This window comes from Plectropomus leopardus, chromosome 9 (assembly GCF_008729295.1).
Source record: "Plectropomus leopardus isolate mb chromosome 9, YSFRI_Pleo_2.0, whole genome shotgun sequence".
NCBI lineage: Eukaryota > Metazoa > Chordata > Actinopteri > Perciformes > Serranidae > Plectropomus > Plectropomus leopardus.
Genome location: NC_056471.1, coordinates 1924600 through 1996688, shown reverse-complemented (window position 1 = coordinate 1996688; position 72089 = coordinate 1924600). Strand labels below are relative to the sequence as shown.

Genomic DNA, 72089 nt, shown 5'->3' with positions numbered 1-72089 from the left:
AAGAGAGTCAATGTTTCGGATGTCCGGTGGGAGTGAGTTCCACAGTTGGGGAGCAGAGCGACTGAAAGCTCTGCTCCCCATGGTGCTGAGGCGGGCGGGGGGCACAGTGAGGTGGATGGAGGAGGAGGATCTAAGGGAGTGGGAGGAGATGTCGATGTGGAGGAGATCTGACAGGTAAGGAAGGGCGAGGTTGTGGATGGCCTTGAATGCATACAGGAGGATTTGGAATTCTGTTCTGAATTTAACCGGGAGCCAGTGGAGTTGCTGTAGGATGGGGGTGATGTGGTGAAATGAGGGTGCTTTGGTGATGATGCGAGTGGCTGAATTCTGGACGAGTTGAAGCTTATGCAGGGATTTGTGAGGGAGACAGAAGAGGAGAGAGTTACAGTAATCGATACGGGAGGTGACGAGGCTATGAACAAGGATTGAAGTAGAATGCAGGGTGAGAGAGGGGCGAAGACAATTAATGTTATGTAGATAGAAAAAATGCAGTCCGGGTAATATTATTGATGTGGAATTGAAGTGATAGTGAGCTTTTGAGGATGACACCCAGACTCTTAACCTCAGGGGAGAGGGAGACTGAGGAGCTGTTGATTGTGAGGGAAAAACTGTCAACCTTAGATAATGTAGATTTTGTGCCAATGAGGAGGATTCTGCTTGGTCACTGTTAAGTTTTAGGAAGTTTGAGGTGAACCAGGATTTTATTTCAGATAAGCAGTTTGTGAGGGCAGAGGGTGGAAGTGTGGAATTTGGTTTGCTGGATAGGTAGAGCTGGGTGTCATCCGTGAAGCAGTGGAAATGGATATTGAATTTGCAGAAAATACTGCCAAGGGGAAGGAGGTAGTTGATGAAGAGAAGGGGCCCCAGGACAGAGTCCTGGGGCACACCTGAAGTAACAGGGGGGGGGGTTTGGGATCTGAAGGCTTTGAGTTGGATGAACTGAGTGCGGCCTGAGAGATATGAGTGAAACCAGCCTAATCTTGAGACATTTTCCCAGCTTGAAGCTAGAGGTGGTTTCCTTTTTAACCCCCTGCATTTAACATTAGATATTGTGGAGCCAGATGAAAATGTGTGGCAGTTGTTTAGTGCACTTTTTAACTGACTTAACAATGAATGTACATGGAGGACATTGTCAGATTCATCACAAACATCTTCGTTTGCACTGACATTGCATTTATAGGCTCCGGCTGCATATTCTTACTCAATGGGTTGGACGTGGAATTGCATAGTGACTTATAACCACAAGCAAAAGCAAGGGGAAACTTCTGGGGGACCGTTTACATGGCAGCAGTTCTTGCATTAAAAGCGCTTCTTGCGTTAAACTTTTTAAAATGTTTTGTTCACACGCACGACAATAGCATTTTGGGGGCCTGAAAATGCAAACTCTTGAAACCGGGTTCCAGAGTGTAACCTTTTGAAAATGCCACCCCTTCTGTTGCCCTGTAAACTGGCAAGGTGTGGATCCTGTGAGAACGGTGACGTCAACCGCACTTTGCGCATGATCGTGGTGTTCTTCTATGGTGTGTCATTACAAAGTTACACCACCACTGGCCTGGCATGCATACTACAGCGTTTTTGGTTGTTTTTGTGGATTCCTGTAGATGGTAGAAGGTAGATTTATTAGTAATTTTTTAAACAAACAGTTTGAAAAACAAAATTACATTTGACCTTGATCCTGCTACATTTTTGGAGTTGAAGTATGAGTTCATTAAAATCAGCAGCTACTATGAAGATTACATCCGGTTGCTTGGGCATGTTACTGCTGATGGCATTATTCAATTCCTGCAGTGCATTTTTTGAATTTGCATTAGAGTCTTGTGTCCCTATGGCTCCCAACAAGGTCCGTTTATCCAGTGCAACGGCTTAATCGGGATGTTGGGGGTTAACCATGTATCTGTGAAGATGTGCACAGAGCAGTCTCTGATCTCCCATTGCTGAGTGAGCCTCAATCACATCTCATCCACTTTATTCTCCTGCGACCGAACATTAGCCAGAAGAAGGCTTGGTAGAGGAGAAGCTCTCGGTCCAAGTAGGGTCAGCCTCGTCCTGATGCCAGCTCTCCGGCCTCTCTTTGTCTGATGCTTCCAGTTTTGTTTCCCTCCTTTAGTCTGACTGGCCATTGACAAATGCCATTGGTGGGGATCCTCTCGCAATTTGTTGCATTCAGTCCAAGCCCCACATAACATTTCCAGATGTTGAGAAGTGCTTCACAGCGACCTACACAGGGATAGTTTGTGAGGAACGTTCTGACAATTTTATATGAACGTAGATTTTTTTTTAAAACGCAAAGGAAAGACTTTTCCGTTTTTAGTAGGGCTGTTCTCGTCTAAACCTGGCCCGAGACTTGACCTTTGGGAATCATTTGTGCACTTCAGCCCCATTTCTACCTGGTACTAATATGTCATCTGGCCATCTTATTTGCATAAGCAAAAACACATACTAATGCTGGTGTATATGCAGCAGTGCACAATGTGCCAGAGCACAGATGGAGGTGGTGTGGGTCACGCAGTGATCAGATCTCAGTTAGGTATCACTGAGTTTGGCCACAATCTTAAAAAAGAAATCCACCCTACAAGATGAAAGGTAATCTATCTTCCCTTCTTCCTGCTATCTTAACCTGGTATGCAAAAACTATTAAAAACACATCAATGACACTGTTGTGCTGGCTGACATGTTCCTTTATGTACATGAACACACACACAGTTTATTTTGATTCAATTCCACATACACCGTCCAGATGCCAGAAATACTCACACTTTCTCCTGTTTGAGTAACATTTGATAAAAACTTGAGCAGCTGTTTTAGGAAATTACTGAACCCTTTTGTAGAAATAAAACAATAAATTTGAGATCTGTTTTCAAAGATTTACATCTTCAGTGGAAACCAATGGGCTTGGAGCTGAGGGCCACAGACAGTGGCACTCCAAGAAATGGTCATAGGGGTATCCAGATGGGGGCCACTGAAAATCTTGGGGTGCCACGCCAAAACCAAAAGCCATAAATGAATTTCACAGATTTGATTAGGCTGTTGTCGTTTATATCCAATATGGGGAGGTCAGGAATCACTTCCTGATATATTTCAGTTTCTTATTTTATAGGTAATGTTACTAATTATCTGGTGTGCATAGACTAATACCAGTACAGTTAAAATTTTGAGTTCCACACCAATCCTGTTTTTATGTGTTATATACTTGCATGCTAGGTGACTCATTGTTCTTCGTAAAGGCTGGTTTTCCTTTTCCTTAAAAAGACATACACAGCTTTATTATATATTTGAAGGAGTACATCGTGAGGACCAAAGCATTTATGGGGACAAGCCATCTTAAGTGAAGGGGAGACTCGTGGGTACCCACAGAATCCATTTTCATTCAGATATCTTGAGGTGAGAGCTTAAAATAGCCATGTCCGTTCACAAAAAACAAAATTTAGCGTGTTTTTTGTGCCCATTCTGACAAGCTAGCTTTAGATTTGATACTTTCTCAAGATCCCAACAGTGCCTTTCATGCTAGCTTGAAATAACAAAAACTGCCCAACTCCCGCTAACATCTGGCTTTTTAATGGAATGGGAAAGGTAACAGTTAGCATTCACACTGGGGTCAAATGACTCTACAGTAAATGCGCTAATTTTAGTCCCTTAACTAGCGAGATGTGATGACCTGCCATCACTAAATACCATCCATCTTCTTCCAAGCAGCACTCAAACATTGATCTATATTAGTCTGAACCAAGTTTGAAAGACAGACTGAATACCTAAGAGATATATTAAGTGGTCTGACCACCATTAAGTTTTCCATGCTGAGTCTATGGTCTATTGTTAGCGGGTTTACCTGTGTTTAAAAAACCCTTGTAAATGCACTGATTTGAGGGTATTACAGAAAGTAATTGCTTCCCTGGCAACCAATTGGGGACACGACTCATCACAGATAGGGTTGGGAAGTCAGACAGTATTTAGAAATGGATGAATGGGTCACTATGGTTAATATGGTTAACTATGAAGCTTCCTCCAAACGTAAATAGTTGAATGCTATCACATTTGATCAAATTGCAGTGTTTCACATTTGTGTTAGTTGCTGTTGAGGGTCTCTTTCGTTACATATTATACCATATTATTCTTTCTCTGTCTGAGAGGTAGATGTGAGACATGAGACTGCATGTTGTACATATGTCCTACAGTTCCTGGCTATTGCAGATTATCATCCAGTATCACTCAAAGTGACTGATTTGTGTCTTTTCACAGGTGATGTGTCACCCATCAGTATGTCCCCCATCAGCCAATCGCAGTTCATCCCTTTGGGAGAGGTATTGCTATTGGCTATCTCTGCTATGAACTCCGCCCACAAGCCTGTCACTCAGGAGGCCCTAACTGAACACTTGCAGACATGTTTTCCAGGTGAGTCCAGCTCACACACAATCATCAGTAAGCAGCTAATAGCACCCATCAGAATCACATGCGTTACATATATGTTTATTACTGCCTTATTTATGTGATTGCTGTGGTGATGAGTTACACACTGCACATTGAGGTTTTGGACTTAATATGAGATGGTATTTATTTTTCAATGCCCAACATTGTTTTAGTAAATTAAGTTGGACTTGGTGTACAACGGCCTTTTGGCAACAAGACCACCACCTCTCAAACACTGCTGACATATCCATGAATCTTTAATGTAACACCTTCAGAGGAGCCAGTTGCCATTATGAATCATTTGGATATTTAATTTTACTGCTAATGTCTTGTTGAATAGAATTGTGTTAAATAATGTGTTGTAGACCTGAGCAGTGAGTAGACAGCCATGTCTGCTCCCATACTGACATGGCAGTTTCACCTGGAAGGTGTAATGTGAGCAGGAGTCAACATGTGAGTGAGACTCGAGTGAGAGAAGTGAGGAGGTTATCTGAATAGAAAGCTCCATAAGCAGGAGAGCCTGCTAGTTCAACATCAAGGATGGTGTAGAATGAGTACAAGGAGTGTTTCTACCAATAAACAGCGCCAGTGGTGTTCAATGTCCATCAGAGTACAACCCTTCACTGAAAGTGCGCAACAAGTGGCTTGAACAGAGTGGACACAGTATTTACAATGTGTTCAGATAAGCACTGCAAGGAAGTGTGTTTCAATATATAGGCAATATTCTGGTTGTTGGTAATTAAGTTCCTATAATGGAAAAAACTGTGGATAACTGGCTCACACCACTCATGCTTCATGCTTGATGGTTGGCACTACCTGAGAACCTTGTGATAGCAGGTTTACCATATTAAGTTATACGTCCTGTAAAACTTAAAACATAAGCCTAGTCCCAATTAAAAGCCCAGTCCCTTTTTACAAGCTGGATGTGACTATACATTTTGACCAATGGCCTGTCTCAATTATGTCTCAATTATGTCGCTTTTCCACTACATGGTACCGGCTCTACTCTACTGGACTTCTTTTGTACCTGGTACTTGGTAGTTCCTTTTTAGTACCTGCTATACTGGGGCTCCAAAAAAGGCAGACCGGGTACTATGAGGTACTAAATGGTGGCGTGAAAAACTGCAGACCACTGATTAGTCAGACAGAACCGTCAATGTTTGTGTCATCAATGCACAGCACCCACGGAATAGAGTGGTGAGGGGATGATGTATTTTTGTAGGCCAACCAGGAAGATGGCATCGCACTGGTTCCCTTGTCAAAAACCTTATGGGATTTTTGAATGGGATTTGCGGTTATTGCCAAAAATACGTTCTGTGACAAACACAAGTTTATGAGACTTACACATTTTGTTTAGCCTGATAATCTTCACAGATGAACACCACTTTTGTGTGTTTTGAAGCGTAAATGAAATCACCAGAAGCAAAAAGCTATTGTTAGGCTATACACAAACTACATGGCAGTCGCATGGCTTAAATACCACAACTACAAACATTGTAAAAACAGGTTAAAACAAGATTGAAAAATATTATAAACAGATAAATCTACAAGTTCGTGTGTGACTCTGTAAAGCTGTAAAGGCGGATTAGTGGGTTTAATGAGTTTCTGTGTCCGCTGTGATGACGTCTAACGTCCCCGACAAACACTGTAGTCCCATTTAGCCACTTGTTAGCAACTGCCTTTTTTTAAGATTAAAACCTTAAAAGTTCAAAAATCGGGTTTAAGCGGACATATTTTATGTTGCAGAACAAAACGTCTAAATATCTTTAGCTTGTGTTATTCACAGACTTCATTTAAGGCATTTTACCGAAAACCCATTCAAAAAACCCATAGACTTTAAGACGAGGGAACCGGAAGTGCTAAAAGGCTAACGGATGTCCGTGTTTTAGCACTCATTGGCTGCGGCTGAAAAGTTTGTGATGTCTTTCTGTGATGTCATGAAACAGCTGATTCCCCAAATAGCAGCTGATGACACGTGTCACTTTAAAAGTTGTCGCTGCAAAGAATTATGGGGCGGATTCCCTCCTTTCCTTCGGTAAAGGATGGTCTGATGTATCCTATGCTTTTTTAAAATTTAATTGAATTTTTACTTTATTCTATTAACAACATAAACATTTATAAACATTCATACACAAGAAGGGGGATAGACAGTACAACGGTGTACAGAAAATGTAATGCCAGGGACACTCTGAAAGGCACACCAATAATAGAAGTTATGGAACATCATATACCAAGAGACAGACTTATTTCACAAAACAGACTTAGTCCACAAAAACATTGAATAATGTACATGCGTTTATAGTTTTGATTGCTTTCCTGTTTTTTGAGTAATTGTCATTGAGTTATGTTAGATTAGTTTAACACATTGTTTGGATTTATTTTTGAAGTGGATGAAATATGGCTTCTGTTTTGAAAATTTGGATTTGTGGATATGGGCTTTTGCTAAAAAAAGAATTAGATTAATTATATAATACTGATCAGATTTTGAAGGTGGGTATTGAAAAAATCCAAACATGTAAGTTCATTTCATTTCTATATGTTGGGAGATGAAAGCACAGGCTTTTTTGCCAAAATGTAGAGGTGTGGGGACATGACCAAAATAAGTGATATATATCTTCAGAGGAGTTTTCACAGAAGGAGCAGTATAACTGTAAATTAAAATGAATTTAAGGCCTCTGAGTTTTGAAAGAACATAGTTTGGAATAAAATTCCAGATAGATGTTGGATTTCTGAGAAATTGTCTGACCCAATTTATTTTTAATGTATTATTGAGGGTGGAGAAATCAACAAAGTTTAAACTGCCATGTTCATAAGAATTCATTAAAACGTTTTGATATAATGAACTGTGTTGCGCTATACAAAGTTATAAAGAATTTTATCAATAGAACCAGTGGTTTGTTTGTTTACATCTTACGAAAGTACTGCATTTGTGAGACAAGAAATGCCCTCTGCCTTGGTTAACAGAATTCTTCCTTGCAGGGATAAATCCCTTTGAAGCCATGAATTACATTTTTTTGTGGCTTTTCTATAATGTGATTAAAATTCAGAGAACATCCATCATCTTTGTTATTGTTAACCACAATTCCTAGATAACTGACTATGTCTTTTATGGATATGTTATAAATGGATGAAACATTACAAGTTTTTAAGGAGAGCAATTCACATTTATTGATGTTTAAGTGGAGCCCAGATGCGTTGGAGACTGTTGAGATTGTATTGATGGCAACTTGGATCCGTGAAGCATCCTTTAAAAATAATGTGGAATTGTCTGCTAGTTGGCTGGTAACAATTTCTTTCCCAGCCAGTGTAATGCCTGTCGCTGGGCTTTGCTTAATAAAGTCAGACAATAACTGTGCACATATCAAAAATAAATATGGGGAGATGGGGCAACCTTGCCGAACTCCGCAATTTAAATCAGATCTTGGAGAGGTGCCTGTCTGCATTTTAATTGAACAATTTGCTTCTGTATGCATGGTTTTATTAACTGAACAAAAGTACTTAAGTGCTAAGCCAAATTTTTCTAGTGCCTGAAACATACATTTGTGTTCGATTGTATCGAATGCTTTACAGAAATCTATAAATAAAATGAAGCTGTCGTCAATGCAGAGGTCAGACCAATCAATAAGGTCGTGAACAAGTCTGCTGTTGCTGGATATATGTCTACCCTTCATACATCCAGTTTGGGTTTCGTCAATGATGTTGTCTAGAACTGCTGTCAATCTTTTTGCAAAGATTCAAGCAACAGTTTTATAATCATTATTGAGGAGGCAGACTGGTCGCCAACTGTCGATGTGAAGGGGGTCTTTATTAGGTTTTGGGATAAGTGTTAGAAGTCCTTGATATAAGGTGGGAGGAAGAGTCTGCTTTTTAAAACTTTCTGTAAAGACACTGAGGAGGAGGGGTGCACGTTTATCAGGAAATGTTATATAAAATTCAGATATTAAGCCATCAACGCCAGGGGATTTGTTTAGTTTAAGGTGCCGAATAGCAGCCAGGACTTCCTCCTGGGTTATTTGTCTATCACAGAGATTATTTTGGTTAGTCTCAATTGATTTTAACTAAGAGAGATATCCAAGAAAAGTTTTGGTTGCATTCTCATTATAATAAGATTTTAAAAAGGTTACTATAAAATGTGGAACAATAAATAGATATCTCCTGAGGATCATCTGTGATACTTCCATTAATATCAAGTTTTTGAATGCAGTTAGTTTTGCTGTGTGATCTTTTTAACTGAAAAAAAGAAGTATGCAGTATTTTGCTCCCCTTCTTCCAGCCACCTTCTTCTGGACCTAACAAGTGCCTCCTCTGCTTTTATTTTATATATTTCATCTAGTAAAATCTGCTGTAAAATTAAGTCCTGTTTATCGTCTTCTGTCAGGTTTTCAGGCATACATTGAGTAAGGGCAGCTATTTTGGTAATTACTTTTGTTTCTTCATCATTTTTTAATTTGGTTAAAAAAGATCCATACTCTCTTAAATATTTCGCCACTTCAAATTTCAACATTTCCCAGTTCTGACAAAAACATTTATCAGTGAATGCCTTATTTGAAATTTGAAATTTTTGGAAACATTTTTTTATTTGGAATATGTAATGAAGACAATTGATCATACAAACAATCAAAAAGAAAAAGAGTAATAGCTTTAAAACAATGAAATAATAAATCACGGATAAATCAGTTTACATGTCCGAAAAGGAGTGGGAAGAAGTAAAAACTTATTGAATCCCACCCCTTCTCCATCAATTATTAAACAGTATCAATCCAGCTTCTGCTCTCTCTTTTTTTTTAAAATATAGACTGTCTTTTCCTAACTTTTAGAAATATATACTAACTGATTACAAAAATAAAAAATGCAGCACTCATACATAATCCCTATCAAGAAATATAAATTCATTATTTATGTATTTATTATAAATAGAATATAATTAAGTAACATATTTATTATATATATAATTATATAATAATTTAGATACACTCATCTCTGTACCTCTTAAAAGTCGTATTTTTGAACTTTCTCTTGAACTGCTCCATGTTTGGACTTTGCTTAAATTCATCATTCAAACTGTTCCATAGTTTCACACAGACACACACAAACCTTTCCTGGTAGTTCTCACTTCCACATTGTTGAAATAAAACACTCCCCTTTAGTTGTATTTTCCCTCTGTGACTGAACATGCTCACTTATTCCAATAGCATCTTATCAAAAACTGTACCCTTTTTATAACTGTTTTGTGTTTCAGCACAGGGTTGTTAAGATGCCTCCACGGCTGTATCCACATTTAAAATAGATCCATGCTCTATACTGTGAACAACACAAACATCAAAGCTTTAGTAGCAGTCGCAGTTTCGTATCATTTTTTCTTCTTTCCCAAAATGGTAACCAGAAAGATCACGCCGTGGTCGCTCGAGGAGGTGCAAACGTTCCTCACCTTGCTGACCGCCGAGCGTGTCCAGCGAGTGTGAGTCTGTGTGTATGCATAGTACGAATTACTGGGGGGCAAGGGTGAGCTCGGATCCCGTTAAAGCCTCCCTTGAGACGTTCAGGGGGAGCTCTAAAAAATTGTTCACTTTTGTGATACAGATGATATATTTTCTCCATATATAAAGGTCCCTGAAGTGATAAAAAAAAAACCCAGAAGTAATATGTCAATGTTGTGTGTTTATCCGCTGTTTATCCGCTATCTCCACTATTTAACTTCCGTGTCTCTCCCTGCTGCAGCCATCTGTGTGTGAAGCGGTGCTGCGGTCAAATTCCTACATTTACGTAGTCACCTGAACTCCTCATCATCTGACATAAGGGACAGAGGGAGAGAGGAAATATTACCGGCGGGTATTAATGGAATCTGTTTCGCAGTAACCCTATTATTGATCGCGTGCTGCCACACACTTTGTGAATGTTACATGTTAAGCGGTGTGCACCGGAAAATGGGGCTCCCCCCAAAAGTAACTGTGTAATGGTTACAGCTAGAATGGATCGTCCGGAGGGAGGTGGGTGGCAACTCCACTGCACGTCATCAAATGCTCATAGCAGAATCAACCAATCACAGCAGCCTGTAGTTTCCAGCAGACCTTTCGGTTTATGTGTCCCATAGACTTTTGAACTGGTTATCTGTGTCCTTACATACAGTCTGTGATCTGCCTGCATAATTACCGTTCAGAAGTGTGATAACTCCGCCGAGTTAGATTATTTTATTTGAGAGGTGGAGAAAGAGTTCATTACTCACAGTGTGGAGCGGCAATACAATGACAAAGGTGAAGAAATTAACAGTGAACAAATCATTTCTTGCTCGATAACGTTTGATATAAGTCAGGAAACGTCATGTTAGCTACAGTGTTGTTGGTTAACTTAAGGTTATCTGACTGCTCTCTTTCAGAAACTTGATAACTGTAGAGTTAAATCTCAATGAAAAGTGACTAAGTTAATGTCAAATAAATCTATTGTAGTAGAAAGTACAATGTTTCCCACTGGAATGTAACAAAGTACAAGTACAGTAGTCCAATGGAATTACCCAAGTAAAACTACCTTAAATTGTAACTAACTAGCTAATATACCCAAATAAATGGCAGACAGATGTCTCTGTCTTAGAAACCCAGTCTGGTTGCCATGCAGTTCATTTTTATAGAAGTTATAGAAGATGTATATTACAGTTTTTTGCGACCTGCTGGAGTAGGTGTAGTTAGCTGCTTAGATCACGCATGCATACAATATGTGTATATGTTTAACATTTTGTCAATATGGGCATATTACTCACATTGTTATCTTGGTAAGATTCTCCACAATTCATTCATGCAGTTAATTTTACTGACACCATGAGCAACAAAGAAGACAGAATTACTGGCATTCTTAACAAGAAAAAAAGACAAAAAAAGAGATAAGTAGATGTAAAAGACTTTTTTTTGAAAGCAAGGGGAAAAGTCCAGTGAACTATATTCATATTGAAATTGTTTTACAGGATTATTAGGATTTTAAAGCTTTTATTTCAGGTCATTTCTCACTTTGTATTATTTTTTTGTTTTACCTTATTTTTTGTTTTTCTGGGTAATTTCTTTTGTTGCTTATTACCTTCTTCCCATGTTTTTGAAAAAAAATAACTAATTTGCCCTGGTTTCAAAGGGTTAATAAATAATTTGATTGTATTTCTATCTTTGCTGAGCAACAGTTTTGTATGAAAGGAATTAGAAGCCAGTTCCATATAGATGCCTGTCCCCAATATAAGCCCGGTGCATTCAGTGATTTAAGCAAATAACAGCATGAGCTATTAATTGAAGTTTTACAGTATGCAGAAAAAAAAGAAAATCTAAGGTACAATCGATTTGTACTGTGTCCGAGTACAATTACCCCCTCTTCATTCCCTCTCTGCCTCGTATGCTTGCATCAATGGCGGGACATTTTTGTTGTGCTACAGTGTAGACAAGGGCGCAACAGATTGACAATGTGGCCCCAGAGGCTGTCGTCAGTGGGGACCCCAAGGCAAAAGGTCTCCGCCAGATCACTGACTGCAGGTTGATGGTGGCAGCGAAGCCAGATCTGGGTCCTTCAGGGGCAGGTCAAGATAAAGTCATCAATGTAATGCTTCAGATCTTGTTTTTGTCTGTCCAAAAGTTCATTTCTCAAACATATTCAGTTTACAACAATATAAAACAAAGAAAGCAGCAAATACTGCAGAAGCTAACACAAGAGAAGGGTAAGAATAATTTAAATAATCAGTCATCCAAATTGTTGCTAATTAATTTGTCAATCAACTGATAAATTTATTGTCAATTGTCAATTCAACGTTATTTTTCATTTTTAATCAGGCACTAGTTGGTTCATGTCATGGTGGACTCCATCTGTCTTTGTACATTTCATGGGTTTCCCTGTTTAGAAATTTTGCGTCATGTCACCAAAGCAACTGCAATTGTATGATGTAATGCCAGGCAACACATACGCACTCACGCACCCACAGCTGTCTGCACAGCTGCTATGCAGTCTATCAATAAGTTTTTAATGTGTCAATCTGTAGCTCAGTCATCTCCTCAGGCTGATTCTGAAGGAGAATTTCACCCATATGGGACAATTTCATCCAAATAATTTGCAGTGATTTGATCATTCTGATATTAAATAAAGCCAAGGAGTTCCCCCAACTGATCTTTTCACCGAGAAACAGCATTTCTGTCACCCAGTCAGCTTTATGATTCAGTCCAAGATTTACGTTATTATTGTTGACCTACAGCCCTAATTCCGAAAAAAGTTAAGACGCGGTGTAAAATGTGAATAAAAACGGAACCAAAAAAGCTGGTACAGGAGCATGTTTCCCACTGTCATGTCACATTTTCTTTTAACAGCACTCAGTAAGTGTTTGGGAACTGAGGACGCTAAATGTTGGAAGTTTTGAAAAGTGAAATTCTTTCTCATATACGACTTCAGTTGCTCAGCAGTCTGGGGTCTTTGTTGTCGTAATTTGTGCTTCTTAATGCTCCACACATGTTCAGTGGGAGACAGATTTGACTGCGTGCAGGTCGGTCAAATAGCTGCACTCTTGACTATGAAGCCATGCTGTTGTTACATGTGCAGAATGCGTCTCATGGTCTCACTGGAATAAGCAGAGACATCCCTGAAAAAGACGTCATCTGGATGGCAGCATATGTTGCTCCAAAACCTGTTTGAACCTTTCAGCATTCATGGTGTGTTCTCAGATGTGCTACCACCGCCTTACCATCACAGATGCTGGCTTTGAACTTTGAGCTGGTAACAATCTGGATGGTCCATTTCCTCTCAAGCCTGAAGGACACAATGTCCATGATTTCCAACAAAGATGTGAAATATGGACTCATCCGACCAAAGCACACTTTCCACTTTGTGTCAGTCCATCTCAGATGAGCTTGGGCCCAGAGAAGTCAGCCATGTTTCGGGATGCTGTTGATATTTGGCTTTTACTTTGCATGGTAGAGTCTGCACTTACATTTATAGATGCAGTGCTGAACTGCGTTTACTGACAGTGGTTTTTAAAAATGTTCCTGAGCTCATGTAGTAATATCCTTAATATATTCATGTCAGTTTTTAAAGCAGTGCAGCTTGAAGTAATGGCCTCACATCAGAGTCTAGCATTACTTTTAGTTGTTCTGTTGATCTGTCTTCTGATATTTAACAGTAAAAACCTGCATGTAGGTCAGTGGTTCAGTTGTGTGCATTCAGCAGTGCTGTCATCATGGAAAGCTCTCTACATTACTCTGCACAAAATAAAATATTAATACACTCTCACGCAATGGCCACTATGCCAGCATCTGACACAGTAGTGTAGTCTATGTGATCCACAGGATTTCTCTATACCTATAGAGATGTCTAAGGATAATAACAACATAGGTGTGTGACAGAATTTTTCTAAGAATTTTGGACATTTGTAGGATTTCAGGACATTTCTAGAATGTTAGGGCATTTCTAGGATTTAAAGACATTTCTAGGAGTTTAGGATGTTTCTTCGATTTCAGGACATTAGGGTCTTAGCTAGGACCTCTATCAGGGGGTATGGGGGATCCACTGGCACTTTTTTGATCAACAACCTCTATTTTGATTTTGTTTTATGCACTCTGACACCTTATATACTAAAAGTAAAAAAAAAAAAAAAAAGCAGTGTGAGTCAGTTAATTTTTATTATGCTTCTCAGCTGCTGGATAACATGAAGGTTGGCTGGTTAACATGAACCTTGGCCCGGGAGGCAACACAAAGTGTCCTAGTTATGAGCTGCCTTTTGAAGTGCGGCATGTGGTGGCTTCCCATATAGGCAGGGTTTTGAGTTTGACTGTGACTTGGAGCTGACTGACCATTGGACAATTTGCAGACATTTTTTGCATACCTTTTTATTTTTTTATTTAGCGTAATATCTGAGGGATAATTACACTGGCTAGCTTGGGCATACCTGCATATGATATACGTATGTCGAAGCACAGCTGAAATGACGAGAACTTCATCTATCCCAGCAAACTATATAGAAAACATCACCATAGTCCAAAGTATTAAAATGTCCTGGGCTGTGTAAGTGTTGTGCTTAAAAAAAAAAACCAAAACACTAGCAGGCTTGTAATGCCTCTGACCCCCCGGCTGTTTGGCAGGTTCAGCCACACGCGTCCCCAGTTGAAAACTGACCAGCGACACGCCACACTGTGTATTTCCAAACTGTATTTCCCTACCTGAGGAGCTCCCAGCTCTAGCCATGAGGAAGGACAGAGAGCCCAGCATGGAGCCTGGCTGTGTCCTCTCTGAAGCAGAGAGGGAGCTGCTGTTGGGTGCTCAAATGGGAGTTGATATATTCAATCAATCAATCGATATATAATATCCATAATATATTTCAGAATTTTTCTTGGATAAATGATAAATAAATTAAGTGCAGAGAGCTCACTTTTTAAAAAAATGTATTATTTCTAAAATTTTTCTCCCCACAGCTCGAGCCCTACCCGACCTGGCCAGTCAACGCACATTTTCAGTCCTGAACCCGGTCCAACCCCGTAGGTTTTTCAGAACCTGTCAGGACCCGCCAGGCACGGGTTGATATCGAGAGCTCTTAAAGACACACACTTTAATTAGTGACTTTAATAATAGTAACCCTACAATAGTCTAAGTCTAAATCAGAACTCTAAGTCTAAGTCTGTACCCCACCTCCCACCCCCCCTTGGTGATCCTGAACAGGATGAGCAGTTCCAGATAATGAATGAATGAATCCAGAACAGCAGCCTTCAGACTCGGTCCTGTCTCCACCTCCTTCCTGCTGCTCGGCCGTCTTATCAACAAGATTGAGAGGAAAGAGGATGGACAAACACACTGAGTGTCTCTGTGTGTGTGTGTGTGTGTGTGTGTGTGTGTGTGTGTGTGTGTGTGTGTGTGTGTGTGTGCAGTCTGTCTGTCTGCATGGTGTTGCATCATTCTGGCTGGGCTGAAAGGCTGCTATGATGTAACTGGCAGTAATACCTCGAGACTGACAGAGGGAGAGAGAGCATGAGATAGTGAGAGGAGAGAGAGACAGGGATAGAGGTTAATGGGGGGAAGAGTAAGAATGAGGGAGAGCAGGAGAGGAGAACAGAAAAGAAGCATAGAGGATAAATAAAAAAGATAAGAAAATTAGAGGAGGGCTGGAGTGCATAAAAAAAGCATCAAAGTAGAGCTTGTTTATCAAAAAAGTGCCACTGGAGGATCCCCCACACCTCCTAACAGAGGTCCTAGCTAATGCCCTAAAATGAAAAAAACTACTTAAAATCCTGTGCAATGTCTAAATATCTGAGAAATTTCCGAAAATCCTACAAACGTCCCAAAAACTGACAAATGTTCTAAAGTCCTAGAAACATTCTAAAATCCTACAAATGTCAAAAAATCCAAGAAATCTCCTAAAATCTGAAAAATGTCCTATAATCTTAGAAACACCTAAAATCCTAGAAACATGTATGGGGATGCCTTCAAGCAAAGTAAGTTGATTATCCCTGTGAAATATTACAGGTAAGAGACAAGAGGATGATGCAGGGAACACTTTTCATTGACAAAAAAACCCCAAACAAAGCACAAATCCTCCCTAATTCTGAAAAAAAAGTGGCTGCAACATTTCTCAAAAACCCACACAGTATTAGTTATATTTTATTCTTCTCCTCACTTTAAATGACTTCATCACTGAGACAGCCTGTCTCTACACCATATTGGGAAGAAGAATAAGAGGACCTTATCGAATGTTGCATGAATGACATTTTGACAATTATGATTTTTTTCATATAACAAATATCCTGAAGTTTGATTTCTCTGATCTGCAGGTGATAAAAAGAGAATATAATATTGACTTGTGTGAAATGTGTTGGCTCTAACTGCCTCTTGTCTCTGATTCTGCTCAGGTGTTCCCACACCAACGGAGGAGGTCCTGCACCACACGCTTGGCATGCTGGTGCGTGAGCGGAAGATCTACCCAACGCCCGACGGATATTTTATTGTTACCCCTCAGACTTACTTCATCACTCCGAGCCTAATCCGAACCAGCTCCAAGTGGTACCACTTAGACGAGCGGTCGGCGGAGCGACACCAACAGCAGCAGCAGCACCAGAACCAACAGCAGCATCAGCAGACGCAGTGCACCTCCCCTCTCTCCGGCACCATCACACCGTCAACTTCCGGAGCTGTGCGAGACCGAACGCACCCCAAGTCCAGCCAAAACCACAGCGGGGGAGGGGGAGGAGGTGGGGATTCTTTTTACAACAACAGTTACCGTGGCGACGACCCCCCTAGCCACCACACCACCCTGCAGCGTAGATCTCCCAAAGACCACCGGGAGGCGTACTCGTCCCCGCATTCCCCCCAAACACCTCCTCAGCAAGCAGGAGGCAACACAGAAAAGAGTCGCAGCACTCTTGGGTTCCCCTTCAAGACGGATACGCTCACCAAACACCGAGGTGGGGGAGGAGCAGGAGGAGGAGGAGGGGGAGCAGGAGGGGGAGGGGGAGGAGGAGGAGGAACTGGAGAGATAGAAAAACAAGCAGGTGGAGGAAGTGGTACAGGAAGTCGGAAATTTGGTTTGAAGCTGTTCCGTCTGAGCTTTAAAAAGGACAAGGCCAAGCAGCTGGCCACCTTCTCCGCCCAGTTCCCCCCGGAGGAGTGGCCCCTGCGCGACGAGGAGGCACCCAGCCAGCTGCCCCGCCACGTAGAGATGGAAATCATCCGCAGAATCAACCCTGACCTCACTGTGGAGAACCTCGCTCGGCACACCGCAGTTATGAAGCGCCTCGAAGAAGAGCGTGCTCAGAGAAGCAAAGCGTCATCAGCCAATCAGAGCTCCAGGAGTAGGAGGAGTGGGGGCCGTCACAGGAAGCAGTCACAGACCAAAATCAGTCGCTCACACAGCAAGACGAGGGCATCCCGCGGCGAGCCGAGCGACGGTTCCCATCTGGAGTTGGCCGACAGGGACTACAGAGCCTACTCCTCCTCGCTGGCCCGCTCACCACGGGAACACGCCCTTGCCATGGAGCGGCAACGGGCCCGCCTTCACCTGGCGCACAGCAACCCTAACATCCTTGACTCCTCACACCTGCCTGTCACGCCAGAGTGGGACGTGTCCGGAGAGCTCGCCAAACGGCGCACAGAAATGCCTTTCCCCGAGCCAAGCCATGGCCCCTCAGCCCACCACTCCAAAGTCCACCGCTCGCACTCCCACACCCAGGAGAGGAAGTCCAGGAATGAACGCAGTGACAAGGCCAAGGAACGCTCCAGATCCATGGACAATTCCAAAGGACCACTCGGAGCAGGATTGATCGGACCACCTGATTATTACGACGACCGAAGCCGTTACTATACCGATGATGGCACCTTGCGAGCCAATCAGAGCTCTTCTCACTACTCTCGTGCCACGCCCCCCTCAGCTAAGCTACCTGTGGATGCTCTAGGGTTGGATGGCGGCAGGAGTTTAGAGAAGAGTAAGAGCAGGGACAGCCTGCCCGCCTACTCACCCAAACTACTGCCCACCGCCGTACCCCCTGATGATTACTTCCAATGCGCCGGTTCCTCTGAGGCTGCTCTCACTGCAGCAAACCCGCTGGGCACTCTGGGTAAAAGTAGCCATGATGGATTAAAACTGAGCAGCACTGACAGACAAATGGACAGACAGACACCCCATCCTCTAGAAAGTAAGGAGGACTTGTCAAAGGTGGGACCTAAGGGAGGCAGCTTGCCTCCAATACCCCTCTCTCTCCCTGATCCCCCACTTTCTAATGGACGACCTCCCCACAGTGCCTCCTCTGGTCAGGAGAAACGTAAGGAGATCTTTAGTAAAGACACACTCTTCAAACCTCCTCCCAGCCTCCCTTTGCCCGGCTACAGCTCCCTTAGAAAACCCCCAGCCCTCGCTTCCTCCACTCTGTCCTCGTCCTGCGATGCACTTGATTCCCAGGAGGCCTTTGATGCTCCCAAACCTCTGGTGGCAACGCCGTCTGCCCCTCCACAGGGGATCGAACCTACCACCAGTGCTGCAGAGGCCTCCTTCGACTACTACAACGTCTCAGACGATGATGAGCTGGAGGAGGGGGGGAGCAAAAGTCGAGGAGAGGACGAGAAGGCTGGAGGAGGTGTTGTTGGGATGGGAGGAGGAGGAGCGGGGACCATGCAGTGGCTGCTGGAGAGAGAGAAGGAGAGGGATCTACAGAGGAGGTTTGAAAGAACCCTCACCTTCCCTGGTGCTAAAGAGAACCTTCCAGAGCCCAGTCAGAACCAGCAGTCAGCCCACTCTGCCAGACTGGACAGTATGGACTCCAGCTCGGTCACTGTAGACAGTGGATTCAACTCACCACGGTGAGAACACCAACACACAGACTGCATACACCACTCTCATTTTCATTGAAATTGACCTGTCGCTAGGCCCCACCCCCTTAGCTCACTGAGACAAATGGTGCGCAAAACTAACCATGGCAGCTGTCAGTGTCAAAGACATATCCAAAGATGCTATACAGAACTTTTGGGGACATAAGCTCCTTATTTCACACAGAGGCCATCAGACGGGTCCTCACTGTGCCGTAGTGTTAGCATTAGCCAGCCTTTGCTTTCTTTATAACATTACAGCTAAGCTAACGTTAATGCTTTCAGTTGGGTAGGCTTAAACCACAACCTTTTGCTACAGTTAACACTGATGACCGTCTGTCAAATAAAAATAGTGAGACTAAGATGAACAGATGACATGATGAGCTAACGTTACGAAGCTGAAGTTGGCCATAATGTTAGCGGCTATTAGCTAACTTAAGCTAACATTACCTCGCAAAGTTTGCTGCAAAGTGACGTTATACACAGTGTTGCTGACGTAATGCATGAGGTTATGTATACTTGTCACTGCAGCAAATGTTGCTTACACTGTGTTGCCTTACTTTAGAACAAATGTAGACATTCTGGTTTGTCTTCTTTACATTGAGCTGACTGTGTGGTCCGTCACACAGCTGAATCCAAAGGAGACACTTTGCTCTGTGTATGTGAGGTTTAGGGAACGGGATAAAATACACTCCACTGTCTAATCTCTCAGGATATCTTGTAAAAGCGTTGAATTTATCAACACCCATGCACATCATTTGTCCATTTTTTAAGTTATAACTACATACATTTAAATAAAACTGCCAGAAAATCAAATTTCTGGTGCTTTTCTCTGGAGATCTTCGAGCAGGATGTCCGAGTGCCTTGTGTGCACACATTGTGTGCATTGTGAACAAAATGTGATTGACTTGTGTGTTAGAGGGCGGGGTTTAGCAATAGGTCAATTTAACAGATTGCATTGTGGGATTGGTAGCAAAAAGCTTCCATACATTCCTCTTTAGTTTTTGGGTGAGCTGAATCTGTTTCAGCCAGCTGGCACAAGACAACAGACTGCAGGGGACATTTGAACAAGAAATGATTTCCTCCTCTGTGCATACCCCCATCCCTCAGACACACATACACACACACACACACACGCAAACACACACAGACAAAACAGTTGTTATCAATCAATAATTATCAATTATTAGCTGACCAAATCTGGGTCAGTCCATTCAAACTAAGACCCACACCTAGTTATTGAATCTAAATCCAGTATCAAATTACTTAGTTAACCTTTTAACACCTGGATGGACATCAGTTTTCTTGTGCTGCATTTAGACACCTTTTTCAAGCATTACAACTTCTGAAAGCTGAAAAAAATTGGTGTGTTTTCTTAAAAAACATGAAAAAGATGAACAACTTCGAACGAAATGTTGTGCAAACCAAAAAAAAATTATTAATAATAATAATAATAATAATAATAATAATTTAGCTGGGGTGTTATTAGATAAAAAGAACATGAGGAAAAATGTCCAGAAAACTGCATTTGTAATTCTCTTAATTGCTCAAAATTGTGTTAAGACAAAGAAATAGCCCTTTCCCCTTTTACTTTTCGTTATAGTGGTTATTGTCAAGTAGTTTTCTTGTAACTTTTTATACAAAGTTCTCTCTAATTTTTGGGCCATTTATTGTTAAGCTCCTTGTCCCCCATTCCCATGTTTTCTGAAATAAATCAGATTTGCTCGGGTTTCAAAGGGTTCATCTAATTTGGTTTGGCTTTCAACGATTATAAATAAATTTACCCATAGCTTAAAATGAAAGGCTGCATCAAAATAATTCACTTATTCCTTATAGAGAATTGGATCGTGACATGAGCAGTTCAGTGGTAGTGAGCAACACAAAGCATTATGGGACTTAGGACAGCTATGGAGGGGAGTGATTACTAACAGACCTTGCATTTGAGTTTATGGCTTGAAACACAATGGAATGGCGAACCTTTGCCATCATAACCGTTCTCTACCCAACCCATAAACACCTGCATTAATCAATGAGCCAAACCTCAACTGTAAACCTGCAAACCAGAGCTAAAAGTCTCTTGTAATAACCATCACCATCATTATACTGCATGAAAGACAGCAAGCACTCACCCATCTTTTTAAGGTTATGCTTCAAGCATGATCCAGAGCACACAGCTGATACTTGTTTGATGTGAGGACATGGTTTTAGACCTAAATATTTGCAGAGGTAAATATTCTTACCAGACGTTATGACCATTGAGATTTTAATACAGATTTTTCTGGTCAAAAGCTGAAGAACAGAAAGCCTGAGCACAGCAGGGCTGATAATAAAGCTGCTTTCTGTCTGAGAGACACAGAGAGACGAAGAGAGGGAAAGAGATGGTTAAAGTTGGATTGTTGCATGCTTCTAAAAGTTATTAACTTATTTTTCACTTTATGCCTTACCATGAAACCAGTTATATTTTCTAACAACTTTATAGAAAGCGCTGACCATATTACTAAGTTGTACGGATTTGGATAGTTATTTGTTTTGCAAAGTAGCGTCATTTGCTTTCTTATTCCACTTCTCTCTTAAGAAATGTTGCATTTGCTCTTTAACTGGTCCATTCTTGGCTTTTTGTCAAGGTTAAAGAAGCCTGTCCTAAAGTATGGATGCTATACCCATAATGCTATGCGCTTGACACTGTTGCCTATTCACTATTGATACAAGGGTTAACTCTGTAGTGACCAGTAATAGGAGGGTTCTGATGCTTACTGATGATCATCTCCTGTATCACTGACAGGCACAGTGTCATGCCACAGTCGTTGTGCATTTATTAGATGGAATGTATAAACTGCAAGTCATGAAGTCTTAAGCAAATGTAGCCAGCTAAGGTTAAAAATGAACTGATACAGATATATAAGGCCTGAGGAGTGATTCTGGATCCAAAGTAGAAGCAGCTATCTGAACCCAACTACCATTTTCTTCAACATATCCTATCAATAACATATCTGCTCTCTGAACTTCCAAATGAAAGTTAGCTCTACATGGTTGCAGGGAGTCGACTGCAGCTGCTTACACTGTGGGAGATAATATCAGACAAGAATGAGCGCTGTTGTACTGAATTTTAGCAACATGGTTGTGATTTGGCCACATGGTTGCTGGATGAGAGCCGAAGATTATCACAGCCGTGCTAATATGCAGTACAACATCATGACCTTGAGGTGGGTAGGTTTCCATCACAGATTTGCACAAAACTTAAGTGATATTTTGGAAATGTTAATAAAACATAATTGCGAGATGACTGCATTTCCACCGAGTGATGTTCTGCGACTTCTCCTCTGGTGATAACATTCCGAGAAGTATGGTGTGATGGATGTTCAAAACATTAGCAGCTTTATTTCTTTTGCAGCCACCACACTAGCTGTTATTATTTCCAATCCAAGGCTACGTAGGTGTGTTATGGAGCCATAATGGAAAGGCAAGCCCCTTATATGTGGGAGCGGCCACATATGAGGGATTTCTGGGAGGTGATAGTCCGCGATTTCACAGAGGAATTATGTATTCAAACTTCTGGATGACCCACTCAGCTTTTGAAGAGTTATGCGATGCAATAACACCTCTTGTAGCTCCTGCTGTATCACGAGGGAGCCAGTTCCTACCAACAAGCACATAGCCATAGCTATTCATAAACTGGCTTCCTGTGCAGAATGACTCTTTGTACATCATGTGACCTATAAAAGTGAGAAAAAAAATGCCCGAAATACCACCTCACACGAGCATAAACACTTCTCTTTTTTCATTTTTTTTTTTTAGTTTTTCTGAAAGTGACGTTTCCTTTAGACATGTTTTATATTCACAAATTAAACAGATGATCCTCAGCCTCTCGATCCCACTATAACCTGTTCCTTTGGCCTCTCTGTTCTCCAACAAGCTGAATACAGTCACATCAGGGACTCTAGTCAGACACAGCACAAAGTCCTCACACACCTCACTGAAGGTCACAGTTCCTCGGTGAGGCAGAAGTCCTGCTGGGCAGTCCCATGTTAGCCTACAACTTTTTTTAAACCTGCTGAGGAACAGTAATGCTAACTGTAATCACAGGCAGGATGCCACCATCATTCCACATCCTTCCCTCCCCCTGCAACACACCAGTCAACCGTTCTTTGAGGGATCAACTATTTTGTCACATCATACATCCACAGTTTGTTTAGGTGTAAAACATGTTTGAAAAATGATCACATGTACAGTAGTGGCTGTCACACATATCTATCTAATTTAACAATAAATGTGATAAATATGAGTGGACAGGAGGGTGAGTGTGAGCAACGTTCTCTGTGTGACAATTAATGTTACGTTTCAACAGTTTGGAAAGCAGGCTGGTGTCCAACCTGGAGGCTGAGCAAAATCCTACTGTGGACAGGTCAGCAACAAAAAGTATATTAGCCACTTTAAAAAAGCAATGTTCTTTAAGGAGAACATAGATGTGGAGCTCTCTGTCAGAACTTGCTGTCTAAAGGAAAGGTAAGGGGGTGAAAAAAACTCAATACGGTTAAAAAAAGATGTTGATTTTTTTGATGGGAGTTTTTTTTTAAGGTGGCTAAAATACAATAAAATTTGCCGCTGCCCTTCCACAGTAGTACGTTGCTTAGCTTTTGTGTAAGCATTTCAACGTGCTTTCAGCATAATACTGTATGTAATACACTGACTATGGATAAGTACCTGCTCAATTCAAAAAATGCAAAATATCCCTTTAATGTGAACATGCTTTCAGTTTTAGGCATATAATTAGGCAGTTTGTGGGGTTTTGGCATTCAGGAAGGGGATTCTTCTCTCACTTTTTATGACGTCACATTGGCATTTATACTATGCCAAGTTTCTCTTTGTTAAGTTGCTTGTTGCCTCTATTCCGGGTTTTTGAAGAAATTGAATCTCTATACTCATGTTTTAAAGGGTTAAACAAGATTATAATTAGAATCGGTGTGAGTAAAGTGTTTGAGAGTATGAGTGCTACACTGTATTGGAAAGGTTGGAGTTAGCACAGCGATGGCCACAGTTGTGTCAGAAGTATGGATGCTGTGGAGAAGCACAGCTCTAATCCAGCTGCTCATTGAAGGTGTATTGCTGTGATGTGGCGATGGACAGAGATGTCTGTTATCCTGTTGTCCAGCTCTTCATCTGCTGCTGTGCTTGTTGTTTCTCACTGTGTGTCTCTGTGTCTCTGCAGAACAAGGGAGAGCCTAGCATCTAACACCTCTTCCATAGTGGAGAGTAACCGTCGGCAGAACCTGGCACTGAGCCCCGGCCACCTCGGCATCACTACCGGCAACGGCCCCCCCTTCTCCTTCCGTGCAATCCCAGAACCTGCCGGCACCCAACCGGAGAAACTCCAGAAGCCCAGCGCTTGCCTTGCGTCAATCACCAGCGTTTAGGGGCAGAACTAAGGGCTGGGTGGAGTGCCGAGAGCCAATGGAGAGAGGCCAGAAGACAAAAGTCCGACCCCCAAGGACTGTTACATCTTAGACTGACTGATCAGTGGAGCTGCCACAGACCCACTGTGGAACTATAGCTATTAACACACACACACACACACACACACACACATATACACTTGGACAGATACAAACAGAGAAATTTAAACTACCAGGAAACTGCTGTCATCTCACAAACACACACACACCCACACACACAAACACACACACAGAAACAGACATATACACACCAGGCCACTGGGCAGACTCTGACCATGTCATTCTACAGCCTCTAGTTTACACACTGCTGTTGTGTTGTTTCACTTTCACGTGGGTTCTAGTGTGTGTGTGTGCGTGTGTGTGTGTGTATGTGTCTGTGTGTGTTTGTGTGTGTGTGTGTGTGTGTGTGTGTGAGGGATGGGGGTATGTTTGTATAATCTGTAATCTCAGGTCATGTTATTTCCACTCCCATTCCAGCTGCTCCAGATCAGCGCATTTCCCTCTAGTGGTGTCTGGTGGTATTACACACTGAAGAGCTGCAGCTCTGCTGACTACTGTTACTGATAATACACACACTTTCACTGATCCAGCTCACACTCACTCTGTCTCTGTGAGTGTCTCTGTTCTAAATTCACCACTGGCACACACCTAAGTGCAGTGCTGAGAAATGATCATGAATACCTTTGACCATCACTCCAGAATGCATCATCAATGTGAGGGGGTTAGACAGTCTGAAGCTCAACTGTCCGCTGTAACACTCTGTGTAGGATGGAGCTGAGCAGTTATGTGTCTGTTGGATGCCATGATGCCCATTTGAACTGCCTGAGCATGTAGCGCCAGAGATGAAGATGATGACTATGATGATGATGATGAGTTTAGTTTGCAGACTGTTTAGTATGTCATGGGGACACATCTTTTCCCACTTTCTCTTTTTTTGTCCCCCTCATGTCCACCGGATGTAACTGCGTCATATTTCAGCCTGTGCACCAATGTCGACACACGACACACGCCCTTTTCTCCACTCCACTATCGAAGCAGACTATAATAGGTCAAACAAGTACGGTGGCCCTGAGAGCTCATTGCTTCCACTGTAGATAAGAATATATTGACCCCTGATGTTCAGCAGCACAGGGACAGGCTGTTCGGGGAGAAAACACACAGAGAGCTATTTGAAGAAAATAAAAATTAATGTATTAAAGAAATTAGAGGAGACAGTAAAAAGGAATATACAGTATATACATACCTTATACAATATAAGTGAATTTATATATGCAGTGCATACATAGATCTATTTATTGACAGTTTATATGAATTTAATCTTTAATGACATGCTGCATTTTGTTTTTATGGTCATATAGCTAAGGTGTTTTGTCCTGTTTGTGTACAGAGTCACACTAACAGCTGCTTTTTAAAACTCCCGCAATAGGTTGCACACATAAAACATCAAAATGTCACACCCATGTGGAACCCATAGTGATGTCTCTCCAGCTTTACACAGAGCCTGTATCGACACTGTTACTTCCTCTGCTCCCGGCTCAGATGCGGGACAACTCTGCCCTCTCTTTCTGCGACTGGATGTTATATAGAGAACAGCAAGGCGGCAGGGCAGTGTGATATTCAGTCATAACATTAGAAACAAAGCACCTTCATTACAGTTAGCACTTAAAGCAAAACCAGTGACGCAGCTGCATCCAGTGGGCAGGAGGGGTTACAGTCATATCCCTGATGAGATTCACAGCTAAAATATCACTGACTGTTTTCAGTGGATGGGAAGTGAATCAGAAATGAGTCCTAGCGTGAGAAAATGTAGGTGGTGCTGCATGTGAAAGGCCAGCGGAGGTTGTCCAGGTTCAGGAGGAGCAGCTGTACTGGCACTGTAGGTGGCTGAGCGTCCAACAGAGACTGTGAGGTACGAGGTGATAGAGAAAACTCATCCAGACCAGTGTTATACACAACAAGCAGGGATGTGACGTCTTTTATGATTTCAGTATTTCTTTATTTATACACAGCTGAATCATTCATTGACATTTCTATCAAGATCATGACTACTTGAGTTTGAATCCAGTCCCTGAGCCACTCTCATCTGGTGCTAAGATGTATTATGGTCAGTGACGGTCATGATAACAGTCCTAATAAAAATGCGAATGAGAGTTTACATAGAGTAAATGGTTGCTTCACTTGTATAATAGGTCTCACCTGTGTACTCTAAATGGCCATGTAGTTCCTTCTATGAAGCATACAGGTGAGCAGGAGTGCAGACAGACTGGGTGGCCGCTGACTATGGCACAGGGAGATTTCAAATGTGTTGGTCTTATTGTAACCAGGCCTGAGCTGAGCTGGATTAACCTCTCTCAAAAAAAAATCCTGCAGTCCTATAGGTGAATCATCTCCCATCCTCCTATTGGCTCAGGGAGCTGTCAGTCAACCCAGTGTTGTCGTCCTATAGGCTCCTCTACAACTACCTCCACAGCAGCAAAAACACAGCCCGTCCTTTCTACTATCACACTGTCATCAGCCTCTAGCCTGTGAATGTCTGCACACACACACACACACACACACACACACACACACACTTACATATATACACTAACACACTACACATCAAAGTGCTGGACTCCCTATTGTATCCCTTTCTTCGCTAACAAGGTTTTTTCTAATGGTACATGATAGCATTGTAGTTCAGCTGCCACTCCCCCACCCCAAACACACACACACTCCTTCTACTCCTTCTCCTCTTATTATGGCCTCTGGTGGCACATGACTTCCTCTGCAGAGTGAACCTCAGTCCTGATCCCAGACAGGGCGTTCAAATAGTGCTGTCCCTCTCATCAGTCAGATGTGCAACATGACCTCCTGACATACAGCGATGCAAGCTAACCCCGCTGCGAGGCACAAAGACGCAAGTTTCACATTCAGGCTGATTAAGGATATGTACAATTTAAGATTCCAGATAAACTGCATGTGCAAACTTTTGGGTCTGTGTACAGTCGCCCACACAGATGTCTGCATGGACGCCATAGATATGACATCACAATGACTCTCATAACTACATGTAAACTGTAAATTTACCTTAAAGGGTTCAGTTAGCTTTAAATCAAACTTGTTCATATGACGTGTCATCTGAACATGTCTACAGTCCCTCAGTGCGTTTGAATGCACAGTTAAGTGGAGCTACAGTCATAGCTCGATTAGGCCATTTAATCGGACTGCTGTCCTTGTCCCAGAATACAAGCACTGGGGAGAATCCATTTTATTGACGGAAGTATGTCCGACGACTCCTCAGTAGCCTCAGTAGGTGAAGATACGTCCCCTTTCAGCTAGTTGCTATTGGACCTTCTTTCGGTCTACCTATTACGTCACATACCAAGCAAGTTAGTAAGCGACAAACGGGTTGCATGTCAAACGGTGAAAACATGGATAACTTTTTGGCGCTGTACATTTCGTACGTACCCTTCACTTTACTTTTTGTAAAAAAATTAGAAGATCTTGTGTTTTTCACAGCTTTCCTCTACCAATTCTTGCTGTTCAACTTCTGGGTCAAAGCCCGGCGTGGGAACTAGCACAGGAACTATGGAGCATGAACACCTAGGCCAGTTCAGGTCCAGATGAGGCACATACATGAAAAAGTAAATTGACCCCCAACTGCATAGTCCAGGTGTGTTACTCCACCTTCAAGAAATTTGACTTAGTACAATTTCAGTCAGACTAACATGTAAAAGTCCAGTATTAGTCAGACTAGCACAATAATTCCACCTTCTAACATCATGTAAACGCACTGAGTGCTTCTGCCTGTTCTGAATTGCCACATCTGCCTTCGTTTCCACACTTGAAGATGGGAAGAGCATCTGAAATGTTTGGCGTTCCTGCTGATCTACTAAGCACTTTGTTTGAAGCTTACTGACCCTTTAATTGTGCCTCAGTGAAAGATTCACTGTTTTTGTTTAAAGAACAGTGTATATCAGGATACTTGTCACTCTCACTTTGAGTCAAACTTGCCCGCTGTATGTAAGGACCTGGTGTTTTTTAAAATTGTAATTATTTTCATAGATTTCCTGATGTTCACTCAATATGAGGTGCTCAGTTCCCTCTGCCCTGCAGTCCTTGTCCCAGCTAACTGTATTGTTGGTCTGGACATGTGTCATTAGTGTAGCGACAAGATCAAGAACCCTCACTGGCTTCCCACCTTCAAACACATTATGTTTGTGGGAATCAAAACTCCTGATAAGCTGGATCTTTAAGGCCCTTTTCACACCTGAAAGTCTGAACCAAGGTTTGCATTTTTGTTGCATTGTAGATTGGTTAGATCTGGTTAGTTTTGGTTTCAAATTGCATTATGTGAGCACATTAAGGAACTATATATGACAGAACCTGTTCATGGACAAACTCAGACCTACACTGTACATTTATGACCACTTAACTTCACAGCTGCTTCGATCAACACCTGTCTGATCTGAGAGCAGCCACATCACTTTTGTTCAGCCACACACACACGCCCACACACTGCACACAAGTGCAATACTATCATCTGATGATAGCCGAAACCTGGTGCAGTTTGATCTGGACCAAGGCCACCTCTTTTTGTTGGACCAAGGTTTGGCTGTTTGGTCCAGACCAAATTAGGTGGGTGTGAAAGGGCCCATAATCTTCACAGCCATGTCCTCAGAGCAAATGTAATAAACAGTTTTTACATGAATACTTCTTTGATCCAATAACGAACATGTAGAATGTCTCTGTGTATGACGTAAGAAGTACAATCCATACCACTGGAGTAGGATCCTACTCCCTGACTAACTGTTGGCTCTTAGTTCTCATTCTACCGCTGTATTCAGTCCTGCTCTGCATCTTCCCACTACACAAGGGTACAACCTCATGTCTTATCAGTACATTAAAATGTTCAGTATGCTTTGCTTCTAACTACTGATGATAGGGCTTAACCCTTCTCTCCCTTTGTACCAGGGCACCGGTTACTCTTTCCCCAGTAGACTGACATTTCTCTTCTACCAATATGGTCACTACTCCATCAATATGTAATGACTCTAATATATGTTTTACAATTAAGAGATCTGTTTCACTGCTTGTCTTGAGTTTTAGTCCGTGGGGTGCTGGGGACTAGCAATTCAGATTGTAACCCCTGTTCTCCAAGTATTCTGGGATTGTAGCCCATAGTCTACAATGTCTGCAGGGTTGTAATACAGAAGTTGGTGAAGATACTTAATCATCCAGGTCATGGTATTTCTAGGTGCTATTCTGTAGGCATCTGGCCTTGCTTGAGTTTCTTGAAGACTTTTTGTCCTCGAAACACCTTCAAGAAACTCAAGCAAGTCCAATTGTTATAACATAGGACTTTAGGACCTAGAGATACTGCTAATGGGTTTTACTCCCTCTTCGCTCAGTATTCTGGGAGTATACTGTATCTGTCATTGGGCTCCTCTCTCTGCTCTAATGCAACAGTAGGCTTCCAATCCATTACAAAGCCCACTGTGGGGTTTTGGTCTTGACAAAATAATTGCATTAGGATTCTAGTCCCAGTTATACCTCTAAAGAGAGGTTTGTAGTGCCAGTTGTACCCACATATTTGGGCCTTATTTCCTATTCTTTGAAATTCTACAAAAATACACCCAGAGAAGGAGCGATAAATCCAGATCCCGTTTTTCAAGTCCTAGTCTCTGTTCTACCATTACCATTTAGAGGGGTGCCCTGTTCGTATAAATACAGTAGATTCAGATTCTGTTGTACCACTAATCTTGGGTTTACCACTACAGTTTAATCTCTATCGTACCACAGATCAGGGGTTTTAGCTCCTGTTCCACAGCCACTGTGGGGTTCTTGTCCCTGTGCCACCAGTTAAGGGCTGGTGGAGGTCATGAGTTCCATCCTTCATGTCTGATGATTGCACTGCCCCCTTCCCAATTCCTCCCTGCTACTGTCTGGCCCAGTGGCCCACCATCAACCCTTAGTCCCCTCCAGCCACAGCCCTGTAACCTTCCATCCCTTTTCTACACTGACAGTCCATGAAATGTCTTCCCTTAACATCGGCGGTGGTTTATAAAAATGGAGGTTCAACAATAACATTGTTTCTAATGGTGACGGTATGTCATACCTGTAAATGATGTTTATCTGTCATGCCTAGTCAAATAATTTAAACAATAAAAAGAGGGATTTTTTAAATGTCTATAATATCTGAAAGTCCCTTTGATGTGTAGTACTGGTGTTACCGTTGTTGTAGTGTATGTGATACCCTATTGGGATTGTGTTACTTTTTAAGATAATAAAATAACAATGTTTGGTTACACCACTGTTGTGTGTTTTAATGTGCTCAACATTACTGCCAGATGGGAACCCTGTCCCGAAGGAACTGGGGTCCGACTTTAAACAGGGGCCTGCAGATAAACAGGTAACACAAAGGTAACTGAGCCCTAGGAACCACTGATAGAAGTTCTTGCCTTTGCAATATTACAAACTGCGCATCTGTTGCAACATTGTCGAGATAAATCACAAATAAAACCAGTTGATATAAATAGATTCACCAGCCTGATTTCATGCATATAAACTCACACCTGTAATTACTGCTTATTGCCACAGTAAACAAAGTAGAGATGTTCATAATTGTATTTTTGATATGAGTTGTGGCTTGCTCCATGTTTTTGAATAAGTTATATGGAAACCCTCCGTACCAACACTCTGTGCTGACCGCTGTGATTAACCATCTTTGCTCATATTCAGAAGACGTCTTGTCATTTCAGCTGTGGATACTGTGTGTGAACATTGTGTCATTTTTAGTGTAGTTAATTTGGTAAAGAGGAATTAAAATGACAACACAAGTTTGCATCCTGATAAGCAGATGATATCTAAGAACCATATTGTCTGCTGTTGCATACACTATTAAAGGGAAACAGTCACTTTTTAAAAACATTTGGGGTCTCTTTCTACAATATATGGAGACTAATGATCTAATTTACATGATGAACATGGCGGGAAACGTATGAATGTAGTGGTCCTCCTTTTAATACTTACCAGTTCTGTTCCATATGAGCTGTCTGAATTTTACACAAGGTACAAACAATTTAAGTATGACATTATAACAAAATCAACTGTTTTGAAATGTCATGTATAAATTAATCCTTGTTTAGTGTTGTTATTGATGTTATAATTGCATTTTTTCATCTATCAAACGTCTGACATGCAGGGGAAGATCTCATTTTATCGTTGGACATTTATAATCCGTACTTTTGATACTATTCTGAAGAGAACACAATTGCTTCTTTGTTATTAGAGGATAATTGAAAAATTAATAAGGATATTGCTGGGAAACACATTTCAAACGGTGTTGTGTGCTGTAGCCAAAGCAATAAAATAGTGCTTGTGCTTTGGTGAAAAGTAGGAAAGACTGTACATACTGTAAGTATAAAATCCTAAATTGCCATATTGTCTAACAGTTGAGTGCAGACTGCAGGTCTCTACCTGCTGACCAAGCTGTTACATGTTCAGCAGAGCTATTTTCAGTCCTGCCTGAAAGGATTTTAAACACCAGCTGCAAAAAAACTCTCTTGATAAAGTTTGATTGACAGCTGATTGAATTGCATCGCCACAAGCCTTATATAATTTCCTATCAGTAAAAATGATAACGTTCATTGATAACTTGTGTACAAACTGTGAGGGCAGTAACACTATGAGAATTACGTATATGCAGCAGAGGTGGAACAAGTATTCAGATCCCTTTGTTTGGTAAAAGCTGAGATATTACAATGTAAACATATTACATCACAAGTAAAAGTTTTTAAGTTTAACTGAAGTATGAAAGTATATCATTCATAACATATACTTTAAATATCAAAATTCAAGTAGTCACCAATGGACACTTTGTGAGTATTTGACTAGTTTAGAACTGGGACATGTAGTGTCTTGATAGGTTCCAGGTGGATGATAAAGGCAGACAGACACTAAACTCTGAGTCTGGCAGGTTCATTTTGGCCAACAATCACACACCCTATTCTCATCGTCAGTACTGGAATAAGCCAGTAGCTGGAGCTGTTGCACCACATTTAATCATTATCCATCACAGGACACAACACACAGGCTTCAGGCAACAGGCTGCTTCAAGAAGTTTGTCAAACATGCTGCAAAATTAAGGAAAGTGGTGTCATGAGTGTGCGGTGAATAGAGCACTAGTAGCATGTCACTTGTGAGCTCCTACATGCGTTAACACGAGTCACAAACAAACAATAAAACGAACTCAGAAAAATTCTTCACAAATTATAATTCTGTAACACAATTTCAGATATGTAATTATAATAATAATAAATATAATTTATTGCTAGCGTTTTTTTCTCTAGATGTTTTTCTCTACCCCCCTTTTTTGAAAAGATAATTAAATCTGTTCATTTTCTTGCAATTTGTAGAACATTTCTTACCAGTTTGCTCAGAGTTCAAAGGGTTAAATAGTTGTAAAAGGCGTCTAAAACTGCACAAGAAAAGCGATGTTTTAAGAGGGTTAACTACCACATACAAATGATAAAATGCGGTGTCTGCAACATGATCAAATATCAAAACATGCTTTATTATCATTATGCAATTTACCACCAGTCTTCTCATATGAAACAAACTAAACTGGGCAGAAATATGAATTTGCCTCATGTATCAATAACAGTAACAGAGAACTTACTCAGTTCTGTAACTGATCCACACAGTAAATGAAATCAAAGAGAAGTATACTCAGAGCGCATGAAATGAACCAAAGCCATGGATATCAACAGGCAGGAAAAAACAACAGCAACAATATTCTTAATCTTAAAGTCTCATGGACACACCGAGTCTCTCAGGCCACATCCTGCTGACGAGGCGATGCTCAACTGTCAGATTCACACTGTCTCCTGCACAGCAGGAAGCTGGAAACCAGATCGAGCTGTTTTTGGTGTGCTTCTCCGGTTGGCTGAGACCTTAATTGAACTTCACACTAAAAAGGAATAAACCTGCTGACCCAGGATATTCTATCTGTCCATAAGGAGGCGCTCAAGGATTATTTAAAGGCCTCACTGCTGACCTTTGGAATACAGACCTTTACCTGTCTCTGGACTTGGGGTCTCTCGACCTCCCCGATCTGTTAGACCTTTTCCAGCAAATCTGCTCTGGTTCTTGAATCTGCTCGGTTCATGATTCATGCACGCTTGGTGTTCTTTAGTGAACCAGACCACGTTTCCACCAGTTTTATGTGGAATCATTGAGATCAAGGAGGTGTCATCAGCAGAGGGGCTGTGGGAACAGAATGAAACCAGTCCCATGTCAGAATCTGCAAGTTGTGTGTATGGAGCTGCTTTGGCTCTTGAATCGGGCTTCTTGCTCGTAGTTTGGTTAAACTGTCCTGAATGTACACTGCACAGCGTCGGGCAGGTTTCTCTCCTCTTGGCACGTGGATTGAGGGCGCATGTCTGCGCGTCATCATGGTCACCCTTACAGATTGTGACCCCACCCACCGCACTGTGCAGAGGTCCACTCCCCCCAACTCCCCCTCAGTCCCTTGCTCATATCCAGGTCCATGCAGCGACTGTCCGGGTGTCCTCTGTCCCCGCTCAGCATGTCTCTGTCGGTGTCCCTTCTGCGACTCGTCCCGCTGCTGCTGCTGCTCGGAGCGGGACAGCGATGTCTCGCAGCCCGTCCGTTACTCGTTTTCCTGATCGATGGCTTTCGGTATGACTACATGGACGATCTTCACGCGCTACCTGGATTTGCCGAGCTCGCGAGCAATGGAGTGAAAGTGGACTACATGACGCCAGACTTCCCGAGTTTATCCTACCCGAACTACTACTCGCTGATGACAGGTGTGTGTGTGTGTGTGTGTGTGTGTGTGTGTGTGTGTGTTATGTTGGGGGGGGGGTCGTCGTCGTTCAGGTGGTCTGCTGAGCTCATAGAGCGGAGATACTCAACTGGCTCTGATTGGGGGCCACTTTTGCAAAATGACTGGAGGCCAGGGGCCAGTCTCAGCAGCCCCAGTCTAGGATTTTAGAACACTTCTCGGACTTATAGGACATTTCATTGTTGTAAGTTAATAGGATTTTGGGCCATTTCTAGGATTGTTGGAAATTTCTAGGATTGTTGGAAATTTCTAGGATTGTAGGACATTTCTAGGATTTAAGGATGTTTCCAGAATTTGTTCACGTTTGTAGGATTTTAGAACATTTCTAGGATTTTAGGTACCAAGGGTCTTATCTAGGACCTCTGTTGAGGGGTGTGGGGGATCCTCCACTGGCACTTTTTTGATCAACAAGCTCTATTTTGATGCTGTTTTCTACACTCTGACACCTTTTGGACTAAAAGTACAAAAACAATACACAGTGTCAATCACTTTATATTTATTGTGAATCAGTAAATGGTTGGGGGTCGCCTGGCGCCCTATCAGGGGCCAGATTTGTCCCACGGGCCATTAGTTGAGTATGGCTGTTTTAGACTCCATTCTGAATTTAAACTCCTTTTTTGTTTTACAGTTAAAATAAATAATTTTGTCCCTTGTCTGAACAAATGTTGACCAGGGATCCACTGGTTGTGTAATTCTGGACCTATATTGGTGCTGATGTTTTGTTGTTGTTGTTTACTTGTTGTTTTTTTTTGTTATTTATTGCCTCATTTGTGCCTGGGAAACAAACAAACCTTCATTATAAAATAACTGAACAGTTTTGAAGTCACTGAGCCCCTCATAACACTGCCCACCAGCCAGAGCAAACATTCTCATTTGACAGCTAAAAAGAAAGAAAATCTGAGGTGAGAAAATAAGCGATGCAAGAACAGAATCTTGGTTCATATTTGGTCTGAGCTGCCAGGTTTGACATGACTAACAGCTGCGTTAGAAACCCCACATCTCTGATTGGTTGTTTTCCTTGAGCTGCAGCAGATTCTAGTAAATGTCAGTAGGAGCAAGAACAGGAACACTTTCAGCAAATATGACCAAAAGTTATTTTTAGTAAAAGGTATCAACTACAGCGTTAATGTTGTTTTTGTTTGTTTATTGTTTGTTTGTTTTTTGTTTGTTTTTGCAAAATCCAACAAAATTCCAGTTTAGTTAGTTTGATTGTGGTGTAAAGTAATTTAACTGCATTTATACAGCCAGGAGCCCATGTTACAGGTTGGCAGTGTGCAAGGCATCAGGGCCTCTCTGATTATAAGTAAAAATCCTTTATTAACCCTTTGATACCTGAGCAAAGGGGGCAACATACAACTTGACAAGAAAGTCATTACTAAAAAGTCACAAAGAAACTATATGAAAATAAGCAAAATAATAAATAAATAAATAAATAAATAAATGTAAACAAAAACCTAACAAACGAACAAAGTGCTAAAAAATGTATTTTTTTTTTCTTTTTTCTTTTTTAAGAGAATCATAAATATTGTTTTCTGGAAATTTCTGGACATCGCCCCTTTTCCTCTTTCACCCGGAGGACACAATGTCCATGATTTCCAACAACAATGTGAAATGTGGACTCGTCAGACCACTTTCCACTTTGTGTCATTCTGTCTCAGATGAGCTCAGAGAAATCAGCCGTGTTTCTGGATGCTGTTGATATTTGGCTTTCACTCTGCAGTAGAGTCTGCACTTACATCTGCAGATGCAGCGATGAACTGTGTTTACTGACAGTGGTTTTCCAAAGTGTTTTTGAGCCCATGGAATAATATCCTTAATACAATCATGTTGGTTTTTAATGTAGTGCTGCCTGAGGGGTCAAAGGTCATGGGCATTAAATATTAGTTCCCAGCCTTGCCCCTCATGTGCAGAGATTCTCTCTGTGGATTTTTGGACTCTTGCTGATAGATGGTTAAACCTCTCAATTCTTTTCAATTGTATGCGGAGAAACGTTCTTAAACTGATGGGTTTTCTTAGTTAACTTTGTGCCATCCTTGTCAAGTCAAGTCAACTTTATTTATAAAGCCCATTATCACAAATCACAATGTCCCTCAGAAGGCTTTACAGCATACATCATCCCTCTTTCCTTTGACCCTCACAGCTGAGAAACTTGTGAAAGACTGAGCCATGTGAAGATTTCACACCCAGTCATGACTATCGGTCTGTAACCAGTTTACCTGTTAAACTGTGAATGTTTTACAGGAATCCCACAACTTTCCCCGTCTTCTGTTGCAACTTTACTGTCACATATAGGGCAAAACACATTTGCAAATCATTGTATTCTGTATTTCTTTACACCATGTCAAAACATTTTTAGAACTGTGTTTGTACGCAGATGACTGTGAGTTGGTTTTGGTCTGGCCTGGACTGGAGAGACCTGTTGAAGGGATCACTGAGTGGAAGCAGGCAAAACCCGCCAGTTGTTGACACAGCTGTGCCTTTGTGCAGTGAAGTCCTGTGAGCTTCTCAGGCAGAACACTGAGTGAGATCAGTGTGTCACCTCTCAGCACAGACTGCTGGGGCCCAGCTCCATGTCACCTCACACCCTGGACAGTTCACCCTAAATCACAACACATATTTTTCCTCTTACCTGTGCTCTTATTTATCAGCCTAGATAGTTTTGGTGTGAGTTGCAGAGTGTTGGAGATACCAGCTGTAGAGATGTCTGCCTTCTCTCTGGTTTAATGGAACTAAATAGGACTTGCAGTGCTCAAAGCGCCAAAAAATAAACTTGAGAAACTCAACAGCGATGTCTGTTTTCAGAAATCATGAGCCAGCTTCTCAAATTATCCACAGAGCTTTTTGGGAGCAGTTTCATGTAGGAACTATTTTCTTTCGACCGAACTACACCTGCCAACAGCATCACCTGACATTTTTAGGCTGTGAAAAAGATTTCCTGGGGTATCAAAAAACAGGCTATCCTCCAGCTCCTGCCCCATAAAACACCACAACACAGGAAGTATACATAATAAATGAAAAATAAGTACGTGAGCGTGTATGGTTGTCTGTCTATGTGTCAGCCCTGCGATGGTCTGGCGACCTGTCCAGGGTGTACCCCGCCTTCCGCCCGATGACAGCTGGGATTGGCTCCAGCCCCCCCGCGACCCTTACGAGGACAAGCGGTTACAGAAAATGAATCAATGAATGAATAAATACAAGGATGTGAAAGTAAAATGACTTTTAATCAGTCTTAAATCGGAAATACTTGGTGAAGAACTAAAGGTATGATATTGTAACCTTAGTTTTGTATTAAATTTCTAGCAGCGTTTTAAAAAGTTTAAATTTAGTGTCAAAACTAAAGAGCAAAACAGGAAGAGAGAGAGATGATGATTAGGCCCAGTGCTGCTGTGTCAGTCTCTTGTTTATCAGCGGAGCGTACAAACTTCACTGTGTGTGGATTATTAACAGAGACGCTGTGGAAGAAATGTTTGACCTCTTTGTTTTACTCAAACCTTTATGTATTTTAGTCCTTCCTATTTATCAAAGCCTCATTCCCACTGCACAACAAACACTGCACTGCATTGCACTGTTGTCAATGATAATCTGTTTTTGAACAAAGTGATGGGGAAAAAATAAAATGCTTATTTTATTATTATTTCTATTTTTATTTTTTAATCCGATTCATCGAAAAAATAATCGACCTAATAATGGATTATCAAAATAATCATTAGTTGTAGCCCTAATCTCAGTCCTCAATAACATGTTCTGAATGTTGCTTTGAAACTGGTCTTTCTTTGTTCTCATGTATCCTTGTGGGAACATTTTAGAAAAAGAACATTCTCTGATCTGTCACCTCTCACCAAAACATCCTCTGAATGTTGCAGTTAAAATGTTATATCTTAGTCAGCATTTAACCTTACAAGAACATTATTTTAAATAATAAACATCCTTAAAATGTTCCTTGAACATTAAATTAACATGTTTTCTTTATTATTGCAGCTTTTATGTAATGTGAGCCAATATTGTGGGAACATTCCCTAATAGCTGGGTGGTAACAACCATTTCTGTCTGGCTGCGTTCTGATCTGGTGCAGTCCAGCAACATATCATGCAGACGCAAAAGGTGAGTTTTGGCTTTAGGATCTTCGGTCGATAACACAGCAGAAGGTTCTGATGACTTGGGACTGAGAAGAGGCCGGTTTCACATATGACATGCTGTCAGAACATGACATGCATGCAGCCATTGGTCCTGTCCTGCCAGCTGTCTGTTTCTACAGACGCTGTTTTGGGGCGAGACAACTCTGTCCCCTGATTCCAGAATCCTCACACTGCAGAAGTGTGAATTTAAAAACTGATCAGCTGCTCAGAGGCGGAAGCTAAGGTTCAGATAAGAAGAAGACTTTGTCCAGTAGGTCTCCTGGCTCCAACAGTCTGCAACACTGTTTTGACTCCTCTGAGGTGGCATGATGTGTGTATGATAAGAGACAGAATATATACGGCTGAACAGGTTGTACTGTTCACTTGTCATGTTGTTGTTCTCCTCTGGTCATGCGCACACACACACACACACACACACACACACACACACACACACACACACACACACACCTCTCTTCAGATGTGTTAGAATTAACACATTCAAGTCAAGACAACAGAGACGTGTTCTGTTTGTTCCGTTATTCATCAAAGTGAGGATTGATTTTCAGTCTGTGTTTCAGTGTTTAAATATTATCATTGTGCTCACTCTACCTTATCACAGCCTGATATAAACATGTTTCTTATCACTGTGTTCTTTGTGGTGAGGTAGAAACAAGAAGACAACTGCATTCAGTCATTTAGATTTAAACAGTTATCCTGAAAATGTCATCTCACTGTTTCACTTAACATATTTCAAACACCAGAGCAGATCTCAGGCCTATTTCACTGTAGCTAGCTCTCACGTAAATACTGAACTTGGGAAGACTGCCTTCCACTACTTTGTGCCTTGAAGATGAAATGAACAAATGATTACAATTATATTATTACAGATTATTTTAAAATGTGGAGTTTGCATGTTCTCTCCGTGTCAGTGTGGGTTTACTCCAGGTTCTCCAGCTTCCAAACACAGTCCAAAGACATGCAGGTTAGGATAATCGGAGACTCTGAGCTGCCTGTAGGTGTGAATGTGAAAGTGAATAGTCGCCTGTGTCTACGTGTTGGGCCTGTGATAGTCTGGCAACCTGTCCATGGACTATATAAAAACTCTCGCCCAATGACAGCTGAAATATGCTCCAGTATGCTTCCTGATACCTGTCGCAAATTAGTGACACAAAGCTCTGTTTCAATCTGCCTCTGTGGTGTTCTCTGTGCGCACAGTTTTAATACTATCAGAGCTGAAGGAATCTCTTGAGCTTCAGCTCTTCACAGAGTGGATGGATTACAGCAAACAGTTCAATGGGTCACTTCACAAGGACTGCACCCAAAGAAAATACTGGAGCACTTAAAGAGTAAAGACTGACTAGAAAATTTCGGCAGAAATTTTGAAGGGTGCCTGCTACTGAGGGGCCACTAATGTATGTGAGGAGGAGGAGGGGGTGGCCACACTTACACACAGGGCCACAAGGCACAAGGGCCAATTAATGGCCATTAATCAGTAAGTGGCATCTTTAATTGGCTGCAAGGGCAAATTAAGGGCCCCCTCCACCTGAGGGGCCACAGGGACCAATCGATGGCCTACTTGTGGCCCCTCCTACCTGGCATCTTTCATTTGCTACAGGGCAAATAAAGGGCCCCCTCCACCTGAGGGGCCACAGGGGCCAACGATTGGATATAAAGGGTCAGTTAACCATTAATAACTACTGGACAAGTGGACCAGGCATCACTTTGCATTGGAAGTCACGCAAACACCAGGGCACCAGGGTGGCTGTGTGTGTGTAAGAGTGTCTGTTGCCATGGTAATTAATGGCCCATCTGCACCCCTCCTCACCCCCCTCCTCTCAGGTCAGCTCAAAGGAGGCAGTTAAATTTGATGGAAATGCCCCTGTCAAACTCCTCCATTTCACAGCCATACCTTTCACCAAATAGTCAAAATATTGCAACGGGAAGAGAAAGGAGGTTGTAATGAATGCAGCCATATCATTTTTGTCTGGAAAAATATCTGCTACATATCCCAAATCCCTGTGTAAAGAAAAGCTTGTGACAGCCAATTTCCAGAAATTTCTCATCTCAGTTTGTATTGGCGTAAAAGGGGATTTTTTTGGCTCTCCCTTCCTTTTGAGGCCCCATGAGCCAGCTGTGTTGGGTTGTCAGCTTTCAAACCTACTTTTATCTGACCACCACAAGTTTTCCTACGTTGTGTTGTACAAATCGTGTACATTCGCTGCTCGCTGTCGGAGTAGTGGCAGTTTGTTTAGAAAAATTTTGGTTATTTTCCAGCTCCTCCACACTCTAGTGACAGAGTGGCTCTGATCTCTGATGAGAGTTCCGCCCTTAAGAAACCTTTGTAAAATCTGAAAATGTCCGAAAAACCTCACAATATGGCTTCGTAAAAACCATAAAAGTTATGAAAATTTCCATTTACGTTAACACAGTTCACGACCTGGTGAACTGTTTAAAGTTTGAATCATTTCTCTATGTGAACGTATGGCGATGTTCTAAGAGCGAAGAGAGTCATGACCTTAAGCTCTTTGTACGGCGATTTCCGGAGGCTTTCCATTTACTTTGAATGGGAAATTTTGTGCAGGTTTTTGGGATTTTTGGGAAAACAGCTTGGCAAATGTCCAAGAAAAGTCATAGCAACCTATTCCTGAGTTTTCCGCATGTTTTGATGTATTTTTTGTATGTCCCGCAGCTTTGCTTTAATAAATAGTGGCTTAAAATTTTGGCGGAAGATTAAGAATAAGAATTGGAATAATAAAAATAAGTATGAGGAATAACAGCTAGCGACGGCTGACTACTGCAGCACAGTGGGCCACTTGTGCTGCAGTGGGCCAGCCTGGGGGTACTCGCGTTTAGTGTGTACTAATGCATGATAAACACACAAGTGTCCTGCGTGACATATAATATATGGCAGCACTTTCTAAACAATAAAAAAGGCAAAACACGTCAATCACAATCATTTACCGTTTCTTTTATATGACACCTGATCTCGTCCTCTGTCTTGAGGGTAAGGAGGTCCTGAATCTCATTGTTTTCGCAGTTTGTGGACATTTAAGGCTAATGTTCATCTTTTCGGAATTAGTGGCTTATGCTAAAAGCTGCTTTTTAAATCTCCCTCAGTGGGTCGCACACATAAACATGACGTCAAAACGTCACACCCGTGCCACCCATGGTCCCAGACCACTCTGTCCTCCCTCTGCGATTGCACCTCATTTACAGAAAGGTGAGGCGGCATAATGGCGTTATTTCCCGCCTTAAACAGGTAGTGTAAATGTGGCTTCCTACTGACTACTTTGTGTGTGCGAGAAGGTAGGGAGGTGCTGTGGATTGAGAGGCAGCATAATCAGGTGACTGGGCATGTCTTAGACCCTTCCCAGCTCTGCCCATTTTTTGAGACTTTTTTTACATTCCAGGGATGAGGCACTTAAGCCAAAGGTGGGGGTTTAGTTATTCTTTAAATTATAATTGCAAATGACGTTTCGATGCTTCAACACGCACTGCGTTTTCATCACGGTAAAACAATTATGGAACAGACTGAAAAATTTCAATAACCTCCTCTATACGGTGAAAGGTCATTGGATAATCAGAATGGGAGGTACTCAATCCAATGACCAATGACAGCACTTAATCCAAAAGGAAGTGTGACAGTGTGAAACCACAATCAAATACATGTTGCCTATATTAATACTGAATCCTCTTAATCCTTTAACACCTGGATCAACATCTGTTTTCATGTGCTGCATTCAGACATTTTTCACTACCATTTAAACCTCTGAAATCTGAAACTTGGTTTGATTTCTTTCAGAAACACAGGAAAAAACATTATGAACTTAGCAAGAAATGTTCCACAAACTGGAAAAGAATAAAAATAAAAATGTGATGTGGTGTGTGATGTGTGAAGGAAAATGGTCTTGGACTACTACTTGTGGCCCCTATTCTATAATAAATATACAATAATACTATAAGTCTTTGAAATATATTTAAAATTATGTTACAGAAAAAATAATGATTATTTAATTTGTTGGCACTTTCTTAAGGTCATTTCTTGTTGTTTGGTTTTTGTTTTGTCCTGTGTTTGTTGATAATATTTTTTTCTTATTTTAAGTGTTTTTCTTCTAACTTTTTACTTATTTCTTACCAATTTTTGGGCCATTTCTCATTAAGCTGCTCGTTGCTCTCTTTCCATGTTTTTAAGGAAAAATGGCTCAGGTTTACATGAGAGGCTCAGGTTTACATGAGAGGCTCAGTTCTTCATTAAGTGCGTGTGGTTCAACTGTCCTTTTTGAGTGTATCTAAAAGACTTCCCTTCAATCTCTCCCTCCCTCTGGGAGATTTTTTTAATGCTCCAGAATTAAGTGATGCAGATGAGCCGTGGTTTGTGTCTGACTATTGCATAGTCCATATTTTGATTGTGAATAGTATCAATGGCCGAATGAAGCCTCATAAACCTCTTTTTTCCCTTTTTAAAAATATATTCTGGACCCACTACTTGGCACTCTGCATTTAAAGGAAAAGGCCCAATAAATGGCAAGTCAGTTACCTTTAAAGCCTTTATTGAACACTTAGCGCCATCTAGTGGGCTCAGAAAATGAAGAAAATGGGTCATGAGGTTCTATTTGGCCATCATTAGCAAATAGCATTCTTGTGTTCAGCAATCTGTTACTTCGGGGACACTTGGTCTGGCCCACATATGGACATTTTAACATGTATATAACATGGGTAATATTGTGGTTGATGAATTAATTTATCTTGTGTTTTTTACCTGTTAGTGGGTGAAAAAAATGTTTAGTGTAGGAGGAATTTGAGCAGTGGTTGCAGTGACCACACTGATAGAAAGCAGAGGTGAGTGGGCAGCCATTTTCACTGTGTGAGTCAGTCTGTCGTTGGGTGAACGGGATCTTCTTAAAAAAATTAGAGGGGGTTTGTTTCAAGGCAGGTCGCTCTGTAAAACATGCCCCCCCGAAGGACGTGAACTCAGTGGACAAACAGAGGCGTGGTGCTCCGCTTTGACAAGGAGGCGGGGTCTTTTCGTGCACACCGTCCTCTGATAAGCTGTCCCTATGTCACTCTCATCGGGACAGCTTATAGTCTCTGTCCAGCTCCGCTCAAATTCCTCCCCTGTGCTGCGTTTCCTCTTCAGTCACAGAAACGGTCCTGTAGGAACGTCTTTGATAAGTTGTGCCCTGAGTTAGGCTCTGTTTCCGTATAATGATTTTCGGTAAATGGTTAAATCTAAACCTCCCTAAATTGACTTGGTCTCTTAGTTGTTCCACTGTGAATATTTGAACACTGTATTGACATCAGAACTTTTTAATGTTCCACATAGACAACAGCTGCTACCCCTATCTGTGCATCATCAATCTCTCTTGTTGTGATATTTTTTTAGTAAAAAACAAGTGACAAGATATCCTTTTCCTAAAATTGTAGGATATCGTGTTCTGCTCTGCGGACATATCGGAATCAACACCTTCCACCACATTCTTCCCTTTTGGCAAAAACAACTTCTTATGACGGGAACTTACATCAGATCCCACAGCCAGTTCACTTATAGTTCACTTAATCCTCAAATTTCAAATCAGACCTTTTTATGATACTACAAATATAAAGAGTAAAAAATACAGTTTATACAAATGTCATGGATTATTCAATTAGGATTATATAAGATACATTACACTGATCAAATGACTCTGCAGTAGTCATGTGAATTTATCGGCTACGGCTCTGATCAGCACTGATAGAAACATAATATGCTAATCTCAGCCCCTTAACCATCGAGACGCAATGACCATCACAAATAACCGTCTGTCTCCATCCAAGCAGCACTCAAATATCGATCTGAATAATTCTGTACCAAGTTTGAAAGAGAGACTGAATTAGTAAGAGATGTTGAAGTAACTAAACCCACAAACCACTTTTTCAGTTGAAAAGCGATTTTAATGGGTATTAAGGGGACAGTTCACCCACAACTGTCAATCAGAGAGGCCCCCCCGCCCCCCCCCGTTCAGAGCTGGTGGCTCAGGCAGCCTGGGGGGTTGCTCGCGAGGCACAGGGCTGGGCAAAAACCCCTGTCACGATTCCTCGTTTTGATCCCCTCTCACCTGCCTCGTCAGGGTCTCAGGATGAGGCTCAATTAAAAGTCTGCCTTGCTCACCTTCAGTTCGAAGCTCAGGAGAAGGTGCAAGACTGCCAAGCGCAGCTTGATTTTTGCCTGCAAGTGAAAAGGTTGGAAATAGAGGCAGACAAAACCGTACTCAAAAGTATGTACACCGGAGTTGGTGATTCCAAGCTCTCTCTCTTCTAATTCATTTAATACAAGTAAGGACATTGCTTTGGTACTGACAATCAGAGAAACCGAAGTGGACTTTTATTTCACTGCGTTCGAGCACATCACTACAGCTCTGAAGTGGCCCTCTGATGTGTGGCCATTATTATTGCAATGTAAAATTACTAGCAAAGCCCAAGAGGTAGTTTCGGTGCTCCCTCTGTAGGACAGCCTCAGTTACGACACTATGAAAGATGCTATTCTGCGTGCCTATAATTTGTTCCCGGAGGCTAACAGACAAAAATTCAGATAACACAAAAAGACCCACACACAGACTCACGTCGAGTTTGCCAGAGACAAAGGGAACCTGTTCAATAAATGGTGTTCAGCATGTGATGTACATGATTTTGTTTCTCTCCATGAGCTGATGCTTCTAGAAGACTTTAAAGAGTGTTTGCCAGAGGGCATTGTGATATATTTGAATGAACAAGAGGTGAAAACTTCATCTTACCTTATGTTTTGGCAGAGGAATATGTGCTTACACACGAGGCTCTGTACTCCTCTCCGGCTCTGGAAAAACCCCGTTCCTCACCAACCACTCAGAATGGTGCAAAAGTGTCCAGTCCTCCTCTTCCTCGCAAGGAAGACAGAGAATGTTTTTATTGTCACAAACCGGGTCATGCCTAGTGTTAAAACGCAAAGAGCAGCAGCAACTGTCTCTGGGAAGCCAAAGGGCGTCGATTGATTAATTCCAGCTCGTGCAAAACCCGTCGAAAACTGTGTACAGACAATGATGATCCTGATTCCTGCTTTAAGCTGTTTTTGTTTAAAGCTTTGGTGTAACTCTCAGGTAAAGCAAGTGATTCAGATTTAGCATGACCCTGCGTGTTCTCAATCACTTCCTCTCGCTGAGGTGCTTCTGTTTCAGTGGTCAGTTTATGGATGCAGTAGAGTTCTCAGAGGTGTGGAAATGGGCAGTGTTTTACGTCCATTGCACCATGATCACGTGCAGTCTGACCTTGTCACCATTTTTTTCCCAGTAGCTGTTTGCCCAGCTTTGCCAGTCGGTGGCATTGCCATGTTAATGGAAAATGAAATGGCGGGAGGTAGAGTAACTCCGACACTTGAAGTGTTAAACACACCGCCCTCATTTCCATCCTCTGATCCTATGGATGATTGTATCTAGGCCGGCTTGTTTCTGTTGTGCGTAATTACGTGCGCTCAGGCACAAAAGCTTGGCTCCGCAGATGAAAATCAGAGACAGACTGACCTTGAATTGTTTACAAAACAGTCAAATCTGATGTATAATGACTACACCTGATTCGCCTCCTGGAGCCGGTAACTTGCTCCAGTGTCTCTCATCCTGCACAGCTGTTGCTGCCTGTAACTCAGGAGCGACTCGTAGCAGCTCAGCAGCCAGATTCGAATCTCCGACGATGCTCCACTGTTGTGAGTACAAATCATGTTGAAAACATGCCTGACCGGCGCCCCAAGACCTGTGTGGGACCGAGACGTGTTAAAGTTGCATCAATCCCATGACAAACCACAGCTGAAAAAGCAGATGAAACTACTTCTGTTGAATGGTGTTCTCTGTTTGTCGAAAGTGATCCGAGTCCTGATGTTGAGGATGGTCTGCCCGTGGGCCATGCCACTCTTCAAAGTGCGCGCTCATCGAGTTCCCAAATTTCAAAAGAACTCCTTCAGCAGCTCACTCGTTTGAAATTTGCGAAACAAAATGACATTTTGTCTCGAACAGAAACATTTCTGCGTGTCTTTGGCAATATTCTTTGTTGTTTGTTATCATTGTTGCTCTTGTTCTCCACGTGTCCACCTGTACTTGCCGTGCCACATTTTACCCATCCATTCATCCAGATTGGGTATTCTGCCCTCGTAAAAAGAGTCTTCTGCATCATTCTCCCAGGACCATGAACTCAGTGTTCCGCACATGCATGTTTGGCCTCGCCCGTCAGCTCCTGCGTTGCGCCTCGCTTGCATGGGAGTACACCTTGTGTCGAAGCACAAAAGGGCTCATACTGTTGTTACTGATGCTCTCCCTAGGAATTATTGAAGTGTGAATTTTGTGCATCAAAAGGAGTGGTTTGAATTTATGTGCATGGGTGCTACAGGCACTGCAGTTCGACAGTGTGACTGGGGACGGTGATGTCATCGGGAATTCGCCATGTCATCGGGGATTCCCTTTCCGTGTTCTGGGGTTGCCTTTGACCTTCGGCTGTTCCTCCTTTCCACGGCTTCCTGCCAACCAATTGAGTGATGCCAGCTGTCCCTTGTTCCTCCCTCTCGATGAGTGCTTGCTCCAATCGTGTGTTTCCTTCCTTTCCCTTTGTGTGACTGTTTAAGTCCGCCGTGACTTTGCCAGTGGCGGCTGTGCTTACTCTTGAGCAGTTCGCCTCTGAGTTTTTATGGCTTGATTGATGCAAGTTAACTTATGGTTGTTAACTCGATACTTTATGTTAACTCATGTGCAAGGGAGCTGGGCTTTTGTATTTTGTGTTAATACATTCTGTCATCGCACCACAACTCAGGTAACTAATTGTCTAAAACACTAGACCTTATGGGTGGTTGCACTACTTGTGTTTTGAACAGGTTTGTATCAGAGTAGACAGGTAGGTTGTTAAAGCTCTTCACCCTTATAGTTAAAAACACAGTAAGCTGTGGGGTTTGGTTTGGTAGGCATAAGATTTGTTTTACTTGGTTTTTGATTTGCTGCCACCCGCCGCCCTCTCCCTTTGTTTCTCGCTTGTTGATGTTGGGCTGGTTCATTCATTCAACGCAACCACTGAACAATAAATGGCTTTCCCGCCTGTTTTAAAACCACAGCACTGCATTGCTTCTCTTTGTCCCTAGACGTATACATGAGGGTCGTAACATGAAGTAATCCAAGTGTCCTGAAGCCCTGACATGCCAAGTTGTTTTGAAAAACCTAACTGGTGTCATGTTTCTAGCCTCGTGGTAGCCTGCAGCTCTTTGTTTCGGAGCCATTTTCATGTATGCATGCTTGCACAAGACCCGTGAGAGCTTGCAATATCTGCACGCCAGTGTTTACATGTTACCCAAAAGCCCACACACAGTCGTTTCAAATCTGACAAAGGGAATTGTTGCTTGCTGCTAACTCCTCAAGTCTCTCAAATGTGAAGAAACAGAGATGGTTTTCAGGCCCTTCCAGACCTGTTAAATTATTTTCCAATTGTTGTTACTTTTGCCATCTCAGTCTTTGCTGCACTCCTGCCCCTCCCCAAGAGCTCCGAACTCGCCAAACTCAAAGTCTGTCTTAATTAGAACTGACAGGCAGAATTCCAGAGGAGAGGAGAGGGCTACTGCTCTTTGTTAGAGAGCACTGCTGTTTGTCATCTTGTAGTCTGTGACAGTTACAAGTCTGGCCCAGATGTTTCTGGTGTTGGAGAAGTCCATTTTTCTATTAAATGTTAAAGTTAACGTCACCATTTGTCTAGTCTGCTCCATGGACTGGCTGCCTCCTGTTGAAATGCTGAAGTACTGACGTTATGCTGTTGTGGACAGCTAGTTTGGTTCTATGTTAGTCAAGTCAAGCCAATTTTATTTATAAAGCCCATTATCACAAACCACAGTTTGCCTCAGAGGGCTTTACAGCATACAACATCCCTCTGCCCTCAGACCATCACATCAACCAAGGGAAATCTTCCCCATTTTTGTGGGGTAGAATGAAAAATGGTAGAAGCCTCAGGAAGAGCGACTGAGGAGGGATCCCTCTTCCAGGCGGACAGACGTGCAATGAATGTTGTAAATCACAATTAGTATATGAGCAGCAGCATTCTGGACCAGTTGGAGAGACTTCAGAGATTTGCTTGGGCAACCAGATAATAGGGAGTTACAGTAATCCAACCTAGAAGTAACAAATGCGTGCATTAACACAATTTTTTGGCCTCTGTTTGGGACAGGATATGTATAATTTTTGCAATGTTATGCAAGTGAAAGAAAGCAGTCCTTGAAGTGTGTTTTATATGAGAGACAAAGGATAAATCTTGATCAGATATAACTCAGAGGTTTAGGGCCAAGTACAATAACTTCAGTTTTGTCTGAATTTAAAATTAGGAAATTGCGTCTCATCCAGGCTTTTTTGTCCTGAAGACACTGATTGGTTTCATCTGGCTTCATAGATAGATAGTTGCGTGTCATCCGCATAACAATTGAAATTTACAGATTGATTTCTAATAATGTTGCCTTTGGGAAGCATATATAAAGTGAGACACACTGTATGGAGTTTCTGTTTAATTTCAGCCTCCAGGGTGAAAACTGTAGGTTGGCAGGTGCGTAGAAGAAGACCAAGGGCAAACAAAAGCAGAACAAAAACTCCCACACACTGTTCTCCTGCAAGAGTGAACTTTAATAACAACATTTTAGTTCAAAGACCTTCATCAGGATATAACCTTATTAGAATCTTTGTACCGCAAGCGCGGAGAACATGTGCAGGAGTTTTTGTTCTGTTTTGTTTCAGCTTGAAATCACAAACTCACAAAATGACTCCTTCCACTATCAGAAAGAAGAAGAGCAGCACGAGTGAATTATTTTTATCCCCATTCAAGTTAACAAAGGGCTTAAGCGGAAGTGCCCATGTAACATTTTACTGAAATATCCTCGGACCTGAGTACAGCATGCTAGTTCATGTGTAGGAAATGTTACATTTTTATTTAAGGACAACATCACTGTATTTATTTTAGGACATCTTAGCATTTGTTATCACTGACTTAGAATAAGTTAGATTCATGCAACTGTATGAAACTGTATGAAAGATAAGATGTAACAATTTTCATTCATTGTTTGACATTGTGTGTGTGTGTGTGTGTGTTGCACTCCCCTATCTTACTAAGCCCTATATACAACATCCCGTCCTGGCAGACGGGATGTGAGTTTTGGAGCCTGCCCCCTGATGATGTGCTGATGTGTGTGTTTTGATAGAGCACTTTCTGCCGCTTGACAGAATCACTGTTTGGAGACACACACACACACACACACACACACACACACAACCAAGCAACCGTGTGTTAGTCTGTCTCTCAATACTTTCTGAATTCCTCTCCTCTGTCTGTGACTCTGTGGCAGCATCAAATCTACTGACGCTTACTCGGGGCCTAACTTTAATACAAATGTATTTATTTTCTATGCCTCTGTGGTGGAGTCGGCCATGGCAGGAGGTGTTTGGGTTGACTGTCAGTCCACCGGTTACTTTCTTGTAAATCTCAAAAACAGGGAATTTCTTCAAATTTGATACACATGTCCCCTTAGACTCAAGGATAAACTGATTAGATTTCTGTGGTCATAGGTCAAATGTCAAGGTGACTGTGACCTTATCTGTCTCATTTTTGTGAAGGCAACATCTCAAAAACACCTTGAGGAAGTTTCTTCCAATTTGGCATAAAAGTGCAATTGGACTCAACTGCACTTTTATGCAACTCAAGAATTAATTGCTAATTCTGACAAAATTTCATCAGCATTTCTTAAAGGGTAAAATAATAAGGTGATGATGTTATAAATCCAAAAGGTTCACTGTGACATCACAATATTTTGCAAAAACACTTTTCTGGCTATTTCTGAATATCATAATTTAGGAAGAGAAGCAATGATACTGAATTGGTGACACTAACTAAACTATAGGGGCTGTAGTGATCTTCTGTGCTGTCGGGGGTGAAAGTGTGTGTGTAATGCAGATATGGATGTAGACTGGTTTAGATAAAGCCTGCTCTAGTTTAATTTGTGGGCTTCACCATCAATTATTGAGTTGCTGTGTAGTAATGCCAGCTCAGTGTTTGCATAATATACTTGTTGTTTTAAGAATTAAAAGTGCATTTTACTAAAAAAGCCCTGCATTTGTGCCCCCCCCCCCCCCCCCACACACACACACAGAGCATCTGAATAACACTGCCTATGCCTGCAATCACCATGTTCTCTCATAAATGTGTGTTAACTGTCCTCTTAGTGTTTTGTCTTGCAATTAAAGAAAGAAGTCAAAAAAATGTGATGTAGAAATGTGATGTAGAAATAATAATAAAGATGTAGAAGAACATACCTCGGGTATTATTCCTGTGTGTATTGCTTCCAGCATTCACACAGTAACAATAAAACAATATCAGCCTTTTGACACTCAGATGATGCAGTTGTTTGTTGTGTTTGTGTGTTTTTGTCAGGCCGTCACTGTGACATTCATCACATGACTGGAAACTACATGTATGATGAAGCCTCCAAGAAGGAGTTTCTGATTGGGACCAACCTGGACAGCCGGCTGCCTCTCTGGTGGGACGGATCAGAGCCGCTGTGGGTCACCCTGCAGAAACTGGGACAGAACGTCTTCATGTACTACTGGCCTGGTGAGCACACACACAGTTAACACTCAGCTGAAGCTTTCTGTACTGCATCTCGTGCTCCTGGCAGAACAGATACAGTACATCTCTAATTTAATCAGTACAGGTGTTCATACAGGCTGCCTGATGGCTTGCTTGTTCTCACACTGTTAGGGAGTAAATGTAACCCACAGTGCAATTAACCCTTTGACACCTGAGCAAAATGATTTGATTTCTTTGGAAAAATGTGGGGACAAACACATGGGCACTGACCCACCTGGCAAGAAAGTTTCCACGTGCCACCTACTGGCAACTGGAAGTATACCTTTTAACACAATTATTCTTTGATTTGCATGAAATGTACATGGTTTGTTCTATAAATGATGTTCACCAAGATGACATGGAAATTATATCCCCTCCACTGCCAACTAGTGGCCACTGGAAAGAATACAACATTTCTCACTCCAGAGAGAAAACTCTGGCAGATTATCTAACTTTCACAGAGATAAGCAACTGTGTCAGATGGAGTTCTATAAGGAACCCCTACATGCGTGGGGGTGCAAGGGCCTGTTCATTACTGCTTGCAGCTCTAATTATTATTATTTTTCACTCGAATGAATTGCCTTATTGAGGGCTTTATCATATTTAAAACGTCATGAAACTTTGCATACTGGTGAAAAATTTGATATTTTAATGGTCTTGTGCATGGGTGGAAGAAAATGTATTAGTTCCGCCCCCTACTGATTTTCAACGCAGCAGCTCCCACAGCATGTTTGACCTAGAGCTGTGAAACTTTGGAGGCCTGTGTAACATCCCAAGACCTACAAAAAGTCTCTTGGGGGGGCCATACCATAAAACCAACAGAAAGTCGGCCATTTTGATTTGAAGTTTTGGATTTTTTAAATTTTGAATTTTGGTGTATTTTTGGCCATTTTCATGGATCATAATTTTTCGAACTTGTCCTAGAGATTCAGACATCAGATTGACTTCAAATGTTATGGCTACCTTCATAAGACCGTTATTCAAATCATGAGTTTTCATCACACCGTGTGATCCGTATGAGGCATCTAATTTGCATGTTCTGCTATGAACCAGGAAGTAAACAGGAAGTGGTATGTAACTCCTCTGTGAATGGTCCAATCTGCCCCAGACTTCACATATTTGATAGGAGTCCCGCCCTGAACACATCTATAGGACAATTTTAAGCGATAATGAGAGCGCCACCTATTGGTACAGGAAAGGTAAAGTTTTACACTAAGACGTCCAGCTCCTAGCAGGTTGACTCGATTGATCTCAAAATGGTTTCAAAAACTCCTTAAGACGTTGATAATGCTTGCAAAATGAATATTGTGAGATTTTGTTGAAAGGCATCACCGTAGTCGGGTGGACAATTTTGATGTTTCAACATTACATCAAAAACTGTTGTAACTTCGCCCCAGATGATCAGATCTTAACAAAATTTCAGAGATTTGATAAGAGTCCAGGCCTGAAGACATCTGCAGTGCAATTTTGAATCTTAGTCATAGCGCCACCTATTGGTAGCAGGAAGTTACTTTTTTTACTCTTGATTTTTCCCCTGTAGCACGTTAACTCAATTAACCTCATATCCAATTAGAATACTGTAAAGACCTCCATGATGCACAGAAATGACACTTTTGAGTTTTCATCAAACATGGTTGCCAAAATTACGCATAAAAGTGGAAGCACTTTTTGAGAGGCAAGACATGCACCAAAACTCAGCAAACTTAGCACACACATCAGAAGTCCTAAAAGGTGATATTTGATATGATTGTTTTTGCACTGATGTGCCAAAATGGCTCTGTAGCTCCCCTTACAGATTTTAACGAAGCAGCCCCTGCAGTACATTTCACATAGAGCTACAAAACTTGGGAGGCATGTGTAACAGCCCAAGACCTATAAAAAAGCCTCTTGGACCCATACACTAAACCCAACAGGAAGTCGGCCATTTTGAACTGAATGTTTCAATCTTCTCCTTCAGATTTCAGTCGATTGATTTCAAAATTAAAACATCCTCTCGGAAGGCCTGTGACATCAAAAGTTATTACATTTGTGAGTTTTCGTCACACCGTGTGGCTGTTACTTGGCCAAACATTTCCATGTCTTGCCATTAACCAGGAAGTAGTTTATAACTCTGAGGGACATGGTCCAATCTACACCAAACTTTGCATGTTTGATGACAGTCTTGCCCTGAACACATCTACATGACAACCGGTACCATTGCTTATAGTGCGCCTTACTGGCAACATGAAATGTCATGGAAATTACATGCTTTCTTCTTTGATGGAATGCTCCTACAGATTTTACCTGATTTACTTTAAAACTGGTGACAAAACCTTTAAGACCTTAATGATGCCTCCCTCTCAAGTATAGGTTTACCATAAACGCTGTTGCCATAGAGACCCAGTGGTGGCCGCCAAAGAGGAAGTTGTTGTAACTTCACTTGGCATCGACCGATTGGCCCCAAACTTCACAGTTGTGGTCAGGCTGCAGCCCTTAACACATCAACATGCCTTTTAACTATGATACTCACTGAGCCACCTACTGGCAACAGGAAATATCCCTCGTACCAAATTCCGTAATTCATCATGTGAAACATCTCACTCAAGGGTCCAAACTCTCTGCGTAGTTTTTTCAACTTTCGCTGAAATGCATGATTATGCCACTCAGAGTCCCGCCAGTAGCCTCGACTTGCATGGGGATGCGAGGGCCCGTTCATCGCTGCTTGCAGCTTTAGTTTTATTTGTGTCTAAAGTTTAATGTGGTGTAAGAAGTAAATCCAAAGCCTGTGTGCTACTATTTGCAATGTAATATATTCTCAAAAAATTGTCTGTAAATAATGCAGTAATCTTGTGTGTGTGTGTGTGTGTGTGTGTGTGTGTGTGTGTGTGTGTGTGTGTCTTCAGGCTGCGAGGTGGAGATTTTGGGTGTCCGTCCATCATTCTGTGAGGAATACGTCTACAACCCAACAGAGAAAAACCTTACAGACTCCATGGAAAATGCACTCAATGTCCTGAGGTAACAGCACTTAGACGTCCTGTGATCCATGGCTCACTTAAAGTTGTTACATTGAACAGAGCCTATTTAAGGCTATAGATTTGCATGTCTTTAATCCCTAAAATATTCTACACCATTCATGAATTGAAACTCATTCATCCACATCAGACATGACTGTCAACTTTAATTTTTTTGCAAATGAACTGAACAGATTTTGGTCACTGTATGTCCATCTCATTCTCATGAACACATTATCTCAGGAACGCTTTAAGGGAATTTCTTCTTCAAATATGGCATAAACATCCACAATATGGCTGAAAATTTTATAGTGATTTTTTTTAGGCTATATCTTGATACACAATATATATCTCGATATTTTTAAATATCCTCAAAAGCACATCATCAATGACAGAACTAGGAGACAGAATCGAACATTACAATTTTTTTTAGTAAGTTCCCGTTTTTAAGTAACACTATAGTAGGAATGACTTTTGTCACTTTTAAAAAATATTTATACAATTCCATTTTTAATCAATAATCATTACTAATGTAGATATAATGAAGTGGGTAAAGGCAAGTTATAAAAGAAGTAGAACTGTCTAATAAGTTGAGAAAAGTATATAACTTTACTGTAATGCAACCTTTGGATTCAGAAAAAAACAACCATTTATACTATGATATAACAATATCCAATATCTAGGAGGATACACAGTATAGTCTCACGATACGATTTCTTTACATTGCCCAGCCCTACTCAACAGCATATATATACTATTTTCAAACATGTTAAGTCCTTAAACTTAATGAATGACAGTAATGGTAACAGGTGTGTGTGTGTGTGTGTGTGTGTGTGTGTGTGTGTGTGTGCGCGCGCGCGTGCGGGCACTTGGTATGCATGTGTGCATGCGTGCCCAGGTCAGGCCAAGCGGGCATGGCAGCAATATATTACGAGAAAATCGATGTTGAGGGCCATCACTTTGGTCCAGACTCTCATCAGGTCAGAACAGCTGTGCGACAGCTGGATCTCGCCATGCAGACGCTCAACAGCAAAATCAAAGTCAGTAACATCACTCCTGTTGTTATAACACTTGCTGCTACAACTGCTTTTCCTGTCATGTAGTTTTATTTTCATCTGTCTGGGTTGCTTGTGGTGTCCTTGCAGGAGAAAAACATGGTGAACGAGCTGAACATTGTGCTGTTTTCAGACCATGGCATGACAAAGCTGCAGTGGATGGAGAAGGTCATAGAGCTAGAAAAGTATATCAACATGTCAGCCATCATCAAGATGATGGACAGAGGGCCAGTGGTCAGTCTGTGGCCCAAAGACAACAAGTACCAAGAGGTGAGGCCATCTGTATGCCTCTATTGCCCGTCCTGCCATGATGCTATTTGTGATTATGACAGTCACAAATGACGATTATAAAACTGTTCATAATGCTGAATTATTTTCGCTAGGGGGCGAGTAGGAGACCCTTATTGCTAAAGCCCTCTTTTACACTGCCTGTTTGAGGCGGGAATATCACATTATGCATTATGCTGCCTTTCTGGCGTTCTTTTAAAAACTCAACAGCACCGTAGTGAGGTCTGTGTTAAACATAAAGCCTGAAAGACGTGACCATCGGTGGGGAGGTGTGACGTTTTGATTACGTATTATGTTGGTGACCACACCACGAGAAATTTTATAAAAAGCAGCTGTTGGCAATCTGTTGCTAATACAAAGAAGAGGAACAGTGGCTGTAAATGTCCACAAACTTGGAAATCTATGAAATTCAGGAGCTCTTTACTTTCCGAGCAGAGGACGAGATCAGCTGTCATATAACAGAGTACGTTATGACACGTTATGTGACTGGACTGACATGCTGTTTTTATAGATATTGGGTTTTTACAATCCTGCAAATTCTGCTCCCTCCTGTCCTCGTCCTCTGGCCTGTCACTCAGAAATTAATTGAGTTCTGCCATCATCAGGGAGGTTCCAGTATCTTAAATGCTCCAAGGAGCAGGGAAAGAGGAGACAAGCAGAGAGGATCCACAAGTGGAAGCTATGTGGAAGGTTTTCAACAGTTTTTCGACAAACTTAGCTGTCTTCTAACAGCTGTAGATTATTAAATAAAGGATCATAAATGTAATCTATTGCAGGCCTAACAGTAATCAGTGGGCAGTGTCATGGAAATGCTCAGTCATAAATCTCCATTTTACACTCATTCAGTCAAGATATGCGAATGAATCTGCACTGACATACAATCTCACAGCCATCACAGGGAGTCGGAGGGAACGGAGAGTTGACTCCTTAAAGGTCCAGTGTCTAGGATTTAGAGGGATATACAGCACGTTTGCATCCCAAGTCATCACATGCTGCCACTTTGCAGTGGACTTCCACGTCTACATATTACACTCTAAATATCCTTCTGCATCTGCTGACGTTCTGGGATGTCGCTGGTGTGATGTCAACACAAGCACATGGTGGGATTACGCTGCCCGTGGTTATGTGTAGGCAACAAAAAGACATGACGGCGACTTCAACAAACGCACATGCTTAGGATAAGGCAACAGGCACAAATGGTAAGGTGTAGAAAAATGATCACATTCAGACAGGAAGCAAACCATGGACTCCCACATGAAAGTCCAATATCTGTTGGATCCATTTAGCCCAGTCTGTGCACAGTTGTTCTATAAAATTAGTCAAAGTTGCGTTGATTTGACAAAGTTGCAAGGCTGTGCACAATCCTCAAGAATGGTCTGAATTCACATAAATTTTTTCATTCACATCATCACAAAATCCTCAAGGGAAAGTTTGATGCATTGTTATTAAAAAAGGTTGATATTTAAACAACTGAGTTAACACTGTTAATGCATGTCTGTGTGTACGTGTGTGTGTGTTATGCCAGGTATATGCTGCATTGTCCCAGGTGCCTAACATGCGTGTCTATGCCAGACAGGAGATCCCTGAGCGTTTCCATTTCAAAGGAGGGAAGTTTGTTTCCCCCCTGACGCTGGTGGCTGAGCCCGGCTGGTTCATCACTGAGGTACCACGTCACATTTCACAAGCATCAACAAATTTACTATGATGAAGTCTGCTGCTCCTCATCTGCTCATGTTTTTAACTCCATCAAACTGCATGTGAAGTGAACACACACTGAGACGGGAGGGGGGAATCTGTGTTTATTCCAAGGCTTTCTGACTATTTATCAAGACATTCTAGCTCTAAACTTTCCACAACTACTTTCTGACAATTAGTCCGCATTAGCAAATCACATCTGATTAGTTGCCATGGAGCTAACTGTAAACAGTAAACCTTTTCATGCTAATGAACACCTCCGTGACTTTCCATCTAAGCTGCCTAGTTAAAAGTTAAAGTTATTCTGGGTGAGTAAGGTGGGTAAAGCGAGTCAGGCTTTTTTGAAGTGGGGCTGTAAGAGTTACTTAGTGTATTACATACAGTAGCTGGCGGTCATCATGCTTCCTGGACAGGACTACCACCCCAAAGCTCAGCATTTCTATTTAATTTAGGCCTACCTGAAAAATCAGTTTCAGTCTATGTGGACATTGCATGTAGTTACAGTCACACAGGGCACTACATTTTCTCAACCATATAACTTCCATATGCAGAAAGCCAACTGTGCCGTGTACTGTGTTACACAGCTGTTTGTTCTGGATCACAAGTAGTTTGATTTTGTTGCAGCCATCAAAAATCCATAAAACCTTAATGCCTACATTGTCCTGTCTATAGTTATAATAGTTCTGTGTGTGTGCGTGTGTGTCTGTGTGTCTGTGTGTGCGCCCAGAACAAGGAAAAACTCCCATACTGGAAAAATGACTCCGGAGAGCCCTCAGCATGGCAAAATGGTTGGCATGGTTACGACAATGAGTTCATCGACATGAGAGGCTTTTTCTTGGCGATGGGACCTGGTAACAAACAAGTCATAATTTAAACACTATTTTAAACCTGTTTAAACCTTAAACAGCCTGAATTACAATGCTATCTACAGTGGCTCTGAGAGTTCAATCACACCATCATTTCACAAAACACAACATTTAAGAAAATACACTTCACAAAACATTTTCAAAAATACAACAGTTCACAGAACACAACCGTTTTACAAAACATTTCACAAAACACCATTTTTCAAAATACATTTCACAGAAAACAACATTTCACACAACACAACACTTGGTGAGACTCAAACAAGAGTAGGTCAGTCCGTATTGGACAGTGATTACTGGTTGCTGATCTGACACCCTAACTGCTAATCTGCGACTAAGGGAAGTAATCACTCTTTTCTGGCAGGCTGGATGCTCTGCAGCACATTGCTAGCTCCTACAAGTTGGGAGTATACAGTAAAATCAAAAATAAATATATATTCAGAGGGAAAATGCTGTGCAGCACTTGCAAAACAAACTGGGCGAAGTGCCAATGAATAGAGTGAAAATAATAAGGTTTACCATTCAGAGTTGTGCCACTTAAAACCAGCAATTTCCCTCAGGAAAAATAAAGTTGTATTTTATGTCATAATCCTGAATCTGTGAGAGGCAGTAATGTGCCAAAAGGCTTCCAGTCTGCTTAATCCAAAAACAGAAGTACAGAGCATCCAATCACCGATCAAAAATCATTGTCCAGTACTGTCCTGTCCTACCTGTTGTAGTTTAGAGTCTCACCAAATGCTGTGTTTTATGAAATGTTGTGTTTTGTGAACTCCCAATGTATTTTGTGAAAGGATGCTATGTTTTGTGATATACTGTTCTATCACATGATGTGTTTTGTGATTTTGTCCTGTTTTTTAATTTTTTCAAAATTAAATTTTAATTTTAAATTTTAGATTCTGTTTTTTTGTGAAATGTTATGTGTTATGAAATACCGTTCTATGAAATGTGTTTCTTAAAATGTCTTGTTTTATTACATTTTGTGAGAGGTTTTTTAATTCATCTTTTCTGAAATGTTGGGTTTCTTCGATGGTTGTGTTTTAACCTTTAAGGCCACCGTAGCTGTCTGTCCATAGTAACTACACCCTGTGTATCTAAAGCAGGTTGTGCCATGCCAGTGTTAAGATGCTACAGTGAGTTTGTTCCTAGTAATCTAGAGATGACCCAGGACCCAAGCTGGGCTGAGTCCTGGGTGTTTTTTGAGGCAGACAGACAGTGTGAACCATGCAGGAGCAATGACATGTATTGCTGCTCTTTCAGCTTGACATCTAGTTTAAATATTGTAAATTGTTATATCAGGATACTGATTTGAGATGTATATCTAATTATGTTTTCATTTCATCCAGACTTCAAGCGAAACTTTCGGGCAGGTCCAATTCGAGCGGTGGACGTCTACAATGTAATGTGCCGGACGCTGGGAGTGAAACCGTTGCCCAATAATGGGTCCTGGTCTCGGGTAGAGTACTTCCTGAATGGGTCTGATGGTCCATCCCAGCCCACAGCCCTCTGCTGTATGTGTTTGTTAGGAATACTGCTTGCACTGTGGAACTAAAGTATTTATGGCTTCTGATGGTAGCTAGAAACAATGTGCTAGAAAGACATAGAGCATTAAACCACGTAATCGGTCAATGTATCGAAACCTTGAAATGGTAAGAGCATCCTCGAGGACCAAGAACTTGAAGCTTTAAAGGGCGTGGAGAGTTTTCAGTGATCTCATCCCAAATCCTGTAATGGACCGGGGAAAAGAATCCTACATACCCTTAACACGGCAGCACCTTGTGCAGTAGCCTCGGCCACCAGTGTGTGAATGGGTGAATGTGACAATGTAATGTGAAAGTGCTTTGAGTGGTCAATAACACTAGAAAAGTGCTTTACAAGTAGAGTCCATTTACTTATAGAGGACTTCCATTCTGGATCCTTAAGAGGCCAAAACTAACATTGTCATTCTTCTGCGGGTCTCCATCTCATCATCTCATCTTCTCCGTCTCATCAGTGCGCTGATGTCTGAAGTAGTGCATACCTGAAAAGTCCAGAAAATAACTAAATTGGATTGAATTTTACATTAATGCAGTTTCTCTACCATTCTTATGAAAAATGAGAGGTTGGAGATACAGCATGTCAGAAGGATTTGTATTCACTAATGCATGTGTTCAGAGTTTCTGGTGCTTTATAGTTTATTACAGATATAGATCTTCCTTGTATTTGTTCACATACTTGGCCAGTAAAATCTGATTTTGGGCTATTCATTTCAGAAAAGGGTCCTGAAAACAACTAGCTTTTTTGACTTCACAGGTAAAATAGGAATTTCTTGAAAGAACTGCTCCATTTAAACTCAGCATTGTCATTAACCCTTTGAAACCTGAGCAAACTGGCTCAATTTCTTTTAAAAACATAGGAAGACGGAAATTATCAACAAAAAAAGAAATGACCCAGATTAGCAAGAGTTTTAGTTTTTAGTTTTTAAAAAAAGTAAAAAACAAACACAAGCAAGTCACATAAATGCTTTAAAGTAATTTAAAAAAAATCTGTAACATAATTCTAAATATGTAATTATGATCATTTTAAATATAATTTTTCACTAGCTTTTTTCACCCTAGCTTTTCAAAAATGATTTTACATACATAATATTTTTTAGAATTATTTCCCATATTTTCTCCTTTTCCCTAGACATTTTTCCCTGCATTCCAGAACATTTCTCACCAAGTTGCTCATGACCTTTTCACATGTTTTTGAAGAAACTACACTAATTTTTTTGTGGGTTCATAGGTTTAAATACTTGTGAGCATTAATTATTTAGGAATTATTTTAAACATTGATCTCTATATCTGTTAGACTGTGTGCCCGCCTTTAGACAAATGTTGGGCTGACCTGCTGCTCTCTGACTAAAGCTGTCCAGGTCACACTACCAGTTAACAGAAATCAACGAATTTTAAGTGTAAGTGTTAAACCTGTAAGTATTTCCAAATTACATCCTTTTTTCCACAAAACTTTCCCAAAAATGTAACAGAAAATGATACAGAGCCGTACTATAAAGCATATCTGATTTCTGGGTATTTGTAGGCTTGAAACAATTGTAAACGTTCTCATTCTTATATTGCCATTTTTTGTTCTAAGATCACATTTTCTCCAGAAAAGAGCGATGGATAGAAACAAAACCCCTGCATATTTAAAATGAATAATTTAAGAATGAAGCATTTTGATTTGTTTAACAGCAAGAATATTTATATAATAGGAGGAATAATGGATGCAAAAGTTTTTATAAATTGGCAAAACACAATTAATGTAGGGTTTAATCTTCCTTTTTATGCTTGTGCAGTTTTAAAATCTTGTGATTTACACTGTATGGTGGATCATTCTAACTGCCATGCTAATGTTGATCTGGCTACAACTTCCTTCCATTCTGTACCAAATAATGACAGTGAAGCTGGAGCTTTAATTCAGTGAATCATGTCTTTGTACCGGATCGATAAGACCCTGGATCACACATGTCTTGTAAAAAGCGCTACTCAAATAAATTTGCTTTGATTTGGAAACTGTGTCATCACAAATTAATTCGTTTTGTTTTTTGATTTTTTTAAACCAGGCTAGGTTAATTCAACTTTTTTTTGTTTTTGATGTTTTATTTAATGTAAAGAGATACAAAACATGGAATTGAAACAAACAAACAACAGGATCACAGCGGAATCTGAATAACTACCACCTTTAATGTGGACCACAATATGTCTACTGCTTTTTTATTTTATTTAACATGGAAAACAAACAAAAAATGTAAACACACAACTATGTCTAATACTGTGCTATTTTGGATAACACACTATAATGTTTTTGCTATTTTCAATGACGTACTATACAGATGACATATTATGGTAGAACATTTAGGTGCTATTTTGAACAAAATACTGACATCTTTAAGCTTTTTTGAATGGCATACTATATTTTTTACTTAGGATGACATACTATACTATGACTTTGTGCTACTACTTTGTATATATACTACACTTACAACATACTATACTATTACATTTCTATGCTGTTTGGGATGGCATACTATACTATAACATTCTGGTGCTGTTTTTGACAAGCTATTATACTCTAACGTTTTGGTGCTGTTTTGGGTGACATATACTGTGAGATTTAATGTTTTTTTGGATTGCATACTGTAGTATGACATGTTTATGCTATTTTGGATGACAAACTACAGTATACTATGACATTTTGCTACTATTTTGGACAACATACAATACTGTGATTTTATTTGCTGTTTTGGACATCATACTATAGTATTAAATTTTTTCACGTTTGGAACAACATGCTAAGGTTTTACGTTTTTATCAATTTATGAACAACATACTATACTGTGACGTTTTGATCATTTTTCTCAACGACATACTAAACTATGATGGTTGTTATCAATTTTTAGATGACATACTATAGTATGACATTTTTATGAATTTTTGAATGACATACTATTCAATGAAGTTTTTATCAATTTTCTGATGACAAGTGATACCATGATGTTTTTTGTCAATTTTTGAACGACATACTATAATATGATGATGTTGTCAGTTTTTTAATGACATACTATAGTGTTACATTTTTATCAGTTTTTTAACAACATACTATACTATGATGTTTTCATGACTTTTTAGATGAAATACTATACGGTGACGTTTTCATAAATTCTTTGATGACACAAAGGCAAACATTGAACCTACCTGCTGTGAAGTCAATACAATGAGTTGATTCTGAGTGTCAACATGAGAGGAACTATGGAGAAAAGGAGTGCTTATTTCCTTTCAATATTCTTGAAGCCAAGTCCTGAAATAATGCCAGTGGTGGGATTTGAACACACGCCTCCATAGAGACTGGAGTCTAAATCCAGTGCCTAGGAACACTATGCTTGAAAAATTTTTGACAAGTTAGTCACACCTGACCATGATTATTGCTCCTTAGACAGTTCTGCCATCTAGATACCTTCAAGTAATCAGCCCTTACAGCAGCATTTGACACTTGACCTTGTGGTGACTTTCCTTCTAGTGATTCAAATTGACAAGACTTACTTTAGACACTTGTGACAATGAATGCTACATCATCTATAGCATGGCCAGTACAGAGTCATCCTGCTGCTCCAGAAGATTCACAGATAGCAGAGGATGGTTTCAATCCATTGACCTTTGCGTTATGGGCCCATCATGCTTCCTCTGCGCCACTCTGCTCAACGGTTGACATTCAGGGGCTTGAAAATATGTAGCACTGTGTTTTGGGAATCTGTGGGAACATGTGGGAACCAAGATTTTGGGAGCTCACCAGTCTTAACGTAGAGCATTTGGTGGACTTTTCAAGTTTTCTTGCCGATTCCCAAAAAGGTCTTTGAGGTTGTCTGCTTTAGCCAAAGGGGGAATCACATTTTATCTCACAGACTGGTCACAAAGGATGTTAAGTCATCTGAAAACCTTGTAGCATGTAGATGGATGGAGAGGATAGAGACATCCAGCTGAGTCAAGGCTTTTAATGTTTACAAAGTTACTTACTCGTGCTCGCACATTGTCAAATAGCAGTGTTAGTATTAGATCACTTACCTCCATAGAGACTGAAGCCTTACTTCAGTGCCTTAGGACACTCGGCCACACTACATTAATATTGGATCCCTCCTTCTGTTCTTATCCTGGTGCTTGACAAATTTTAGACAAGTTGGTCAACTGGCAATGATTATTGCTCCTTCAACAGTGCTGCTATCTAAAAACATTCAAATAATCAGACTTAACAGCAACATTTAACACCTGACATTTTGTGAATCAAAAGTGACTGTGGACACAATGGAGAAGCAGAAGGGGTTTACATCCACAACTTATGGGCATCTTGTAGTGACTTTCTTTATAGTGATTTTCCCAAGTCCTTCATCTTCACAACAAAGGGACAAGACTTACTTTAGACAATGAAAGCTGCATCATCTGACAGCCTGGCAGGGACAGAGACATCCTGCTGTTCCAAAGGATTCACAGTTAGCAGAGGACAGTTTCGATCCATCTACCTCTGGGTTAGGGGCCCAGCACGCTTCCAACGCGCAACTCTGCTTGCCTTTCAAATCAATGGCCTTCAAAATCTATGGTTTTGATCCACCAAGCCCCAGTAGTGGTCCAAGCAAGTATGGTTCAATATTGTATGAATCCTTGGGAAACTTTGTGAAACATAGTTAACCAGTGCAGAAGTTGAAAAAAAAAGATTTGGTGGACCTTGTTACCCCCTTTTCCAGTGATTGTCCCACTTTATTCCTTCAATCTTGAAAATGTCCACTTTTTCAGCGTAGACGGAAGACAACCCACAAACACTGGCAATGAATGCTTAGTCATTTGAAAGATGGCAAGGGGAGCGTGGATGAAGGCAAGCACTGAACTTACTTGCTGTGCAGTAGATACAATGAGTTGATTCTGTGGGGGGTTGTTGGAGTGATTGACAGGGTGAAAGAGTGTGTGAAAGCAACGCAATCTGGGAGGCAGCGATATCGATACAGTTGTCATTTATGTCAACTCCAGCAATATGGTGAGTATTTATACATTTACTACAGTGCTGTATATGACATAACTTTGTGTATCTAAGTAATTTAACAAGTTCAGTGTGGTTTCATATCAATGTTTTGGCCGACGTTATGTTGTAAACACTCTGCCTCATTAGCAAACATCCGATAAATACAGTGTTTCAAGGAACGCTGTTGTTTTGACTGTGAAGCAGAATATTTCCACCCAATATATTAAATTCACACCTAAAACCTGAATATAATATAATAATGTCACGTAAAGTTAGCATTTCATATCTGTTACACCATGAAGTTTATGCTAAGATAGTTAGCTAACATCACACTGTATTAACTGATGTCTAACATAGGTCAAGTACCACGATTTATTAGTTTTCACCTATATTATCATTTCATGGTGATCATTTAGTAATTAACATTACACAATCACATAAATAATTGCTTATGTTTGCTTTGTGAAGTTACAGTATTACAGCTGGTCGGTGCTAATGGCGTTGTAAAGGCTGCCTCCTTTATAAACGCTACGAGAGGGGATGACATAAGTGTCATGCTAATATATGTGGATTAATAAGTTATTATGCTTCTGTGCCACCAAAACAGCCGCTGGTCCCATTATAGCCTATGACAGACAATTTTTTTCACTGTGGATATCATCTGTCACTGTCAATTTAAATCCTGCATGATGTATGTACAGTATATAGACATCTACACATGCAAATACTTCACATTAACATGCAGTCCATGCATATCCAGTATAAGAAGTATTTATCATACTTCTTATACTAATTTATAGTTTACAACTAACAGAACAGTTACATTGTACATTGACAGTTTATCTGTTCTGTTTTTATTGACAGTCATTGGTGCTTTTTATATAAGCTTATAAAAAAACATTTATATAAACCTCTATTCTTTTACATGATTTATCATAGTAGTCATGACTGTTCTATACCTTTATTTGTCCAGCTTTGTTGTTCTTTGCTGTCCATTATGTGTATGTACTGTAAGACATTTCTGATTAATTAAGGTGATTCTGATTTTGATTCAAAGGCAACCTCCTCAAAATCAAAATCCCACAAGGCAGTGAGTGACTCAGAATGGATGTCTCGTCTGCCGAAGTTTGCCAGCACTGAGGCCTGGCCCACAAGTGAAGGCAACAGGCCAGCTCCCAGGCAGAAGAGGTGGTATGAGCTATATCAAACGGTACGAGTATATGAATGCTGTAATATATTGTATTAATTATGATTAATTCTCAATATACATTTTACTCATTAGATCTTCTATAAAATACAATAAATGCTTAGGCTCCTGTCCAAAGTCTCCATAAAGAGACCCACCCGAGCCAGGGAGGAGAAAACAGTCTCTATGTTTTTTTTTCTTATCCTTTTGTACAGCAGCCACAATGTGTGTGTTCTGTTGGTTAATTTCCTTCAATACTTTGATTTACCTCATTATTGTACAATATTAATGTTTTGGTTTGTTTTTAGTTCATTTGTTTTCCTGTTGTCTAAGTCAAGTCCAGTGTTTCTCCACAACAGCTCCTATGAGTTATAAACACGTAATAAGCAAATCATTTACATCCTGACGACACAAAAAATTGATTTGATTCGTGTTTCATTTATCATATGTACAATTATTATTTTTAGATGAAAATGTCCAATGCAGACACGTGGACAAGCATCCTTGTTTGGCCAAGTGAGGCAGTGCGTGTGTGGATTCCACACCTAAAAGGTAACACCAGTCAATTAACATTCTGTGTATGTTTGCATAGTTTTACAAAAATTCATTTTTGATTTACCTACTCTGTCACGGAACTACAGCCAACAGGAGCAAGTGTGGTTCAGAGGCCCACAGGACAGCAAGCTGCAGCTGTTGTTACAGTCTCGGGAACCTCAGGACAGCAGACTGCAGCTGTTGGTCCAATCCAAGGACTCACCACATCAGGACAACAGGCTGCAGCATTGGGCTTTGCCTAGAGGGCTCTAGGGCAGCAGAGAGCAACACTGGGACAAGTGCAGCGAGCCAGAGGAAATATGCTGCCATCATTGAATTTGTCAGTGGTATTTAGATAGTTATTGACACTCATCAATTGAGCATGAATATTTGACATTTTGATCCTTTATTGATTGACAATATCATCCTCTCATATCACTGCTCTTTGCTTTATTGCCTTTCAGTTTACCAAACCAAGATTTGGTGGTGCTTATCTTGCTGCTGCAAAGCCAAATCTTAATAAAGCCAGGCCCAGAAGAGAATCAGAGGTAAATAGAGATCAAACAGTGACTAATGAAATTAGGTTAATAATACAAATTACTTAAACTGAATGTTTTGCAGACCCGAGACACAGAGCCCACTGAAGGAAGCATTAGTTTGCCTCCAAGAACTTCTGTCTCAGTTAGTAATGATGTCATTCACATTTTGAATACAGTCAAAGTATTTGTAATATTACATTATTTCCCCCAAGATTATTAAGAGTATTATAAGCCACTCTGACAGAAGTGACACTTTAATGCTAAATAATAGTGTTTCACATAGAGCTGCTGTATAAAATAATAACTTATGGTTTTATTGTGTAATAAATGCTTTGAATGTTTAACAAATGTTCGTATATTCCTTGGTATGCTTTTACAGACTTCAGCACCGCAAACAGTTGCCCAAGCTTCAGTGCCTGTCGTCAGTCCCGCAGCAGTTAATGCTACTGTGTTGTTAAGTAATTTAACAAAAGTTCATACTGCGTTGTCTTTTAGCAGTATTACAAATGTTTATTCATGTTTTTGTTTTTGCAAAGACTGCTGAGTTCAGGACAGAGACCCCTGAAGCTTAAGCAACTCAACTTTCCCATTTATGGTCAGAGAGCTTGCCACCTGAAGACCCCAAATGGATTTTGAAGACAGTTCTGAAGGTGGGGCCCAAGGGAAAACTGGAGCTTAAAGACAACCTGAAGCTCTGTACTTTCCACCGCACCCCAGCAACCTTTACCACCAGGCTCCTGCTCCAGGCCATTGTTTTGTCCACCCACTTCTTGTATGGATGCCCTACAAGTTGTGGAAAATAAAGGTGGTCTGTCCTGTGAGTTGGTCCTGCCTGTGATCAGCACCAACTCGCAGGAGCGGGGCTGCACAAGAGAACACGGCGGATGTGGATAGGATCTAGAATATGGTGACAGAGACTCTTGTCAGCACCAGATGTACATCCACCCATGTGTCCTGGAGCCAGACTGTCCTGAAGCAACTGGACTTGGCTCAAAGATCTGGATTTAGGTTCATCCTCACACAAAAGTGAGTAAAATCTCTTTTCTCTCCTGCATTGTCAAATGACATAATGCTAAATATACTTACTGCAATATCTGTCTTCGACCAAGGTTCGCGTGTGACATCTGGGTGATCTGGCTTTTGCGTGAGAAAGGCCTGGGCAATAGCCTAACACGAGTTGTAAAGCAGCTGAAGGAAAATCACACAGAGGAGTGGCTGCATCATGTGGCGAGATACACCACAGACTGTGCCGACTTCCTCCAACGCCCCAGGCTGTTGCTGATGGTGTTCCCTGAGCTTCCAGAGTCTGCTGTGATGCCAAGCGTGAAGTGGCTCCTGTCCATTTACAGTCAGGACATTTTAACAAGGCTGAATTATATCAATGCCAGGATAACTTCAATGTATGGCACCATTGTAAAAATGGATTCGACCAAAAAAGTTAAACTTTCATAGTTTTGTTTTCTTAAATAGGCTACTAATATTATTAACTACTGCCTGTATTTCAGTATTTCTAACTCATGTTCACAGAGGTCATTTATGTTTTTGTGTTTCAGATCACTAGGAAGCTTGCTGGGACAGCAAAGTGGAAAGCACTCTGGCTCACGTCTGTGGGAAATGAGAATGGTCAGATTTTGATCAGTGTGCTGACTGCTCAGGAGGGAGCTGGCCTGGACATTATGGCAGCAGGCCTGGTAAAGAGGTACCAGCAGGCTGGTGTGGAGCCCCCTGTTGCACTGTATGTGGACTGTGGCTGCTGCTCTGAGGCAGGGGAGACCAAACTGGAGGCCAGATTCAGCCAAACCTGACCATAAGGCTGGATATCTAGCAATTCATGTGCCGAATTGCCCTGGGATGCACAACAGATGCTCTTCAGCTGTACCCACTCTTTATGTCTCACCTATTGGCGTGTGTGTTTTAGTAGGATGCAGCTGATGTAGCTCTGTTTTATTCTGTGCCCCCCGCTCGCCCTGATCGTGGTCTGGTCCTGGTTGCGCTGTGATCTTGCCTTTGGACAACTCCCTTTCACATATGCATGAGACTGTTATCATCTCTATCAACATCATCATAGAGAGCAATTACTAATTTCACACCTACCATTATTGTAATATGACATGCATCTGTTTCTATTATTGCTGTGCCCCCCCCCCCTCCTCTCTCCCCCCCTCTCCCCCTCTCTCTTTCTCTTTCCTTTTTTGCCATGATTGTATTTCATTTGCTATTTACGACATCTATTGCTCGTCTGTCCGTCCTGGAAGAGGGATCCCTCACTATCCTCTACCGCTCTTCCTGAGGTTTCTTCCTCTTTTTTTTCCCCGTTGCAGGGGTTCTTTTTGGGGAGTTTTTCCTTGGGTGATGTGAGGGTCTAAGGGCAGAGGGATGTCGTACACTGTAAAGCCCTCTGAGGCAAACCATGTTTTGTGATAATGGGCTATATAAATAAAACTGACTTGACTTGACTTGACTTGTTTTGCGAAGCAAAAAGGCAACAGCTCCTTTCCAAGGTTCTGTCTTCTCTGACCGATGACGACATCAGCAAGCGGCTGTCCAGAGAGAATCTGGCTCTCCATTGCTGGAGGAGGACCTGTGGTGAAGAGACCACCACTCAGCTTCTGAGTAACTGCTGCAGGGGCTAAGGGGGGACCGTGGCAACGACTCCCTTGGAGTTCCCCTGTTTGACAAGGAGACGATGAAGCACATCATGCATGTCCAGAGAAAGCACATCAAGTGCATTCAGGACCCACCAAGTGTTGCTCTTTACTGCAAAACAGGGGAGCTCACAAAGGGAGGTGTGCGGCTACCTACCTACAGATGTGCCAGAGGCTCTGCATCCTTGGAGTCTTTTCATTTACACCTGAAACGGTTCATACCAGGTTTGTGTCAGTCAGACATGTTGATTAATGTGTTAAACAGTCAAAGAATATTTCTTAATTTAGTATTTAATAATGTACCTCTAGGGACGAGTGCCAACAGCCTGAACTTTCAGGTATACCGGCTGGAGGGACTACAGAGGTGGAACCAGGACTGTGGTAGTGCTGCTCTGTCTACTGGACCATCTGCTTTACGCAGCTACTCGGGTGACCTGCTTCACTGCCTGAACAAAAATTGAGAAGCTGTGTGACAGGAAGATGATAGCAGAGTTCTGCCCAGCCTCACAGTACACTGGTAAGCATTTGTGAACACATTAGACATACAGCTCAGTTTTGATATCTTTTTTCAGCTTAATGGGCTGGCTTACAGCAACTGTTCAGAGTCTTTTAAGTTATGGTGTACAGTATGACTTTAAATTCAAATCTAAAAAGAGTTTTAAAATGATTGCTAAAATCATAGAGGATCAGAGGCAAAATTTGCGGCAGAGCACGTGCTCAATGTGGTATCAATTTTTGTAGTGAGCCTATTCAAAGTGACATAAGAAATAATTCTCGTTTTTGGAAACACTGGAATTATTGTTTGTGTATTTTGAGCACTGTGGATTTCTGAATTGTGATTGTTACATTTCTGCCTTGTCTTTGTATTGTGTTTTTAATATTTTTGTACTGACATGCATCTGTGTGTTATCTGTGTATATCTGTGTGAAAAAGTACATTTGAAATGGAAAGGTCCAGACTTTTGTAACTAAAACTAAATAATAATAAATAAATAAATAAATCAACTTTACCTCTATTGTTTCAGGAGAGCTCATCAGAGTACAGTACCTGTTCCAGCAGACTAGTCAGGCATTGCAGGACATGCACCCTGACTTGGAGCAATCAATTAATTCACTCAACTCAATTAATTGAAGAGCATGATGTGGAGACATCAAGGAAGATAAGGGCTTCTCTGATGACACAGCAGCCCCACAGTGCTTGTCCTTCAGGGCTCCCAGCTCTTCTATTCCATCCACTATGGCTTTCCCCTGGTCGCAGCCACATCTGCAATGACAGCAAGCACATCCACAATATCTCCCAGCAGATCCACCCAGGCTCCAAGCACATCAACAATGACTCCTGCCTCTGACACATCCACCCCAGATCACTGCACACCTGAATCTCCAGCTGATGTGCAAGATCAAGAGGTACCCATGGTAAGTGTCAGTGTGATCAATTTAGAATCTATAGACATATAGAATTGAGCCTGGTCTTCATTATTTTTTAGTACATACTTGAACAAATTTTATTAAATCCACTGGATCAATCATGCGTAAATAAAGTCATTGTCAGTGAAAGTTTTACATTATTATTTTCCAAACGTTTTCCTCATTTGCATAGGCTGTTGATGACCAAAACATTCCCGGCTACCAGCACATGGACAGACTAGGTCAGTACCTGGTGGAGCTCCAGGATCAGACCTCTCTCTGTCTCAGGATCCAGTAGGCTAGCACCATCATCACTCTGTTGCATAACCTGGATGAGGGTGACACCAGGAGAGACTTTTGAGTGGACGGTTTAGAACACGGAAATAGCCCTCAAATATATGTGGTGTGAAAAGCGCCACCTGCTGTATGTTAGGTGTGAGTAGTACATCTGCTCAATAGCCTGACTGCTGTCGCTTGGTTGAGAACATTTTTGTCAGACTCTGTGATGTTCACCCAAGCCCAGTGACGAAAGGCAAAAGGGCCGATTCATGGTGGTCCTTAGGAACTATCACAAGATAAGGCAGCATGTGACTGGCAACTACCTGGTGATGCAGGAAAACAAACTGCAGCTGATGGTTTCCTGAGAGCACAGAGAGCCTCTGTTGTGCGACGTCAAATCATGTCAAAGGGACCTTTATTTGTCACACCCCCAGCACCAGGACCCTTTGTTATACCCCAAAGTCTATATGTCTCGTCCCAGTGGTACTTCCTGTGTTCCAGGACATCATCCCACAACGCAGTGAGCCTGCCACCACAGAGGAAGCTGCAGCCAATCCGAAGAGGCCATATAGGCGAACTGTTGAGGCAAACACCTGTAAAAAGTGTGGCCAGTATCACTCCGCTGAAACTGGACACAGCAAGTACAGTGAAAGAGTGTATTGCCCCAACTTTGAGTCGCTAACAAAACCCCAATGGTTGGAGGATATGAGGAAAAAAATAATAAATAATGCTATAAAAAGTAAATGTAAATAATCAGTACTTTTAAATACTAGTTACTAGTATTGTAAATAGTTTGAAATATTGTATATAGTTTAAAATATCAAAGTATTGATGTCTTATCTCTACTTGAAATCTTTATTGTATTTATGGGTTTTATATATTCTGTATTTACTGTTAACAGTTTAATATTTACATCTGCAGTCTTAATATTATTTGTAAGTTTTTACATGTTTTTCTATGTATTTTATTCTGTGTTCACTGTTAAACACAGAAAACTAGAACTATATATTATTAAACTACAGTTTAATCTTTACATTTGAAATGTTTATATTATAATAATATAATATATAGTATGTTTTTAAATATTTCTTTTGTGTTTGCTGTTTATAGTTTGACATTTATGTTTGAAATCTTAAAATTTTTTGTTTTTTGTACTCTGTCTACTACCAATAGTTCTATAAGAAATGAATAGATTTTTTTTTACATTTGTAGTCTTGTAGGTCTAACAATTAATATATTCTGTGTTTACAGTAAATAGTTGTTTAAAAAAATATTTAAAATATATTATTAATAAATCTTTAAAAAGTGTTTTTCAAGCAAAACTGGTGTAAAAGTGA

At 41.1% G+C, this 72089-nt stretch overlaps 2 protein-coding genes across 3 annotated transcripts in view; both read left to right on the top strand.

The window, feature by feature from the left end:
- Nucleotides 1-24495, top strand: part of LOC121947911 (storkhead-box protein 2-like) — a 71381-nt gene extending 46886 nt beyond the window's left edge. For both annotated transcript variants that reach the window (XM_042493098.1, XM_042493099.1), the window contains exons 2-4: nucleotides 4237-4389; nucleotides 16251-18690; nucleotides 23903-24495. In XM_042493098.1, the coding sequence (XP_042349032.1) occupies nucleotides 4237-4389; nucleotides 16251-18690; nucleotides 23903-24107 (2798 nt within the window). In that variant the 3' untranslated portion in view covers nucleotides 24108-24495. The remainder of the gene's footprint in view (nucleotides 1-4236; nucleotides 4390-16250; nucleotides 18691-23902) is intronic.
- A 9170-nt stretch (nucleotides 24496-33665) lies between these two features.
- Nucleotides 33666-60036, top strand: enpp6 (ectonucleotide pyrophosphatase/phosphodiesterase 6). Its single transcript, XM_042493664.1, has 8 exons — nucleotides 33666-33961; nucleotides 50553-50732; nucleotides 53630-53741; nucleotides 54636-54777; nucleotides 54883-55062; nucleotides 56606-56743; nucleotides 57503-57626; nucleotides 58985-60036. Exons 1-8 carry the CDS (start codon nucleotides 33679-33681, stop codon nucleotides 59188-59190), a joined length of 1365 nt encoding a protein of 454 aa, XP_042349598.1. The 5' UTR covers nucleotides 33666-33678; the 3' UTR covers nucleotides 59191-60036.
- Nucleotides 60037-72089: the final 12053 nt, after the last annotated feature.

Excerpts from the sequence above, each read along its gene's own strand:
- enpp6 (XM_042493664.1), top strand. The coding sequence starts at position 33,679 with ATGCAGCGACTGTCCGGGTGTCCTCTGTCCCCGCTCAGCATGTCTCTG. Across the intron at positions 33,962-50,552 it reads CTACTACTCGCTGATGACAG|GCCGTCACTGTGACATTCAT; the intron begins GTGTGTGTGTGT and ends TGTTTTTGTCAG. Across the intron at positions 53,742-54,635 it reads AATGCACTCAATGTCCTGAG|GTCAGGCCAAGCGGGCATGG; the intron begins GTAACAGCACTT and ends ATGCGTGCCCAG.